At 52.1% G+C, this 70,104-nt stretch overlaps 3 protein-coding genes across 3 annotated transcripts in view; 1 reads left to right on the top strand and 2 right to left on the bottom strand.

The window, feature by feature from the left end:
• CIMIP3 (ciliary microtubule inner protein 3) overlaps positions 1 to 233 on the bottom strand; it is a 6,201-nt gene extending 5,968 nt beyond the window's left edge. Inside the window, exon 1 of the mRNA XM_086706849.1 lies at positions 129 to 233. Coding sequence (XP_086562975.1) covers positions 129 to 137 — 9 coding nt within the window. The 5' untranslated portion in view covers positions 138 to 233. The remainder of the gene's footprint in view (positions 1 to 128) is intronic.
• Positions 234 to 11,831: 11,598 nt separating this feature from the next.
• On the top strand, positions 11,832 to 46,384 carry CB2H6orf132 (chromosome B2 C6orf132 homolog). The gene is made up of 5 exons (XM_086708385.1): positions 11,832 to 12,166; positions 22,776 to 22,882; positions 38,388 to 38,463; positions 40,929 to 44,142; positions 44,799 to 46,384. The coding sequence occupies exons 1-5, from the start codon at positions 12,022 to 12,024 to the stop codon at positions 44,914 to 44,916; spliced, it is 3,660 nt and encodes a 1,219-aa protein (XP_086564511.1). The 5' UTR covers positions 11,832 to 12,021; the 3' UTR covers positions 44,917 to 46,384.
• A 21,878-nt stretch (positions 46,385 to 68,262) lies between these two features.
• Positions 68,263 to 70,104, bottom strand: part of TAF8 (TATA-box binding protein associated factor 8) — a 21,300-nt gene continuing 19,458 nt past the window's right edge. Inside the window, exon 9 of the mRNA XM_086706841.1 lies at positions 68,263 to 70,104. This exon is cut by the window's right edge and continues 222 nt beyond it. The gene's annotated coding sequence lies outside the window, so the exon portion shown is untranslated.

The raw sequence follows: 70,104 nt of genomic DNA, 5'->3' as shown, positions 1-70,104 counted from the left end.
CTTTTGTAAGAGGGCCCCAGCTCCCAGCCATGCAGGTGGGCCAGGCTGGGGCCTTCATACTCTCTCCTGTCAATCAGACTTCCTGTGACCTTGGGCTGCCTTGATGCAGCCCTGTAAGGTCATCCCACCTGGGACATCCTTGACCAGGGCCTTTCTTGTTGGTGAGATGGAACTTCTGGCGGTCAGGGGCTCCGGAGCTCCCGGGGACTCTTGGGAGGTACTGGGAGTGCCCAGGTGGGGAGAATTTGCGTGGGCTGGGGCATTGTGACACCCCTTTGACAGCACAGTTCCTTCTGTCTTCCTAAGGAGACACAAGGGCAGGGCTGGGGGCTGAAGTCTCAAGGCCTGGAAGGGTCTTTTAACTTTGGCACTGACCCTGTCTGCAATTCCCTCTTCCCACAATCTCCCAGGGCCTGTGAACTGTGGGTGATGCGGTGAGTAGAGAGAGGAGGAAATGATCCCACTTATTCAGGTACCTCCAGAAGTCCTAATTGTCCCCCCAGGGGCCCAACATGTCATAAGAAATTACTGGCAGGGAGGAAACATACCCAACCAACTCTCCATTCTCTCTCTGTCTGTCTCTGCCTTCCAAATTACAGAGATGATGGATGGAGGGAGGGAGAAAGGGATAGATGGATGCATGCATGGATGCATGGACAGACAGAGGATGCGTGGACAGAGAGAGTCGGTGGGCAGGAGGATGAGTGTTGGTAGGCAGACAGACAGTGGATGGGCCAAACCCCCTGATTGGAGCTCTGTTCACCTTTCTTGCCCCATTTCTTGCTATCTTTTCCCTCACTCTACGCAGTAGCTAATTTCTTAAGCATGCCCCGCTCTTTTCCATCTGAGCCTTTGCATATGCTGTTCCATAGACAGGTGGCTGGGTAGGGTGGCTGTGGGTGAATGAATGGATACATAGGTGCTCAGTAAATGGCTAGATTGGGGCGCCTGGGTGGCTCAGTCTTTAAGCATCTGACTTCGGCTCAGGTCACGATCTCATGCTTCATGAGTTCAAGTCCCACATCGGGTGTGCTTGAGGCCCACTTCAGCTGAGCTCAAGCTCCACTTCAGGTGAACGTGAGCCCTGCCTCTCTCTCTCCCTCTGCCTCTCGCGCCCTCTCTCTCTCAAAAAAAAAAAAAAAAAAGGCTAGATTGGCGGGTGGTTGTGCTATAGAGGATGGGATAGCAGGCCCATATATATATATTATATATATATATATATAGTATATGTATATACTATATATATATATAATTTTTTAAATGATTACTCATCCTTGAGGCAGAGAGAGCTGGAGAGACAGAATCCAAAGCAGGCTCCAAGCTCCAAGCTGTCAGCACAGAGCCAGACACAGGGCTCGAACTCACGAACTGTGAGATCTTGACCTGAGCTGAAATCGGACGCTTAACTGACTGAGCCACCCAGGCGCCCCAAGAGTCAGACTCCTTGAGCTTGACTCTGGCTCTACCATTTTACTCGTTGTGTGACCTTGGGCAAGTAATTGATTCTCTGTAGTTCCATTTGTTCATCTGTAAAATGGGTAGACTACAGGTCTCTGCCTAATAGGGACGAGCAAAGCACTCAAGACAGTGCCTGGCACAGGGTAAACACTCAATAAATATTAGCTATTATTATGCGTGGGCAGATAACTAGATTAATGGGTAGGTGGCTGAATGGGCCATCCTGTCCCCATCTTCAAAAACCTGAGCCTCCCCCCTGCCCCCAACACCAGAGTCAGTAGCACCTTCTGGGAATGTGTCTGAAATCCCACATGCGGGAGGGATCTGAGCTTCTCTCTGGGGTCAGAGGAGGACCAGTGGAAGGGAAATAGAATGAGCCAGTGGCTTCCTGCCCTCTGCCACATTGGCTTGGGCCGGGCCCAGAACTTGTTTCCTTCCTGGCACTGTGTCAGCACTGACTGTCGGTTACGGGGTGGACTTTGGGGCCCTGTGGCAGATTGAGAGTTGGGGTGTTGATGACTTAGCACCGTGCTCAGATTTCACACCCTGATGGTAATGACCCCTAATTTCTGAGCTGGTGGGAGGGCCCAGGAGGGGAGTCTGGCAGGGAAGCGGGAGAAGGAGTGGCAATCAGGGCTGGCCCTCGCGGAGGCTCTGCTCAGCGACTGCCAAGGCTCTGGGGCGATGGTATCTTGCTTGAGAGAGGGAGAGAAGGTGGGAATGTGGCATTCTGGATGGTGTGGCCAGCTTTGCTGGCTCTGGGGAAAGTGGCTTGGCTCCCAGCCCTGGGCCTGAAGGAGCTGTCAGGAGGGAGCCCGGGAGGTGGGCAGGGACTTGGGGGGAGCGGGGGTCCCACAATTTAGCACACGCTACACCTGGTCTCAGCCAGAGGGGGAGGTGCTGGGCTGGTTGCCCCAAGACCTGAAACAAGTCCCATTGCCTCTTTGGGCCTCAGTTTCCATACGTGCACCGTGAGGATATCGGTCTCTCCATCTTGGACATTTGAAGGAAGGGGAGTTGAATCTCACCCTGAGAACTTCAGATAGGGACCCCTCCCCTGCGACTGACCATAGGACTGGGTCCTGCCTGGTGTGTCCCCGGCCCGGACTGTGCCACCTTCCCCATGGGAACCTCAGGAGGGGTCATGGCTATGGAGACCTCCTTTAGGAAGGCCTGGCCGGTCAAACCATATCTGTCACATTTCTTTTGTAAATCACAGAATGGTTACGATCACGGCCTCTGGACCCCACTCTGCCTGGGTTCAGATCCCCCACTGCGACTTCTCAGCTGTGTGGCTTGCCTAAATCACTTAACCTGTGTGTGCCTCAGTTCCTAATCTGCAAAGTGGGGATGATAATAGAATTCACCTAGAAGGCTCGTGTGTGCCACGTGAGCTCAGAGCAGTGCCCGCTGGGAGGTAGGAGCTAGGAGTTACCTTGGAATTGCTGTTTCTAAATTCCAGATGACACTGATTAAGTCTTGCCTCCTGGAAGCCCCCCTTTCTCTGACTCCTCTGCCACGTTCCAAGCGTGATCTCATTTTGTAGGTCATCAAAGTTCCCAGAGGGTGAGGACTGACTTGCACCCCTCAGGGGGCATTTGGGAAGGACAGGGAGAGCTGGTGAGGGTCAGAGCTGACCTGGAGCACAGGAAACTCACCAAGCACACACCTTGCCACACACACAGCCTCCCCCCCTGCCCCCCTGCTGCTGAAGCATCCCGCTACCATATCACTGTAAGGAGGCCTGGTTATTTGGACACGCTTTCCACCCCTCCTTACCTACTGTGTGATTTGGACAAGTTACTTAACCTCTCTGATCCTGACTTATTTTTTTCCTTTGCTGGGCTTAAAGTACAGACAACTGAGTTATTTATACACCTTGGCTCATGGTGCATTATCCTCGTTGGTCTATGAAGCCTCCTCTCTCTCTCGCATTCATTCTCCCCCTTCATCTCCAACCCGGTTCCCCACCCATCCTAGCCAGAGGCAACAATTCTAATGTACTTAAGGAGCGTCTTCTTGTGCATATGTTCTTGCCAAATAGATATATTGTTGCTTGCGTGCAGGTAGTTTTCATTTACATAAGTAGCACTGTGTGTTTTAGATCTCCCACTGTCGTTAAGATCCATCCATGTTGCTGTACCCGCATCTGGTTCCTTGCTCCCCATCACTATGTCCATGGAGTGTATCCACCACATTTGATGTCTCTGCTCCCCCCCAGGACCCCCGGGGACCTCCAACCCCCCCCCCATCCCCACAAACAACACTGCAATGATATCACACCCATGGCCCTCTATGGACCTAGGTGGCTTCTTTGGGGAATATTCCTAGAGCAGAATGCAACGGTCATAGACCATGAGTAAATATCCCTTAAAGTCTCCTTTTCTCCATCCCTAAAATGAAGGTATTGCCCCATCCCTTCGCAGGGCTGATGATGGGAGTGGGTTAATGCATGCAATCCACTCGGCCCCATGCCTGACATAGAAGAGACGCTTGGTGGATGGGAGACGTGGCTGCTGTTCCTTCCAGACCTCAGGGAGAGCGGGAGATAAGCCAGACCCAGGAGGGCTCGCAGAGAAACGCACCCAGGGCTCAAAGTCCCAGCTCAAGGGTTGGTCTCCAGAGCCCGTGAGAAGTGTGTGGGGGCTATGCCAATACCTGCAGGGTCTGGACTGGTCTTGAATGTCACAGGGCCTGGTGCAGGGAGACGGCCGTACCTAGGAAATGGTTCCTGCATCCCATTTCTCGCCCTTTCCTCAGAGCCAGAGTAACCTCACACAGGAGGTCCCAGACAGCTTTCTTTTTTGTTCTGCCTCCACTCTGCCAGCCACCGGGCATTTCAGCCAGCTGTAAAACCACACCCGAGTACTGGGTCTCACCCTCCCGTTTTACAGACGGAGAGACTGAGGCTCAGGAGAGCTCCATGGTCTCACTGGAGATTAGTGGGGGAAGGGGCTCTAGAATCCGCATCTCCGTACTCCTTAAAAGAAATGCATTCCACGTTAAATTATGTTCTTATTATCTATGGAGTTTTCAGTTAAAGCAAATGACCAGCAGAGCACATTACTAAAAAGTAAAAAACCCCACATGTAGTCCTGGCATTCCAACTGAATCATCTCCGTGGTTCTGTTCCCTTCCAATCCCTGGCCATTTACAAATACACTTTATATATCTATAGTCCCAATCCACATGGAATTTTGTTTTTTGCTTTTTGTACTTAGCAACGTTTTTTTTAAACACACAATCTCAGACAATGGGATGTTTTTTGCCTGGTCTTCAAGGTGACCTTGCAGACGCCTGCCCCACCCTGTCTCCTGGGCCCCGGTGGAATTTTCCTTCTTGAGGTTCTTTTGTTGAATTGTCACAGCCCTCTTCCAGCCTGTCAGGGCTCTTTGCTGTTCTCTGCTTAGCCTCTCTATGCCCAAAGTCAGGGTAGGGAACAGCGGCAGGAGCAGGTAGGTACTAAACACCTACCATGAGTCAGACTCTCAGATACCTTAACCCACTATCTTGTTGAATCTCATAATAACCTTACATTAATAGCCCCTGTTTCACAGATGAACAAACCGAGACTCAGAAAGGTGGTAGCTTGGCCACGGTCACACCCTTGCTAAACAGCCGAGTCAGGATTCAAACCTGTTCCCCATCAAGGACCCTTCCCACTATGTCATGGTCCTATCAGTAGAGCCCATGGTTACCAAGGGAAATGAGTCTCTCCCCAGCACCCTAAAACACTCCACCCCCTAGCCAGGGCTGGACTTGGGTCTCCACACTCTCGGGCACCAGGTAATGACTTCCTCTGAGCCCCTTCTCAGGATGTGGGAGTCCACACCAGCAGGACCTCATCTTAGCCTGACCTCATCTCCTGGCACCCTCCCAGCTCAGAGGAATGTCAAAGTCAGGGGGATTGGAGCCCACCCTCCCCTGCAGGCAGAAGAAAACCATTTCAGGAGCTGGTCTGGCATAAGGTGTCTCCAGCCTGGAACCAGAGGCTGGACAAGATGCTCTGTCGCTCAGTAGCATATGGGAGTTGGGAGCACTGACCTTTGCCCCTGGAGAGCCAGCTGCAGAGACCTGGGTGGGGATGCAGGAGACCTCAGGACCTCTCAGCCTGCCCTTCCCCCATTCAGTGCATTCTCCCAGCCAGGAGTGCCTTGGCTTTGCTGGATGCAGGAAAAAGCCACAAACTTGACAAAGTCCTAGCTGGGTCTCTGGGGAGACCACAACTTGGGGGCCCCAATCCCACCCCACGGACCAGAAGAGGCCAGTAAAGTCGGCTCGTGGAAGTTACTAAGTAATTGCTCAGCCAAGATTTAATTACAGGATTGGGCTTTGACTGTTGCGAGGGGAGCCTGTTATTTGGCTGTTTTCTCTTACTGGGGGAGCAGATTGAGATGTTGTTATGAGTGGAGTGGGGGCCCTGCATCAGGAGCACAGGGCACCCAGCCCAGCCGGACCCTCCCCAGGGGCACTCGGCCTCCGAAGCTGCCGGGCAGACAGGGTACAACGGTGGGGGGGAGACAGCCTGCTCACCATTGAGCCCAGGCCTTCAAGAGATGCCCCCCCGCCCAGCTCCGCCATCATGGGACTGAAATCGGGGTGAAATGAGTGGGGGAAAGGCAGAGAGATCCCTCCCATCCAGACTCCACAGCCTGATGTCCTCCTGGTGCTTGTGATCACACCGTTCCCTCTCTTCCTCTATTCCCAGCCCAAACTAACTCAAACCGCAAGGGGACCAGAAGAGGGAAGAAATGAACAAACACTTCTGGAGTGCCCTGTGTGCACCAGGCCCTTTGCTGGCACTCCACCTCCATTATCTTACTGAATCTTCCTGTCAACCCCAGGAAGGGCACTATTCCTCCCAAGCTACAGATGAGGAAAACGGCTCTGAGTATTTTTTACTTGCCCTATATGCAAACTGCCCATCAAGACCTTCCGCTCTTTCTAAGAAATGTCCTGCATGGGGCGCCTGGGTGGCGCAGTCGGTTAAGCGTCCGACTTCAGCCAGGTCACGATCTCGCGGTCCGTGAGTTCGAGCCCCGCGTCAGGCTCTGGGCTGATGGCTCAGAGCCTGGAGCCTGTTTCCGATTCTGTGTCTCCCTCTCTCTCTGCCCCTCCCCCGTTCATGCTCTGTCTCTCTCTGTCCCAAAAAAAATAAAATAAACATTGAAAAAAAAAATTAAAAAAAAAAAAAGAAATGTCCTGCAGACATTTTTCTACGTGTTTCTACCACCAGCACACTAGTCCTGCCCCTCTCCTCTCCCGCTTGTAATTCATTAACTAAGTAACCAATGAACTGATCAGTTGAGCAGCAGCGCTTAGCCCCCTAGCCTACACTTTCTTCTTCCCATCATCCTTCATCCAGCTGCCAGATGAAACCCTTAAAACACAGCTGTTGAGGCCCACCTGGCTGGCTCAGTCAGTGGAGCATGTGACTCTTGATCTCAGAGCAGTGAGTTCGAGCCCCGTGTTGGGCAGAGAGATTACCAAAAAAAGAATCAACAAACAAAAAAACATCCACTGCTTTTACCAGGCATCAGTGCCTGCTCCTGGTGACCTCTGACTCTAGGCCAGAGCTCCTTAAACCTTAACGTGATCCTGAGTCACCTGGGGCTTTGTCAAAACGTAGATCCTCTGTTGGGTACCTTAATCCTTCAGCTCACTGAATCTCATAACAACCTGAAATTAATAACCTGTTTTACAGACAAACAAACCAAGGCCCAGAGAGGTTGCCCAATGTCTGGGATGGGGTTTCTACAGTTCTAGTAGATTCTACAGTTCTAATAAGAGTCCAGGTGATGCAGCTGCTGCTGGTTCATGGACCATACTCCTAGACTGTCCTGCCTACTTATTTTTCTTTAATTTTTTAATTATTTATTTTATTATCTCACTTTTATTTTTAATTCTTTTTAATTTTTTGTAATGTTTATTTTTGAGAGAGACAGACAGAGTGCAAGCAGGGGAGGGACCGAGAGAGAGGGAGACACCGATCCGAAGCAGGCTCCAGGCTCTGAGCTGCCAGCACAGAGCCCGACGCGGGGCTCAAACTCATGAATTGCGAGATCATGACCTGAGCTGAAGTCAGACGCTTAACCGACTGAGCCACCCAGGTGCCCCTATTATCTTATTTTTAGGGAGAGGGAGAGAGAGAATCTTAAGCAGGCTCCATGCTCAGTGCAGAGCCCCACATGGGGCTCAATCCCACGACCCTGGGATCGTGACCTGAGCTGAAATCAAGACTCAGACACTCAACTGAGCCACCCAGGCTCCCCTCTTTATTGTTAATTGAAGTGTAGTTGACACACTTTTTTCTCTAATTTTTAAGCAGCAAATACATGTACATGGTTGGAAAATAAAAAAGTATAAAAAGGCACTCAGTCAAAACTCTCCTTCCCATTTTTGTCCCCCTCCTCTTTTGCGCAGTTACCCCCACCTCCACCCCAAGTAACCACTTCTGTTAGTTTCTTACATATCTCTCCAGTTTCTCTGCGCCGATACAAACAAGATCATACTTATCTTGCCCCGAATAGTAGCAAACTACACACACCATTTTGTCAACAGTTTATCAGTTTATCTTGGAGATAACTGGACACAGTCAGCTGACTCATTCTTCTTTAGAGTTGCATTATTATTCCATTGTGTGGACGAGCCATAATTTATTTAACTAGTCATCTCCAGATGGACAACTTAAGTTGTTTCCAATCTTACCAACTGGTCTTTTTTTTAAGCTGTTTATTTATTTTTTGAGAGAGAGCGCGTGCAGGGGAGGGGCAGAGAGAGGGAGACAGAGGATCGGAAGCAGGCTCCAGGCGCCGAGCTGTCAGCACAGAGCCCGACGCAGGGCTCGAACTCACGGACCGAGAGATCATGACCTGAGCCGAAGTCGGCCGCTTAACCGACTGAGCCACCCAGGCGCCCCGAAACTGGTCTTTTTAAGCGCATGACACTCTGGCCAACTTTGCTGTGACCTCCTTCCCACCCTCCAGTTCCCAGCTCCACCATGCTGAGTTCCTGCAGAGTCCTTCACGAATCCGAATCCTGAGAGTGCTCCCCAGATGCTCCGGCCCATCCTGACTGCTGCTCCTCTGAACCTTGCCCCCTTAGTCTCCTTCTCCTCATTTACTTCCCCTTTTCATCTCTCCACGTGTCTCTCTCTGTGTCCAAAAAGGCTAAAGCAACTTGAACTTTGATGCCATGTCTTTGATTTCTCTGGATCCCTCACAGCTTGTTACAAAAGTGGAAGCTGCATATGAATGAAGCCACTCTCTGGTGGGTCTGCTGGGCTGGTTGGGGGGGGTGGGGGGTGGGAAGGGGGCGGGGGACAGCTACCCAAGGTGGGAGAGCTTCATGGCTCCAAGATCTCCAAGAAAGAAGCCTCTATTTGGTGCCTGAATGTCTAGAGCACTCGGGCAGGTTATGATGATGTCCAGGGCACGATGGGGCATCTGGAGTTCCCTTGTGCCCTCCCTGTGTAGACAGTGGGAGGAGCCATGATAGGAGCCATGACAGGTATGTGTGCATACCCTAGAATGGCTCCTTCCCTTCTCTATTAACATCCTTGTCATCTTCCACAGACCAGCTCCAGTCTCAATTTCCTGGACTGCTCCAGCCCATGCTGACTTCCTCCCCTCTGAATTCCTGTTATGTGTATGGACACCAATCACCGTTCTGAACTTAGTCATCCGTGGCCTGCCACCTTGAATCACGTAATCTTTATCTCCCTCATGGAAGAAAGAAGACTTCTGTAATTCTCTTATTTTCCCATGGACCCCCCTCCGCCCACGAGTAGGCAATTGGGGGAGCCTCCACAACTGCTCCTTGAATGAACAGCAAGAGGTTCCAGGAGTGCCGTGGTAGTGGGTGGGGTGGGACAGGGTTGACCACAGGCGTGTCTCCAGCCAAAAACATTTGGGGAACACAAGTGTTTCTAAAGATGCTCCTGCCTGCCCCCCCCCCCCCAGTCTGTTCTTCAGTCCCTCCCCTCCTGCTGGGGAATCAGTGACCTCATATCCACAAGCCCTGACAGCCCAACTCATCCTGTCCCTTAACCTGGAACAAGTAAAAGGAACTTTTAAAAAATGTCACTCTAAGGGGTGCCTGGGTGGCTCAGTCTTTGAGGGTCCTACTTCGGCTCAGGTCATGATCTCATAGCTCGGGGGGTTCAATCCCTGCGTCGGGCTCTGTGCTGACAGTCGGAGCCTGGAGACTGCTTCGGATTCTGTGTCTCCCTGTCTCTCTGCCCCTAACCCACTCACATTCTGTCTCTGTCTCTCTCAAAAATAAACATTAAAAAAAATTTTTTTTAATGTCACTATCATGAAAAACAGGGGCGCCTGGGTGGCTCGGTCGGTTAAGCGTCTGACTTCGTCTCAGGTCATGATCTCACGGTCTGTGAGTCTAAGCCCCGCATCGGGCTCTGTGCTGACAGCTCGGAGCCTGGAGCCTGCTTCGGATTCTGTGTCTCCCTCTCTCTCTGCCCCTCCCCTGTTCACGCTCTGTCTCTCTCGGTCTCAAAAATAAATAAACATTAAAAACGAAATTAAAAAAAAAAAGAAAAAGCAGGGGATGGTACTAAATCAGAGATTAAAGGCACCTGACAAGCAAATGCAACGTGTGAATCCTGATTGGATTGTGGATTGGAAAAAAAAAAAAAGAAACGAAAGTGACATTTGGGGGATAACTGGGAAATTTTTAATACTCGAGTGTGATAACTGTATCGTGGTCATTTAGGAGAATGTCCTTATTCTTAGGCAATGGATATTGAAGTATTGGTGTGTGTGGGGAGATGGGCCACGATCTCTATAAGTTTCCACCTTCAGCAAAGTGGAAAAAAAAGTGTGTGTGGAGAGAAAGCACAGAGCTGATGCACGGAAGTGTGGCAACCTGTTCACAATGGGCGAAGCCAGGAGAAAGGCGTACAGATAGTCATTTTACTAGTCTTCCAAATTTTTCAGAATGAAAAGTTGAAAAGAATCACCTTTGGTACCTAAGAGCCATGCCATTCCATCTTCTGGGGACCTCAGGGAAACCATGCCGACTGTCTGTGACTGGTCCCCTCCACCCAGCTTCCACTCCTGTCCTGTGGCCAGGAAGTATGAAAATCTAACACCTTGACCTGGCTCTCCCCTCCTCTCAGCATCTCCCAGGACCCTCTGGGGGCAGTTATCACATCCCACCCCTGCCCCTCCAGGATTATCCTCTCAGCACCTTAAAGGGCCACCACCCTCTCTCCCTGGAAAGCAAACTGAACCCTAAGCAGGACAAACCCACCTTGAGTTTTTAAAAGTTCTGTTTACTGAACTCACCTGGAGTTTATTTTTTTTTTTATTTTAAGAATTTTTTTTAACATTTATTTATTTTTGAGACAGAGAGAGAGCATGAACAGGGGAGGGTCAGAGAAAGAGGGAGACACAGAATCTGAAACAGGCTCCAGGCTCTGAGCTGTCAGCACAGAGCCCGACGCGGGGCTCGAACCCACAGACCACGAGATCATGACCCGAGCCGAAGTCGGCCGCCTAACCAACTGAGCCACCCAGGCGCCCCTCACCTTGAGTTTTTAAAAATCATATTCACTTAACTTCATAGAAAAGAAAAAGAGAATTTTCAAAAATCTATTTATTTTGAGAGAGAGAGGGTGCGCCTGAGCAAGTGAGCATTCAAAAGTTGGGGAGGGGCAGAGAGAGAGAGGGATAGAGAGAATCCGTGCTACATCACTGCAGAGCCCCAGCAGAGCCCCAGGAGGGATTGGAACTCAAGACCCTAGCATCATGACCTGAGCAGAGATCAAGGGTCAGACGAGTTCGACCGATTGAGCCACCCAGGCATCCCCCCAAAAGAATCTGATGTAAACAAAACTGCCAAGATTTAGTCATCCCACGATTCTCTTTGGAGCTCGGTCACTGTGGATATTTTTCCATCTTTGTCATCAGATAGGGACACTCGTTCACTGCTTTCCCCCCTTTACCTTTTTTCCCATGGGCACCTCCTTATATCCATCGAGGGCTCACGGCCCACATTTTGGAGGGCCTGTAGGACCCTGCAACCTGCTGGCTTTGGCCACCCGTTTCCCCCAGCTTTGGGCACCCACGTTGACCTGGTCATGAATCTCTTTAGACGCAGGAAACTTGCCCGCCTCCTCCTTTCCCCAGGAGGAAAAGGGGTGGAGGAGGAGGGCCAGGAGGGGGACCTGAGGGAGGCCGGTGGCTCGTCTTCCAGGCTGGGCGTGGGCTGGGCGAGGTCCCCAGCCCACCGGGCCGTGCCAACAATGGCCTGTTGTAGAAGGAGGCAGGCAGGAATGCGGCCTGGGGAGTTGGGCGGCGGGGCGGCCGCTGCGGCGGCGGGGCGGGGCCGGGTCTCAGCGGCAGCCTCTTACCTGTCCAGGTAGCTCGCATTTCCAGGCGAGCGGCGGCGCCCGCAGCACCTGTCGCCGGTGCGCGGGCCGGGAGCCCGGCGGGGGACATGGCCTGGTAGCGGCCCCTGGGGGAGACGGTGCGGAGTTCGGTCCGGGACAGGGCAGGCCGAGGGAGGGGAGGTCCTTCCCGGGGCCGCGGGGCCGCAGGCAGCATGAAAAAGAACCAGACGGTGCAGGGCACCTTCAGCAAACTCTTCGGCAAGAAGCACGCCAACCCCCCCAGCACCTCCCTCTACGCCACCAACCCCCCCTGGATTTTCACCCAGGAGGCCCCGGAGGAGGGGATCCGGGACTTTGGTAAGCGGGCCCGGGGTGGTGGCCCGCGGGCCGGCAGGCGGCCCGCGCGGCGGGAAGGGCGGGAGGCGCGGCTCGGCGCGGAGGGAAGGAACACGTTGCAACCTGTGGACGGGCCGGATAGGCGCTGCCGGGAGGGGGAGGCGGCGCGGCCCGGCTGTCCTGGGAAAGGGCCGGCGGGGCAGAGGTGCCGGGAAGGGGGAGACGCTTGCCTCTCGCAGCGGACGCTAGCCCCTCTTCCGAGGTGATCATCCCCTCTCATCCCCTCTACCCCTCCCGGTGGAAGTTAGGTCTGTGTTATTGTCAGAAAGGCTTCCTAGGGTTTGTAGTGCCTACCCTCCCCTGGTAGCGCTGTAGAGTCAGAAATGTACCCCCCCCCCCGCCCCACCCCGGGCTCTGGCTGTGGGTTACCTTATCTTTGCATCTTTTTGCAATTTGCATCCCCTGTAACTGAGGGGAAACCAGTGGGATGGGGACAGGAATTGGCTTCTTGTGTATGGGCTGAGGCTCTGGGCCCAAAGAAGACCCCCCATCCCTGCTTTAGCTCACCTGCCTTCATTGTCACCCCGTTACCTCCACTGACCTTTATGGCCACTATACCACGGCCCACAGAGGAAGTTATAGCCTGGGCCCCTGCTGTTGGATTCCGCTCAGCACCCAGGTTGTCATAGCTGAGACACAAAGCACCTGGACAGGAGTAGGACAAACAAAATGTCACCTCTTCCTGGCCCAGCGGGGGTAAACAGAGCTAACCATATGCCATTTAGCCCTTTCTGAGCCTTTGCTATAAAAAATTAGGTGCATAAGGAGCAGAGGAGAGAGATGACCTCTGATTGGAACTAGCATTTGAGCTGAGAGGGAAGGGCATCCAGCATTTTGCAGAACAAACAGCAGGAGGAGAGGCTAGAAGGGGCAGAGTGGTCTGGAGCCGCAGCTCAGGAACTTACTAACACCTCTGCAAGCCTGTGTCGCAAACACTGACCCCTTGTCAGGTGCAAGGTACCATTCTAAAGTTCTTACGTTGTTGACTTGTTGGACCCTCATCTAGGACTCCCCATCTGGTCGATGATACAGGTTTAATAATTCCTGTTTGTCAGATGGGGAGACAGAGGCACGACCAGATTAAGTAACATGCCCAAGATCACACAGCTTCACGTGGCCGAGCCAGGATTTTGTTAAGTGTACATCTCAATGATTATTAGTAGATTTACTGAGTTGTGCAACCATCACAATTCGATTTGAGGACACTTCCGTTACCCCAAAACCTCCCTCAGGAGGCAGAGCCGATATTTGAACCCAGCTGTTGTGCTCCAGAGACCACACTCTTAGCCGGCTTGAAGAATTTATTTAGTGGGAGGTGAATTTGACTTGAGGGGCACCTGCTGGAGAACGTGTTTCCCACCATGCCTCCCCCACCACACTCCTTTTCTAAGGGGAGACCTCAGAAATGCCTTAGACGCTCCCTCTATTTTTGCCTGCACCGCTCAGGCTGCTGGTGGGGATGGGTCGTGCTGGTGAGAGAAGTGGGGGCATCGTGCCCAGGCTTCACCAGCCTGGGCAGGGCTGGAGTGCAAGGGGGTGGGGGGGCAGCTCCTCCCATCCCCAGGACAGGGCAGGGCCTCCAGCTGACTCAGCCTGGTTGCACCCTGCATGTAGAGGAGTGGAAACAAACATGCCCCCGGCAGGATGGCTCCCCAGTGTTTCCGGGGGGTGTTCCCCAGGGTGCTGGTGGGTGTGGCCAAGGTCCTCTTCCCTGCTGAACAGGACAAGTGCTTGGAGTTGGGACAGGAGGAGCCAGTGTTGGGGATTCCTTGATGGATTGGAGATATCAGACCTGCCCTACAGTCGTGCCTCCACCCACTCCCTGGGCCTCGGTTTTTTTCTTCTGTGAAATGGGGATGATGGCCAGCCTGTCTACAGAATGGCTGCTTGACGTTTGTACACGGCAGTGCTTTGAAGACCCTTAAAAAGAAAAGCCCTAAAGCAAAAACTGGCAAATTATAGCCCTGGCTGAAATCTGGCCCTTGGCCTGTTTTCATAAATAAAGTTTTATTAAAACAGCCAGTCATGCCCATCATTTACATATTGTCTAAGGCTGCGTTCATGCTCCATGAACATGAAAATACCATGCTACGATGGTATTTTCTAGTAGCCTCAGCAGAGACTGTATGGCTCACAAAGCCAAAAATATTTACTAGCTGGGTCTTTACAGAAAAAAAAAAAAAAGATGACACTATTACATGCTTTATTATTATCAGTTATCAGGTCATCTGACTCCGAGCACTTCCTGCCGTTGTCTCCTTTAGCTCCTCTTCCTAACACTGCCGGTAGACCAGAGGAAACTGAGGCATGAAGTGGCCACCTGAAGGTCACAGAGGGCTTGGGATTCGTCTTCCATAGCATCCCTGAGTCTGTAACATTCTCTGCGATGCAGGTGGTATTCGGCCTTAGAGAGCCGGTGGAATGGAGGGGCAAAATCAGTGTGGAGGGATGTGAGAGGATTAAGGCGTAAGTGATCGCTCTGTGACTACAGCCATGTAAAAATCTGTTGGCAGAAGGGTAGGCACGGTGCAGTGGGTAGAATGCAAACAGTCATGTGAAGGTGGTGACCGGTGTGTTTGTCTTTAAACAGTTTCCTTAATGTATAGTCTAATAACTATCAGGAGAGTTTCACTTAATGCAAATGCAGTCCTAATTAAGCCTACTGCCTCCCCACCCCCACCCCCCCAGGGATCCTTAAAGGACACACAATTGTTTTTTTAAGTGCCTGAGACAGCAGAGATGTGGATCTTTGCAAATTCCTTGATTAGGGTTGGACTGCAGCAGCCAGAAAGAAGGCAGTCTTAGCTCTTGGATTAATTAGCCAAGCTTCTTTATTCCCCACCCTCACCCACCCCACGCCAGGCAGCAATGGGTCATTCCACTTGCTGGAGGACTCTGTTTCTTGCTTTGTTCCTCTAAATGTAAATTGTTTTTGTGACAACCGCCTAGGACACTTATTTAAAAATGCAGATTCCTCGGGGTCCTAGTCAGGCACACAAGTCAGAATTGCTGGGCTAGGGCCCTGGGTCTGGATGTTTCACCAGCTGTCCGGTGATTCCTTTGTACAGGGAGACTTGAGATTTGTGGGGTTTCCTTCCCTAGATGGGGCGCGGCTATTCTCTTTCCCCTTAGGACTTTCTGCAGGTCTAAATAAATGCGTAGGGACTGTAGCCAGCTCCTTGTCAGGAGAACCCTAATGCTCCCTACTGTGGCTGCTGGTTCCGGCATCCCTCTCCTGGGGTCCCCTGACCTTGTGTCTCAGGCCAGACTAAAAGGTAGGAAGCCATGAACCCCAGGATCTGAGTACATACTTCCTGTTGGGCCAGGCTGGCACCAGGCTCCCAAGAGCTGACCTGAGAGTTGACCTGTGCCTTGCAGGGGTGTGAAGGAGACTGTTGTTTACGCCTGTCCCCTGGAGGTGTGTGTAGTTTGCTGGCAGGTCAGTGCACACACACACACACACACACACACACACACACACGCCCATTATATAAGCTTCTCTTGTCCCTGTGGTTCAACTCCAGAAAGCCACAGTAGACCAGCTATGGGGTGCTCCTTCTCTCCCAGCCAGTGAATTGGTGACAATAACAATAATGTCACGATGATGATGATGATTATTTACTGACCTTACTTGAGGAAAAATGACACAAAGTCATTTCAGCTCAGGGCAGCTCAAATACTAAAGCGCATCCAGTCACCTGGGACCTTGTTAAGATCAGATTCTGATGTGGTAGGTTTGGGATGGGGGGAGACTGCATTTCCAGCGAGTCCCCAGGTTTGTAGACCTTACTCTGAGTAGCGAGTCCTAGCTAAGAAGCAGAGGGCTGGCCCAGGTGCCGCCCCCTCCAGTCCCCAAGGCCCCTCCCTCTCTGTCCCCCCGCTCCTCTACCTGTGGCTTCCTGCTCCAGCCCAGCCCAACCTTCAGCGTCCCCTCTGTCCTTGGACAAAGGCCTCTCTCTGGTGCCTGGGTCAGGCCTGCTGGGGCTTGCTGGGGCAGACTGGCCTTTTCAGGTTCCTGTCATGTGGACCTGTTAATTAGCAAGGAAGGGGCCTCATTAACGTCATTTGTGGGTTACCTTTGTGGGGCCCACCTGCTGCTTCCCTGAAAGGCTGGGGGTCTTTAGTGGCCAAGGATTGGATGCTCCACCTCAGTGGGGCAGAGGAGGGGGTCTGTTTTTGGGTTCTGGATTATTCTGTGTCAAGGCAACAAACGCCCTCAGCTACAGCCCCACCTTTCCTAAACCTCTGGGATCAGACCCGTGCCAGTGTTCTCAGGGCCATTCGGGGGCTCCTGGCGATTTGGAGCCCCGCACCATCACTCCAGCCCTCCTCTCGTCCCTGCCAGCTCCTTTCCCTCCTCTGATTTTGGGAGGCTTCTTGCAACATCGGAGTAATGATCCTCATTTGACACGTGGGGAAACAGCCTGAGAAAGGGCTCAGAAGTCCTCAGGCAATACATAGGGGGGCTGCCTTGTGACCCCAGACTGATACCTAGGTCCATTTGTTTCTTTTAGGCGGCACTGCATTTTGAGTCTCTGGAAAAACAGGAGACAGAGGGAAAAGATGCTGGATCCCTGCATTCTTTCCCTGCTGTGCTAGCTGTGACCAGAGGGATTCTACAGTCAGGTTGCCTGGGCTTGACTCACCAGCCGTGGAACCTCAGGCAGGGACTTAGCCTCTCTGAACCTCAGTTTCCTCATCTGCAAAATGGGAATAATAAGAGTGCCTCCCCCAAAGCTTGTGAATGGGAATGTAGAATCATGCCTAGCTTATAGACATTTGCATTTTTATTATTAATTTTACCTGTAGTTTGGACTTGTCTGGGATTTGGGGAAAGAGAGAAATGGTGGTCCCAAACCTCGCCTCCATAGAGATCTCCAGGCAGCTTTGGGACTAAGGGAGGAAGGGCATTTTACCAGGCTTTCAACCCTGAACTCCATGAGCAAAGAAATGCCAAAGAGCCAGTGAGAGGCTGCTCCTCTGGGCAAGAATGGGAGAAAGCGAGGCCTGGCAGGGAGGTAGGAGCTGTGCCCAGCCCGCAGCTTCCCCAAAGCTGGCCACCCCGCCTCCACCACACTGCGCGGGCACGCGCACGCGCACGCGCACACACATGCACACACACGAAGAGAACCAGTTTGGGGAGAGGCAGCAAGCCATGCGAATGTAAAGCCCTGCATCATTTGTGCCCCGAGCCCAGCGCTACAAGTCAGGCACCTTGTTTGGGTCCAGGCATCACTGATGATTCTGTGACCCTGAGCCAGCCCCGCCCTCTCTGGGTCTTCCATATGCAAAGAGCAGCCCCAAATGTCTGGACTCAGAATTCTCTTCAACAAGAGAGCAAAGGGCCACCCTCCCCGTGGCTGTCACCCATGGATACAGGTTACTTACCCTTAATTTGCCAGTGACACACCCTGATTCAAGCTCAGAGCCAAACCCTTGGTAGAGCCAGCTAAGGTGGGGCAGAGGGAGTGCCATGATGCTAATAGTGATGATGATGATGATGATGATGATGATGATGATGATGATGATGTTGATGATGGTGATGGTGATAGGCAGCCCTCCCAGTTACTGAGCAGAAACGGTCTGCTAGGTGCTGTGCTAACCTGTTACACAGTTTATCTGTCATTCAGCCTTACCCCAGCCCACCCGGCAGGGATCATTGCTCACATTTACAGACATGAGGAAGCGGCCTCGAGAGATCTAGCGACATGCCCAGGGCCCCACAGTTAATAAGGGACAGAGCAGGGACTGAGTCACATTCATCTGGGCACTAAACCAGCAGCCTGGACCCCACACCATTCTGCCTCCCCCTCCCGGCTGAGGAGCTGTGGCCTGCCTGGGTGTCTCCTTGCTTTGCCTTGGCCTTCTCAGAGCCCAGGCAGCCTCAGCCTCCATGTAAATACCCCTCGGCCCAATGGCAGCGTCGGGTTCTTGGGTGGGGGGGGGGGGGGGCGTGGAGAAGGGGAGCTGCCGTCCCCGGGTTGATGTCTGAGGGGAAGTCTTCCTGCTGAAACAGGTGTGGCCACCCAGAGTTATTTTTGAACCAGGTTTTTGGATATTAGGTGGTATTTACGTGAACTCAAATCCTTGAGGAAGTGTAAATGAAAAGCTGCCTTTGTTTCCTGTCAATCGGTGAGAGAGAAATGTGACCAAACGCAAAGGGATCCCGTGTCCAATCTTCTTAGAGGCTTTCATTTGGAGGGAAGCTGGGACTGTTTTCATGATGAAGTCTGGGTACATGGAGGCAGATCGGAATTTCCTCCTTTATCACTTGGTTCTCTTTAGAGGCGTTTGCCAAACACAGAGGCTTGTTTGTATCTTGACGGGGCTGTGGTCCACCTGGGGCTCAGGCTCTGCTCAGAGCCTGCTCCTAGGGTCTCCCAAGGCTTCCTGGCTGCTGGAATTGCTCCTGGGGTTTCCTGAAAGTGCCCCCTTTCTCTGGAAGCTTCTGGGTCTGTGGTGGTTCTCTCTACTTTCCTGCCTTCTGAGTCCCACTGGGACTCAGGTGTATCTCTGGGCTGTGACCTCCGCGATCCCTAAAGACTCTTCCAGTGGGTAAGGGATCGAGTAAAAAGACAGACAGAGGGAGTTTCCAGGTTTCAGGGTGGACAAGACCCTAGGGTAGCATCTTTTCTTATTGAGCAGTCTCATTGTGTCTTCAGAGGGCACGTCGTCCACCCTCCTCTTTCTCACTCCCTTCACCTCCTCACTTTCCCTTCCTGCTTCAAGAGGTAGCCTGGCCCTCCTTTATCTTGTCAGTTGATGAGGGGGCTGCTTCTCAGGAAAGCCCATTCTAGCATCACCGATACTGTGATTAGAGCCGAGTTCATTTACTTCAGAGGAAAGTCCCCAAAATTGGACTCAATTGTCCTTCTGTTTAGTTTGGACCTTGACCTTGAGGTTTGGAAAGGCCTAGCCCTGACTTGAACTCGTGGAGGGCCTAGCTCATGGTGGTGGCCACTCTTGCTTCACCTGCTGGTGGGCCTTTACCAGTCAGGAACGGAGCCCAGGTATGAGGGCCCCAGGGAAAGTCTGTCAGATTCTAGCCACATCTCTCTTTTCTTTCTTAAAACAACATAAATTTATTATCTTAAGTTCTGTCGTCAGAAGTCTGACAGTGGTCTCACTGGGCTAACATTAAAGTGCCCACAAGACTCTTCCTTCCTGGAGGTTGTAGAGGAAAACCTGTTTTCTCAGCTTCTCCAGCTTCTAGAGGCCGCCTGCCTTCCTTGGCTCGCGGCCCCTTCCATCTTCAAAGCCAGCAATGGCCAGTGGAGTCTTTCTCACATCACACCGCGCTGACTCTGCTTCGGTCACCACATGTCCTGCCCTGACCCCAGGCACACTTCTTAGAACTGGGGAATCCAACTGGATTTCCAAGAGGTGCCCCAGTCTGGCACTTGCCTCCAGCCCGCCTTGTGAAAACAACCACAGACCAAGACAACAGTGCCTCCCAGTCAGGGCTGAGTCATGGAATCTATGAGGTAGTTAGAGCCGTGGAATCTGCGAGGTGGTTAGGGTGTCTGCGCCAGAGTCCGCGTGGGGGTCAGATTCGGCTCGGCCCTGGCATGCGCATGGCCGGGGGCAAACTCTTTCACCCCCAGAGCCGCTCCGGGGCTCCAGCCAAGCCTCCCTTACCCTCAGATAGCCCCGTGCCCCTCACAGCCTGTCCTCCCATCCACACCCTGTACACGCAGGATTAGGATTCCCTGCTCTGCAAGCAGTGCCTGTAATGGTTCGGAGATCAGCCCTGGAACAGAAACCCCCGCTTCACCACTTACTCTGAGACTTTGGGCAAGTGATTAGACCTCTCTGTGCCCCAGTTTCCTCGGAGATCAGCCCTGGAACAGAAACCCCCGCTTCACCACTTACTCTGAGACTTTGGGCAAGTGATTAGACCTCTCTGTGCCCCAGTTTCCTCATCTGTAAAATGGGGATGATGATTACCAATTGCACGGAACTATTTTTAAAATTAAGTGAATTAATGATGAGCAAGATGCTTAGAACCGTGCCTGGCCCATTAAAATTGCTCTGTAAGGGGCTCCTGGGTGGCTCCATTGGTGAAGCATCCGACCCTTGGTTTCAGCTCAGACCATCGTCTTATGGTTTGTGGGTTTGGGCCCCGTGTTGGGCTCCTCGCAGAGCCTGCTTGGGATTCTCTGTCGCCCTGTCTCTCTGCCCTTCCCCTGGTCGTTCTCTCTCTCTCTTTCCATCTCTCTCTCTTTCAAAAATAAATAAACATTAAAAAAAATGAAATTGCTGGGGTGCCTGGGTGGCGCAGTCGGTTAAGCGTCCGACTTCAGCCAGGTCACGATCTCACGGTCCGTGAGTTCGAGCCCCGCGTCGGGCTCTGGGCTGATGGCTCAGAGCCTGGAGCCTGTTTCCGATTCTGTGTCTCCCTCTCTCTCTGCCCCTCGCCCGTTCATGCTCTGTCTCTCTCTGTCCCAAAAATAAATAAACGTTGAAAAAAAAATTAAAAAAAAATGAAATTGCTCAATAAGTTTTATCTAATATTATATTATTACGACTATTACAGTGATCTTGCCAGGTTGCTCCCCTTCTAAAGCTCCCGGGCACACAATAACACTAGCCACCGATATCCTGATAATTCAGCTGTAGTGAGGAGGCTGCATAGATCCCAACACGAGTGCAGAGATGAAATGATTAGAAAAAGGTCAGCCTGTGAGATGCCTCTCTCACTATCCCTGTGTTAACCCCACCCCACCCCTAGTCCTATTAAGGGCCCAGCAGCCATATCACACACGTGGAATTTAGAACTTTGGTGTCCACACAGCACTATCTAGGGAATGTCCCAGGAGATCCTAGTGTCAACACACAGACTCTCGGAAGCCAGAGAGAATCAGGCGGGCTTTAGTGGGAGCTATTGAGTTTTCCCATTATCTCTACTTCTCTGGTTTCTGACTGGGCCAAACCTGCACTCTTATCCCTCCTCTCTTTTCCCCCCACCTGCTCCCTGGGAGCTTCATCTCTGGTCTCAGGTGTGGAGTCTGGGAGGGAATAGACAGCCGTGTCTGCCTGGAGGGTGTGGGGCAGGGCACTGCTGGGAACTGCAGTTTCTGGGACATGCGGGGCGCGCAGCACAGAGAACTCACCATTTAGACCCCTGTTGAGAGGTGGAGAATCTTGAATGCACCAGCCACTCTCTGCCTGATAGGGCGGCACCCCAAGGGCTCTGTGTCAAGTTCCTGTGACATTCTCAGGAGCCTTTATGTCACATTCAAAACCCAGATCCTCACATAGAGACAGGGCTGTGGCTGTAGGTGTTGGAATTTGGGGTTAATGTATTCTGATCTCGGGACCCCCCTGAGAAGCCCAGTCTTTCTTGAATAAATCTTTTGGCCTTCTTGCAATTTTTGCCCCTGAAGTCAAGTGCAAAGGGAAAAGTAATCACAATTTGTTCAATGTTCCAGTTGTAGGATTCTGGTTACTCAGGATTTTGACCTTTCTTCTCTTTCCCCTTTGGCTGTAAGAGGAACAGAAGGTCCCTCGTGCCCCCTTAAATGGGTGAAAGCCTTCCTTGCTCATGACCGACAGAGTCGGGCGTCCACAGGGACCCCTGCTTCTCGGAGGTGACAGTGTGAACCTGGGGTAGGCTGTGAAATCCTTTTCTTTTTTTTTTTTAATTAAAAAAAAATTTTTTTTAACATTTTTATTTATTTTTGAGACAGAGAGAGACAGAGCATGAATGGGGGAGGGGCAGAGAGAGAAGGAGACACAGAATTGGAAGCAGGCTCCAGGCTCTGAGCCATCAGCCCAGAGACCGACGCGGGGCTCGAACTCACGGACCGTGAGATCGTGACCTGAGCTGAAGTCGGACGCTCAACCAACTGAGCCACCCAGGCGCCCCTGTGAAATCCTTTTCAATGAGCATTAAGGGTCATGAGGAAGGTTGGTTGAGAAAACATGAATGGCTTCTCACACCCTCCCCACTGCTACAGAAACAGCCCAGAACACAGACCCAGGAACTAGAGGAAGAGAAAGGCCTTTGCAGCATCTTCCTACAGGGGAAGGGACCCTGTCTGTTGAGCACTTACTATGTGTTGACCACACCGACTCCTCATAACAGTCCTATAAGGTTGGCACTAACATCACTCCCATTGTACAGATAGGAAATCTAAGGCCCAGAGAGCTTAAACACTGCCAGAGAGTGGCTGAGCTGGGGATTTGTACTAGGTCACATGGGCCCTACTGTCTTTCTGCCCTGCCCTCGACGGTAAAACAAATGGAACCATGGTCACACCGCTGATGGTTTGGGATTAGGGCTAAGGAAATCTTGTGTTAGAGGACCCCAGAAGGTGGGCCCCAGCACCCCAGTCCAGAAGGTGCTGGGGCCACTGGGGACAGCAGGTGACCTCACCTGCTCTGCTGGTTCCAGATTAGAAGTTCAAACACTTGACAGGATCTTGTTATGTAAGAGGTGCTGAGCTGAGTCAGATGGGCCAAATGCAGAGCCTGGCTCTCCTCCCTCGGAACTGCGGGGCAGGCTGACTCAGTTGTCCCACATGCCTTTGATCTCCAGCTCACGGCCTCCTGCACTTATCTCCTCCAGGTGGGATCTATTATGGAGATAATCGGTTTGACTCTGTGAGTGAGTCAGGGACAGCCACGCTGAAAGCTCGGCCAAGAGTTCGGCCCCTGCTGACCTTCCTTCCACTTGTGAGTACGGTTCTGCACTGGGGTGTGGGGGTCTGCTCTGGACGGGCCACAGAGGAGGCAGCCCCACCTGCCCTAGCCCAAGCGGACATCAGCCTCACCCTCTGTCCATTCGCTTCCTTCCTGCTGCCAACCAGGGTGGCTTCTGGGAGGAGGCGTGGCTGAGACTCATAGCGGGAAGGCTGAGATTGGGGCGGTGGGTCTGCTCCTCCATGTTGAAACCCGAGGAGAGGTTACGGGGACTTTGTGTGCAGTGGCAATGCAGAGATGGGTGCCTCTAGCCAAGCAGGATTCGTATTCATGCTCTGCATCGACCACTGCCTGCTCCGTGCCAGGCCTTGCATTGGACGGAGGCACACAGAGGTGACTGAGCCAGCTCTCAGGGAAGGACAAGAATGAGTAAACATTGTTGGAACAGAGGTCAGAGAACAGGCAGCCAATCCAGCCACAGGTGGTCAGGAGGACTTCCCGGAAGAGGTAACACCTGAGCTGTCTTAAAGGACAAATAGCAGTGACCCTTGGGAGAAGGGCATCGGGGACAGAATTGTTTGTGGGTCTGCAATCACAGGAAACCAAAAACTCCCTTCTGGAGCCGTGGTTGGGCTCTTTTTTTTTTTTTTTTTTTTTTTCTTTTTTCCCAAGAGAGATAGATTCAAAATAACTGCTGACTGGTTCTATTTACTGTGATACAAGTTCCTGGGTTTTCTGGGAAAGTATAGACCAGCACTGTCCAATAGAAATATAACGCAAGCCCCATATGTCATTTAAATTTTTCTAGTAACTGGGGCACCTGAGTGGCTCAGTAGGTTAAGCGTCCGACTTTGGCTTGGGTCATGATCTCATGGTTCATGAGTTTGAGCCCCGCATTGGGCTCTGGCCTGATAGCTCAGAGCCTGGAGCCTGCTTCGGATTCTGTGTCTCCCTCTATCTGCCCCTCCACTGCTTGCACTCTGTCTCTCGCATGGTCTCAAAAATAAATAAATGTGAAAAAAAATTTTAATAAGGTTTAAAAGAATAAATGAATAAATAAAATAAAAAATCAAATGTTCTAGTAACTGCACTGAAAGTAAAAAGAAATAGGCAAGATTAGGGGCGCCTGGGTGGCTCAGTCAGTTAAGCATCCAACTTCGGCTCAGGTCACGATAACACGGTTTGTGAGTTCAAGCCCCGTGTCGGGCTCTATGCTGACAGCTCGGAGCCTGGAGCCTACTTGGGATTCTGTGTCTCCCTCTCTCTCTGCTCCTCCCCCGCTCATGCTCAGTTTCTCTCTCTCTCTCTCAAAAATAAATAAACATTGAAAAAAACTTTTAAAAAGAAATAGGCAAGATTAATTTTAATAATATATTTAAGTTAATCCAATATATTCAAAAGATTGTCATGTCAACATTTAATTGGTGTTAACAAATACTACTGAGATGTTTTACATTCATTTTTTCATACTAAGTCTTTGCAATGATGTACTACACTTAGAACATGGGGAGCCTGGGTGGCTCGGTCAGTTAAGCCATCACTCTTGGTTTCAGCTCAGGGCATGATCTCACAGTTCGTGAGTTCGAGCCCCGCGTCAGGCTCTTCACTGTCAGTGTGGAACCTGCTTGCGATTCCTGCCCCCCCCCCCCCAAACCCCCGTCTCTCTCTCTGCCCCTCTCTGGCTCAGGCTCACTCTCTCTCTCAAAATGAATAAATAAATTAAAAAAAAAAAAAAAAAGAATATATGCATCCCACTTCTGACTAGTGACATTTCACTGGGGCCAGTGGCTACTGTATTGGACTGTAGTATAGTGGCCCAGGTCTAGAGCCTTAACAGCCCCATGAATTGCAGGTTGGCTCCTGTCCGTCAGGACTGGTTCCTGGTTGGGGCAACATTATCACTGCGGGCCATGAGGATTCGTGCCACGGAGACTAACAAGGCATCTGATCGCTAACACTTCCTGGCCAACTACCTCCCTCTCCGTCACCTGATTTTTTTGGTTTGTCCAACCTTACCAACCCGACCCTGAGATTCTAGGTGGGAGAGACCGAGTCTTATCCTCCTTGCGGCAACCCCAAGGCCTGTATGTGGAGGGCTGACTCACAGGCCTCTGGGAATACAACTTTAGGTAATTTATTTTCGGCAACTTGTGGACGTTATAGACAAATATAGGAAGTACAACACCACCGACAAAAAGGTATAAAGCAAATGAGTCAGCCCCTATGTTTCTAGAGATGCATAAAACTGTCTACAGGGGTCATTGCCCCCATAAATGCAGATGAAATAATTTTGAGATCTTCTGTTGCTGATGGTGAATTAGATCCTCTCCCCTCACCCACCCCCAAGACACAGACCCACCCATACCCGTTCTGGTTGTTAAAATACTGAAGGAAATGACTGTTGCCCATGAGGGGCTCCAGCCACTGAAGAGTTTTATAGTAAATGCCGCACAGTGAGTTTGTTCTGATTGGCCGAAAGCCTCTACCCGACACACCCACTTCCTTCAGTAATAAGGGCGTGTCCCAGCCGTTCTGCCCGCCTCTCTTCTGGTTTGGGCCCTCCAAGGCGTGCCCGGGGGACTGCAGCAGACCTCCGGCTGAGCCGAAGGCTGGGGGGCATGGGAGGAGTTGATGGAGGGCAGGGGGAGGGGGAAACACTGGAGTGGGCTTGGCTGGCTGGTCAGGCCTGGAGATCCAAGACCGTTTTCTGGGGCCCAGTCCTCCAGGCCAGGCTAAGCCAATCAGGAGACGGGGTGGGGGACTTCTCCCCAGCAAATCCACAGCCCCTAGCTGGTGAGGGCAAGAGAACAAAAGTCCTGATGAGTTGACGACAGAAACTCATCGGGTCCACACCAGCCTCATTTCACAGAGGCAGGAATTCAACCCTAAAAGGGGAAGTTCACTCCTTGCCTTCAGTGCCAGCTGAACAGGCAAAAGCAGGGGAAGCAGCTTGCGAGGTCCCATCCAGGGGCATGACCGTGTGATCGGGGCTAATACCCCCCGCCCCCCCCCCAGCACTTACGGTGTCTCAGGCACCATTTCAAGTGTCTCCAGTGTGTTAACAGAGTCGACAGAGCCACCCCGTCAGGAAGGCGCTGTTGTTAATTCCCATTTTACAGATGGGGAAATTGGAGCACAGAATGGGAAAGTAACTTGCTTAGGGTCACACAGCTCATGAGCGGCAATGCTGGGATCTGGAGCCCCACAGCCAGGCTCCAGGATCCAAGTTCTATTCAGGCCCTCCTATTCTGCCCTCCACCCACAATCTAGAAGCTTTTTTCTTCCCTCCCAGCGCCAGCCTGCAGGCCACCTGCATCTCCCCCGCCTGCCTCTCTGAACCCCTGTCCAGCATCTGGGGCCTGCTGGACACCAGGGTCTCTTGCCTCTTTGGGGTCATAGACTCTTTTGAGACCTTGATGAGTCTGTGGACCACATAAGTGCAATTTTGCTTAAAATTTCAGCAGAGGCCCCTCTGGGGCCCCCAGAAGCCCCCTCAGTGATGAACCTCTAGATTAGGAACCCTTAGCCTGATGGCTCATATCCTGGGGACATCCCTGTGCTCCTGATCCAGGTCACAAGATAACAGAGCAGCCTCAACCTCGTCTTTCATCATGTGCTGCTGGATGCAGGGACACCCAACTCCTCTCCCTTAGGCTCTGGACACGGTCGTTTGCTTTCTTCCAGCTGGGACAGGAGGCTGTGAGAATGAGAACCAGGAGGACGAGGTCCTCGTGGGTGTGGGTTCACACACAGATACACACGTGTGCACAGCCCGCCCCCACAGCCCCACCAAGTCAAGGTGGGTGGGGAGCTGGGCCGGTGCCCAAGCCCTGCCTGACACTGTCCCGGCCAGGCGGGCCTCACCACTCCCTAGCTTCCCTTCCCATACTCAGAGGGCACCTCCTAGGCCAGGCTACCCCGGGGCAGGGGAGGCACAAGTCAGCAGTGCCCAAGAAACCAGGTAACAGGCCCAGCAAGGCCCATGCTCTTCCTGGCGTTTCCTCACTCTGCTTGAGACGGAGGGGCAGAGAACTAAGGAATACTTTCGCAGGCAGCTGGTAGCCAAAAGCCAGTTATGAAAAGCACCTCTGGATCCCTTGGTGACTGGGATGGGACCCAACTGATCCTCGAGTAGCTGGCACTGGTCTGGCTCTGCCGCTGGGCTGCAGGAAAGGCCGAGACCTTCCTCTCCCTGGGCCTCTGGCTCCTCCCCCATCAATGGGGGTTATACCACGTGGTCCTTCGGGGTCTCCCCAGCTGTGACTTTCTGTGTTAAAATAACTCCTAACGGTGATGCAGGAGGCCCCCCACAAGAAGCCAGGCCCCTCACAACACATGGACCACTGCTTGAGCTCTGTTTCCACTGCTGAAAAGTGGGTGTTCCAGCCACCCTGCTTCCTGCTCTGAGAGCCCTGAGATGTGGGTCAGTATCACCAAGCTTCAGGGGTGCCTGGGTGGCTCAGTCGGTTAAGTGTCCGACTTCTGCTCAGGTCATGATCTCGTGGCTCGTTTGTTCTAGCCCCTCATTGGGCTCTGTGCTGACAGTGTGGAGCCTGCCTGGGATTCTCTCTCTACCTCTCTCTCTCTCCCTCTCTCTCTCCTCCTCCCCCATCTGCACTCGCTCACTCCCTCTCTCTCAAAATAAATAAACTTAAAAAAAAAAATCATCAAACCCCAGAAGTGGGGAGGACCCTGGCACTCATCAGAATGAGAAAACCTGGGGCGCCTGGGTGGCTCAGTCAGTTGAGTGCCCTACTTCAGCTCAGGTCACGATCTCGTGTTTGTGGGTTCGAGCCATGCATCAAGGTCTGTGCTGAAAGCTCAGAGCCTAGAGCCTGCTTTGGATTCTGTGTCTCCCTCTCTCTCTGCACCTCCTGTGATCATGCTCTGTCTTTAAAAAAATAATAACAAATAAATAAAATAAAATAAAATAAAATAAAATAAAATAAAATAAAATAAATGAGAAAACTGAGGCCTGGGATAGGGAGGGTCCTGCCCAGGTTACACAGCTCAGTAGAGGCAGAAACGAAACCTGAGCCTTGGTTTCCTCCCAATCCAGTCCTGTCCATGCCACCATGGGCCTGGGCTGAGTGGAGGAAGGATCCTTTGTCTCCACTTACTGCTACCCCTGAGGGGAGGCTGGACCCAAGACTCAAGCCAGAACTTGCCCAAGCTTTCCAGAGCTGAGCTGATCGAACAGCCGGTAGTGAGAAGCTTGTACTTCTCTCTGGGGCTCCCTCTTGCCCTCCCCTAGTCTGAATCAAACCATCTCCAGGGTGACGCATATGAGGAATTAAAAATTAAATGTCAGTGTGGCAAATATAGGGAAACTGGCTGGACAGGTCCCCAGGGGTGCCCCAGGCGGTGAGAGCTTCCTGGGTCACTCCACCCTGTGAGTCAGGCAGGCCTGGCTGTGCCTGGGGAGGTGTCAGGCTGGGCTCAGGGGAAGAAGCTCTACCCGCTCTGGGTCCCTCCCCCCTCTTCCCCTGCACCTGGAAACTCAGAGTCAGCTGGATTTCTGCTTTCCACTCTGCCCCCCTTTCAGCTCATCTCTGAACTCAAGGCCCAGGCTCCCTTTGGGGTTGAGGCTTGAGCTCCTTGGGGTGAGCCTGGCAGGGCAGTCATGATTGGTTTTTGGCTGATTCATGTGGCTGATGTTAGCTGGAAGGATTTCGAGGTGAGGGAGGACTATTTGGGTGGGGGTACAGGATGGAGCCTCCCATGCCCATGGGAGCCCACTGCCTCCTCTACCCACCTGGCTCCTTCCCTCACAGTGAGGGCCTTGCCCTGAACCTTTCCACCCCCCTCCTCCCCACAGACAGCACCCCCTTGGCCACTTTATGGGCTCAGGGATATGCGTAGCCCCCACTTGGGCCGCACTCAGGAGAACTAACTGGGGAGGAAGCCTAGAAGTGGACTCGGGGCCATTTAAGCGGGCATGGGGGCGTGTCTAGGGGCCTTTGTACCTGGGGCAAGGTCAAGATGGGGGTGGTATGGGCTCCAAGGGCATGTCCGCCTGATCCCATGGACTCTTCTCCCTGTAGAGAACCAAAGCAGGGCCCCCACAGCACAGAGTCTAGGGGCAGGGCCCTGCGTCCAAGAGCAGTTTGGGATAGCCGGTAGGCTCAGAGAAAGATGACGTCGTTAGTAGAGATTCTTCTCTGACCCCCAGGAGGGAGTTTGAGCTGTGGCAGAAGGTAGAGGCCACAGTGGAGGAAGAAATCAAGCTCTTTTAGAAAATGCTCACTGGCGCCCCACTTCAAAGAAGCGTCTCTGTGGAGAACACACAGTTGACCTTCTTGACCGTCTACGTCCTGCCCCTGGCCAGCACCCCCTACCCTCACACTGCTGGTCAAAGCCAAGCAGCAACTAGCTGGGCTTCACCAGCTGGGGGCTTTGGGTACCCGGAGGGGGTTTCCCTATGGCTCTCACTCTGGGGTTCCATCCCCCTGCTCCCGCAGACAACAGTGGTTCCCTCAATCATGGCCGACTCTAAATCTGACTCAGGGTCATTTCCCTTACCCCCTGCAGATCCACACCCCCCTTGTTAGGTGCCCCAACCAAGCTCCAGGAGCACTGTGGTGAGGAGGCTTGCATTATTATCACAATGTGCAGCTAAGACTCAGAGCTGGCCCACGCCCAAGGTCAACCATGTGTTGCCCATTGGCCAAGCCCTTGGTGACCCACCCTTGGGGTTTGGCTGGATTTTGAGGAATCCCAGGCATGAGGATGTATGTGTCCCAGGCATGAGGAGGGCAAGAGGGTAGGGCTGTAGCCGTCAGTGGGGCGAGCCCTGTCCCCCTGAGACCTTGGTGGGGCTCTGACTCCCTAAAACTTTAAAGGGAAGATAATCTACCCTCAAATAGTGAGTGTTTTTCGCCCTTCCTCCTTCTCAACTCTGAAACATTTGCAGTCAAGGGTAGTAGGGGACCCTCACCACAGGGAAGCACCTGTCTCAGGATTCAACTAGAGACACCCTGGAGGCTGTGCCTGGAGCAGTCTCCAAGTTCTTGGGCCACCGCTAACCCCTGAGCTATGTTAGGACCTGAGAGAGGAGAGGCTCGGGGAAATTACCTTTCTTGACTACTAACTCTGCAGGATCTCTTTAGGTATGTGGTGGCCTCTGGTGTCCTAACAAACCCAAGGGAAGTGGGACATCTCCATCTTACAAATAAGAAAGCCGATCCTTAGAAGGCGAGAGAGGGGCACACTTATTGAGCACTGACCGTGTGTCAGATACCACCTTTGATTCCTTTGAGATGATGGAGTTAAGATTGCCAGTCTGGTCTGCCTGACTCCAAAGTTTATGTTATGTTTTTTGTTTTGTTTTGTGTTGTTTAAGTAGGCTCCACTCCCAACATGGGGCTTGAACTCATGACCCTGAGATCAAGAGGTGGGGGCGCCTGGGTGGCTCAGTCGGTTGGGTGTCTGACTTTGGCTCAGGTCATGATCTCGCGGTTCATGAGTTCTAGCCTGGGTTGGGCTCTGTGCTGACGGCTCAGAGCCTGGAGCCTGCTTTGGAGACTGTGTCTCCCTCCCTGTCTCTCTGCCCCTCCCCTGCTCATGCCCTGTCTCTGTCTCTCTCAAAAATAAATAAGCATTAAAAAAAAAAAAAAAAAAAAAAGAGTTTCATGCTCCACCGACTGAGCTAGTCAGGTGCCCCGAGTTCATATTTTAAAAAAAATAACTATTGTATTGGATTTTTTTTTTAATTATGAAGGAAACAGAAGTTCATTGTTAAGAACTGAGAAATAGAGACACGTATAAGGAAGAAAAGAAAAAGAAATATTCTTGGAGTGGTGCCCCCGCCCCCAGCCTCCCCAGCAACTAATCATTGCTGGATAACTTTCCAATATACTAGGCTGTGATGCTTTGGAAAGGGCTGCTTGACTGAGCCACGGAGCTGACTTGCACCCTGTGTGAACAGGGCGAGTGAGATGATCAATGATCTTAGCTTCTAGGCGTTGTCCCGGTGTTGGGACAGGGAGGGGCTGAGGCCCAGTTTCAGGTGGAATGCCCCACCTGGCAGAGCCAGGGCTGGACTTTGCCCCAGGCATTAAAGCGGGGACCACGCTCAGGCTGCTGAGCAGGGAGGGGCGTGGCCATGACCGGGGGGCGCGGTCACGCCGGGAGGGGCGTGGCCATGGCCGGCTGCCCGCGGGCAGAGGGGGTGCTCAGAGGGTCTTTCGCCTGCCTCTGGTTGGTTTCTCCGCACACGAGTCGGTGTGCCCCTCTCTTGATGTGGGCTGCCATCCTCGAAGGGCCACACGCCCCTCTCCTCCGTGTATGTTTGAGACGCATGCCAGCCTCCAACGTCAACAGCACCCTGGGGCATGGGCCTGTCATTTTCTCAGGACCAGCTCGCCGAGTGGCGCGCGGCCAGCTCAACTGACTGCCGCAGTCAAAGTCCCTTGTCTGAGGTCAGCAGTGACCTCAAGCCCAGCCCTGCCCGCTTGGCCTCACCCTGTGGCTCCAGAACTCCTCCTTTATTCCAGACGGAGAACCATCTGGAGACAACGGCGCCTCCTGTCATGGAAATGCGGCCCCGAGTGCCTAGGCCACTGCCCACCAGGCGGAGGGTGAGCCGAGTCACAGGCAGGACACCTTCTGGGCCTGCATTCGGAGCACCATGGTTGAAGCGACCCTTAGCAAGCGGTTACAAACGAGGCAGGGAGGCCCAGAGACAAGTGACTTTGCTCGGAGTTGAATGGGGGTAGGGTTGGCTCCAGAACACAGGCTTTCCACCTCTCCTGCACTCTTCCGACCTTTCAGTCATGTAACAAACTTGTTGCGTTGTCCATTCTGTGCTCAGCATGAACAAAGAATTAGCTGTTACTTGACCCAACAGGAGACTGGGCTTGGACAGCAGAGACTACACTCACCTATGACAGGTTCCGTCTGTGCTGGAGAAGCGTGAGGGCAATACTATGGTGGCAAAGAGGGTAGGCCCTGACGTTCCAGTTTTGGCCCTGCCGCTGACTAGCTGTGTGACCTTGGGCAATGCTCTTACCCTCTCTGTGCCTCAGATTCCTCTTCTGTAAAATACAAACAACCTGCCTCGTAGGGTCACCATGGGGGACTTACTGGGCTGCTACATGTGAGGTACTCATAATCATGCCTAGCACATAGTAGGCACCTAAATAATTGTCAGCTGTGATAATAGTGCACACAGGAAGACACGGGGTAGAGAAATTAACTCCAAGGAAGGCTTCATGGACAAGGGGCATTTAATCTGGGGTTTAAAGGGTAACTAGGAGTTTTCCAGGCCAAGAAGAGCATCCTAGGCAACGTCAGGGCAAGAGCAAGGCTCTTGCTCTCAGGAGACCCAAGAAGACATGGGAATGAATCCCAAGCAGCTGCAGTGGTTCTCAACAGGTGGGGGAGGAAGGTGTGACTAAATCATCTAGGGGCTTTTTCAAGCTATTCACCGTCCCCCAGAACCTCCAAAGGGTGGTGTCTCTGGCTTACCGAGGATCCCTGCTGCGAGGAGCCCACTTGCTCATGAGTGAGTCGGGTCCCCATGTGCACTGGAATGGGAAAAGGATGAGAACCACTAGCTGGAGCCCAGGGATTGTGGGGTAGATGGGGAGAAGATGGCAGGAGCTGCAAAGGGGACAGCTTACGAAAGGTCTCAACTGCCATGCGAAGGTGCTTGAATTTCATCCTCTGGACCAATGGAAGGCTTCTGAGCAGGGAAGCGGCTTGCTTTGAGATCCATTTTGGAAAGAACATCCTGGCATCAGGTTTGAAGAATGGAGTGAGGCAGAGGCCAGGGAAGTATCTGGAGATGATGACACTAGTCTGTCTATCTGTCTGGGTAAGAGACAAGACAGTGAGGACTGAAGAAGGGATGAGCTTGAGGGGTGGCAAGAGGGAGGGCCCCAGGAAGTGCCTGGCAGATTTGGGTGACAAGCGGGGTGTGTGGGTGATGACTGGGTTGCCTGGAAAGACAGTGTTATAACTGGCTGTGTGTCCCTGGGGAAGTCACTTAACCTCTCTGTGCCTCTTTCCTTTTCTGTAAAACGGAGGGAGCAATAACAGCACCTATGTCATCAGGTTGTGATGGAAAGTAAATGAGTCAAGAGACAGAAAACACAGAACGGGGGCATCTGGGTGGCTCAGTTCATTGAGCATCCAACTTCACCTCAGGTCATGATCTCACAGTTCCTGAGTTCGAACCTCACATCGCGCTCGCTGCTGTCAGCGCAGAGCCCTCTTCCAGCCCTCTGTTCTCCTCGCTCTCTCTGTCTCTCCCCCATTCACAATCTCTCTGTCTCTGTCTCTCAAAAATAAATAAACACTTAAAAAATACTAAAAAAAGAAAACACAGAAAGAGCACCTGGTGCAGAGTAAGTGCTAGGAAGTCAGTGGCTGCTGTTATTATTGCTGAGACTGGAAGGACTGGGGATGGTGGGAGAAGGTGTGAGGCGCTGATATCCGGTGGATAGAGATGCTCTGAGGCCCTCTCTGCACCTTCTCTTTTTTTTTTTTTTTTCAACGTTTATTTATTTTTGGGACAGAGAGAGACAGAGCATGAACGGGGGAGGGGCAGAGAGAGAGGGAGACACAGAATCGGAAACAGGCTCCAGGCTCTGAGCCATCAGCCCAGAGCCTGACGCGGGGCTCGAACTCACGGACCGCGAGATCGTGACCTGGCTGAAGTCGGACGCTTAACCGACTGCGCTACCCAGGCGCCCCGCACCTTCTCTTTTTGATGGTCTTATCTTTGCTTGTAACTTTTTTTTTATTTTAAATTTTTAAAGTTTATTTATGAGACAGAATGCAAGCATGAGCTGGGGAGGGGCAGAGAGAGAGGGAGACACAGAATCCAAAGCAGGCTCCAGACTCCCAGCTGTCAGCACAGAGCTGGATGCAGGGCTCGAACTCATGAACCCTGAGATCATGACCTGAGCCTAAGTCGGTCGCTTAACTGAGCCACCCAGGCGCCCTTTAACTTTTTTAATTGTGAGCTACATCTAACATAAAAGTTACCATTGCATTGGCAATTGGTTACCATTGCATCACTGGCATTAAGTAACTTTTTCTTTCAACCAATCCTAGTGTGCGGAAAAGTTGCGGGAAGAGTAGGAAGAACTCTCTAGAGCCTCCGCCCAGATTCCCGCATTTTGCCAATTGCTCCCTCCATCCTTGATGTAGACACATTGTTTCTTCCTGAACCATCCAAGAGTAAGCTGAGACATTGTGTCCCTCCGCTCCTAAATACTTTAGCCTGTGTAGCCTAAGAGCAGACATTTTCTGCACAACTACCAAATTCAGGAATTTAATATTGATATGATACTATTGCCTAATGCATGTTTATATTGTTATTGCCAATCCTCTCGATAATGTTCTTCAGGGCACACACTCCCCATCCCCACCCCAGGATCCAATCAGGATCACACACTGCACAGAGGTGTCACCCGCAAGCCCTCTTCTTAAGGAGGCTTTTCCTCGGTTCTCACATCGGGGAATTCAGCGCCCACGGAGGTGGATGCTGTCTACACCTGTGCATTTATTTGCACACTGAAACAGGGCACCATCCAAGCTGGGGCACTCAATGCCAGCTGCCTGGGTCTTCCTGGGGAGAAAAGGGAGCTCACCTCCTGGGTCTGTTTTTCTAGGATGAAAGTTAACATGGGTTTGTATTTGCCTCTCCTGGACACGCACGGCTGAGTGAGCCTCTGGGGCTATGTGGGCGTGAGTGGGAAGGGGCAGGGCCAGCTGGGGCTTGGAGCTGCTGGATGGAGATGAGGTTGAAGTCAGGCACGTGCCCTAGGGTGGTGAACAGTGAAGGGCCATGGCACCTGGAACGGTGCAGTGAGATGGTGGGCGTGTCCTGGGACCCCCATGTCGGTGGGAGCAGGGGGACCTGAAAAGCCAGACCTCTGCCCGCACGGCTGTTTCCAAGGCTGCTCATGAGACAGGCTTTCATCCTCTGGTCTTGGGAGTCTAATGCATTTCCAGAGTCCCTGAAGATCGAAGGGTAGGGTGGGCAGTACTATCTCTGGCCCATGAAGTCCGCCCATCCCCCTCTTCTACGCACAATCATACTTAAGCACCTGGCGTGACCCAGGAGGCGTTTCAAGGATTCCAGAAATATTTGATTGTTCACAATTTGTTCACGTTTGTGGGAGAGGAGGATTGGAAGACATAGCCCTTCAACTAACCCCGGCTTCCTGGGTTAGGAATATTATCTCATTTGATCCTCAGAATGCCCTGCAAAGGAGGAAATATCTCCATTTTATAAGCAAAGAACATGGGTGATCTATAGAAAAGGTAAGTCGGGAGGCCTAGGTTTGCACCCTGGGTCTGTTAAGGGACTGGAGATAACATAGGTAAAGCTCCTAGTGCTGGCACACCGTGGGTGCAAAAATGATGGTTGGATATTGCCGTCGCCACTGCTCGGCCAAGGTCACACCCCTGGCAAAATTCAGAGCACAAATGGACTCTCGGGCTTTCTATGCCGAGTCCCCATGTCTTTTTATTTTTCAATTATATTCAAAAGAGTAAACAGAAGTCTCAACCATGGCTTTTGAAGGTCTGGCCCCCACCTCATCAAAATCAGAGGGTACATCCTTGGTGAAGGTTAGTAGACAATCGGTGGGGTGTGTGTGTGTGTGTGTGTGTGTGTGTGTGTGTGTGTGTGTGTTGCATCTCAGAAGGTCTTAGGAGACACTCCTTGGATGGGCTGGCCCCCGCCCCTGCCCCCGGTTCGGATCACTGGGTTTGAGAGATGTGAAAACAGGTGTGTGGCCGTGTGAATCAAGTAGAGGCAGAAAATTACCAAGAGGCAGACAAGAGATGACGGCTCAAGGTTATTTCAGCTTCAGAATTCTTTGAGAATGAGATGAGTTGTTTGTGGCCCCCAGATGGCCAAAGGGTAATTCTGAGATTGCCCTTTGTAACCCAGGTTCTCATGGATATTTTCAAAACATCTTTCTTGAATCTCCTGTCTTAGATCTGAAGCTATGAGGTCATTAAGCCCAGAGAGTTAGCACCATTGGCTCATCAGTGAGTAACGACTTGGCTTACTAAGTGTCCAGCTTTGGGGGATTCACATTGGTCACATAGGTCCCTGGGCTCCAAGGTCAACCTCACCTCACCTCACGAGAGAGCAAACAAAAATCTTCCTTTGAGGGGCTTGGCTGTAGGTTGCTCCGAACAGCATCAGGTCAGTGAGGGCTCCTGGTGGTAACGTTTGCTGGGCTCACATTTAATGGCCTTTCACTACACGCCAGGAGCAGAGTGCTTTTTGTGTGTTGTGTCATTGATCCTCCCATCTGCCCTGGAATAGGTAAATTCTATTTTTATCACTACCTCATAGGGAAACTGAGGCACAGAGAGCTTAAGCAGTTGGCACAGTCCTACAGCTAGTTGGTGGCAGATCTGGAATTCAAATCCAGACAGTCTAGCTCCAAAGCCAGTTCCCTTAGCCCCTTTCACCTCTGCCATCCAATCGGAGGCGCTCAGCTAATCCTTGAAGAATGAGAGATTTTAGAGAAACAAAATACCGAGGGATGGGAGCACCACAGACCTGGGGTTGGTAGTGCTAGTTGTGTGACTATAGACAACTTAGGAAATACTTCTGAGCCTCCGTGTCCTCATCTGGTAAATGGGCATAGCGTCTTCTTCATAGAGTAGTGTGGTGGAGATAACGTGTTTCGAGCATGGAGCGAAGGGGTATTATTGTTAGAAATGGAGGGTGGGAGGAGGGGCACAGCCTGACCAAGCATTCGGGATGAACATGAACTCATGTGCGGTTTGGAAGGACGGTGGAGAGGGAGGTGTCCAAGCTAGAATGTGAGATGGGTGTAACAGGTGAGTGGTACGTAAAAGCTGGGGCTGGGAAGTGCAAGGCCAGGTTGTTGAGGGCCTTGGAAACTACCGTAAAATGCTACACAGCTCTCCAAGGCACAGGTGTGTGGACTTTGTCGATGTATGGAAATGTGTGTTTGGGGGAAAAAAAATAGAACATAAAATAGTATGTTCTAACCGACAGTTGTGCACACACATTGCGGTCTGTTAGGCTTAAGATCAGAAGGGCATCTGCAGCACTATAAATATTCCAGTTCACCACTTTTAATTAATTTAGTTTCCTGGAAATACCTAATGAAAACCAAGAGTGAACAGGAGGCCAGGCTGAGGAATTTGGCTTTTAGCTTGTGGATGTGCCTGGGCGCAAGGCAGATTCGTTTGTTTTGTTTTGTTTTGTTTTAATTGAGATAGAATTCATAGACAGTCGATTCTCATTATTTGCTGATTCTGTATTTGCGAATTCGCCGACTCACTAAAATGTATTTGTAGCCCCCAAAGCACTACTCAAGACACTTTGGACATGTGCACGGCTGTGAAAAATTGGAGTCACCTGATGCGCATGGTCCCGGCTGAGATCAAACGAGACATTTTGCCTTCTAGCTTCAGCTCTCATACTGTAAATAAGTGTCCTTTGTTCTTTAGTGCCATATTTTTCATACTTCTTTGTTTTTTGTTGGTGATTTCACTATTTAAAATGGCCCCCAAGCATAGCGCCCATGTGCTAACATTCCTAAGTGTAAGAAGGCTGTGATGTGCCTTACAGAGAAAATATGTATGTTAGATAAGCTTTGTTCAGGCTTGAGTTATACTGCTGTTGGCCCTGAGTTCAATACCAATGAGTCAACCAAACATTAAATAAGGTGTCTTTAAACAGAAACACACATAAAATAAAGTTATGTATTGACCGGTTGATGAAAATGCTGTGATGGAAGTTTGCAGGAAACTAATCTGTTTCCCTTGGGACACTGATTCTGCATTTTCTTTCTTTCTTTCTTTCTTTCTTTCTTTCTTTCTTTCTTTCTTTCTTTCTTTCTAAATTAATTTATTTTTGAAAGAGAGAGAACACAGGTGGGGGGAGCGAGGGCAGAGAGAGAGGGAGACCCAGAATCCGAAGCAGGATCCAGGCTCTGAGATGTCAGCACAGAGCCCGACGCGGGGCTTGAACCCACAAGCTGTGAGATCCTGACCTGAGCTGAAGTCTGACGCTTAACTGACAGAGCCACCCAGGTGCCCCAGATTTGGCGTTTTCTAATTCAGTGTCTGAAGCAACTTTAGGAACCATAATTTGTGCAAATAACAAGACTCACCTGTACATAAGATTCACCCTTTTAGATTTTTTTTTTCAACGTTTTTTATTTATTTTTGGGACAGAGAGAGACACAGCATGAACAGGGGAGGGGCAGAGAGAGAGGGAGACCTAGAATCAGAAACAGGCTCCAGGCTCCGAGCCATCAGCCCAGAGCCTGATGCGGGGCTCGAACTCACAGACCGCGAGATCGTGACCTGGCTGAAGTCGGACGCTTAACCGACTGCGCCTCCCAGGTGCCCCAAGATTCACCCTTTTAAATGAGCCCTTTTATATTTTAGTATATTCACAAGGCTATGCAGCCATCACCATCACTGCTGATTTTCGAGCAGTAAAATGACCTCCGAGAGCAGCAAGTTAAGAATTATTTATTTTGTCTGTCTTTCCCCGTTCCCTGATCTCTCTGCCCTCTTTCAGAATGCCCAGGAGAACCATGGACTGGCTGTGCCCACTCCCTCTGTCCCAGGAGACTTTGCAGACAAAGAAGTGACGGGTAAGAGGACTGTGGGTTTGGGGCTTCTCCCATCTTTCTTTCCTCCTTTGGCCCAAGCATCTGGCCCACCCCAGCTGGTGATAAAGCCGGAGTCCCCAGGCCTCTTGGCTGCTGGCTGCAGCCAGTGGGGGTTGAGCAGAGCCAAGGCTGGCTAAGGCCAATTCCAGTGGGGGGAGGATGGTGAGGGCCAACACCAGAGCAGGGTCAAGGGAAGCAGGAAGTGGTGGAAAGAACCCGGAGTCAGACCCACCTGGCTTTCAATCCCAGCCTTCCTACAGATGAGCTTTGTTCCCTTTGGGCAAGTCATTTAACCCCTCGCACGTCTGTGTCTGCAAATGAGCCATGGCAAACCTAAATCCAGTTCTGGAGGAGGCAGTGACGTATTGGATGGGACTTTGGTCACTTCTTGTCACACTGAGGCTCAAAACCCACCAATGACTTCCCATGACACTCAAAGCAGAGGTTCTTGCCAGGACTTCCCGAATCTGGCCTCACCTGGCCTCATCGCCTGCTTTCTCTCCCGGTCTCATGCTGCTCCCGCCAACCCGGTATCCTTGTTGCCCTTCAGCACCTGCACATTTCCACACCGGGGTCTCTGCACTGCGGTTCCCTCTGCCTCGGCTGCTGTTCCCCTGTACACGTGTACAGCTCCCTCCTGCCCGCACGCCCTCTGTGCTCAGATGCCAGCTTCTCAGTGAGGTCTCCTCTGACCACGCTATTCAAAGTGTCACCCCAGCACCCCTGGGCTGTCCCCACATATCACTCATCATCTGATGTGTGGCAACAATTTATGGATGTATTATGTTCATTGTTTGTCTCATTGTCCCATTAAAATGTAAGCTTCAGGGGCGCCTGGGTGGCTCAGCCAGTTAAGTGGCCGACTTCAGCTCAGATCATGATCTCACGGTTCGTGAGTTCGAGCCCCACAGCGTGGAGCCTGCTTGGTATTCTCTCTCTCCCTGTCTCTCTCTGCCCCTCCCCTGCTTACACACTCTCTCTCAAAATAAATAAACAAACTTTATATATTAAAAGAGAAATAGTAAGCTCCAGCAGGGCCAGTATTTTGACTATTTTTGTTTTGTTTGCACTGCTGTCTCGCAGCTCCTACCGCTTGGGTGCTTAATGAATGTCAGTTTTTCCTCCTCCCCACTCTCGTTTTGTCTTGAAGTCAGACAGCTGGGAGCAGCCCTTCAGAGCTTCACATTCCCCGGGCTTGTGCTACGAAGTGAGAGGAGGGAGGCAGAGGACAGGCCACCTAAGAGAGAAGTAAGCAGGCCTGTTGGTGGCCTGCAGACTCGGGGTGTTGGGGGTGGGGAAGGGCTGGGAACCGGGTCCAAGAAGGGAGGGGTGTGAGCCGCTGGGGCCAGAGGTTCTCAGCATCTGTCTAGTGCCCGCGGCTGTCAGGCCACCTTCTTTCCACATACCCCCATCCCACCCCGCAGGCCAGACTCTGTCCCAGGAGCTCTCTGTGAGGCGGAGAGCTGGCTTCTAGGTAGACTCGGGATCTTTGGAAAGCAGGGGTTCCATGTTTTCCATGGAAAGACCATATTCCCTCCTATGAGGGAAAGACCATGTTCCCTCCTATGAGTCTTTCACCCAAAACTTTCTACTGAGAACGTCTCCAGGCCCCTGACCCACGACTTCCCGTCTTCCTCCCACTTGTCCTGTCTTACAACCTAAACAGTTAGGTGCAGGTGGTTAGTAATCCGAGGAGTTGCCATTCATAAGGTGCCTACTATGGGCCTAGCACCATGGTAAGCCCTTTACGTCTTTTTACATGAATCCTCTGGTTAATCCTCCCAACAGCTTTACGTGGTAAGCGTTCACATTATGCCCATTTTACAGATGATGAGACTGAGGCTCGGCAAGGTTAGCTGGCGTGTCCAGGGTCACACATCTGGTTAAGCAGTAGGGCTGGGATTTGAACCCTGGCCTTTCTGGCTGTGTATCAGCCAAGGCCCCCGTGAGAAACGGATGGCATACTCAAAGAGGATAACCAAAGGGTTTAACGAAGGGATGATATGCAAGGAGGGGGGCAGCATTCGGGGACTGGAGTGGGTGGTGACACAAGCCCCAGAGGCCGAGGGAGCAGTGGGGAGCTACTCCTGTATCTTTGAGCTGTGGGACGGGGCTAACCTGCCAGGAAGGCAGCCTTTGGCGACGTGGCCCGTCAAGAAGGGAGGGTGGGGGGATCGATGCCCTGGCCTCTCTGTGCCCACCCTCTGATCTGCCAGCAGCTCCCATCGGCTGAACCCACCTGGAGCCAGAGGATAAGGGAGCCCCCGGGCCAGAGCAGGGCAGGGGAGAGTGAAACAAACGGAGAATACTCAGTGCAGGCTCCCGAGGAGGCCGAGCGCAGGATAGGCAGGGGGCCCCTCCCTGGAAAGGAGAGGCTCACTCCCAGGACAGCTCAGGACCTCATGGCCTCCCGGCCTCCCTCTTCTTTTGCTTTTCCCTTCTTTCAGGTACCAGCTCACTCGTCAACGGCAACCTGCGCCTGTACAGCTCTGTGGGTGACCTAAGGCCGGGGCACTATGGGCAGGACCCACTCATCCCTCCCCCTCCCCCAGGCCCGGCCCCGGGGCCACCCCCAGGCTTTTCACAGCTTCGGGAGGAATCCCCCCCACCTCCACCTTCCATGGCTCCCCCACCACCTCCCCTGCTGCTGGAACCCCCACCCCCACCCACCACGGCCCCACCTCCGCCCCCAGTATTGGGGGCCCAAGCCCCCCTATCCACCCTTTCCTCCCCATCCACACCCACCCCTCCTGACTTCATTCCTCCTGCCCCACCCTTGGCCTCTCTAGCCCCACCTCCACCCCTTTTGCCGGCCCCAGCACCCCCAGCATCTCTTCATACGACGGGGACTCGCTTCTTTCCCCCTGGGGGTGTCACCAAGTGGAAATCAGAGGTAGCGCTGAACGGCAGGCAGCCGGAGACCCCCAGAACCAGCCCCCCCCAGAGCCCAGCTGAGCCAAAGGGGAGCCTTCTGAGGCCTAAGCCAGAACCCCACCTCACTTTCCCCCGCTCATTCAAGGTGCCTCCCCCAACCCCAGTCAGGACTTCGTCCATCCCAACTCAGGAAGCACAGGGGACGCCTCCAGAGGAGGAAGGGGCCACCAAGAAAGCTCCCAATCGACTCCCACTGCCTCCCAGCTTCCACATCCGCCCCGCGTCCCAGGCCTATCCGGACAGGGCCCCTGAGCCTGACTGCCCAGGGGAGCTCAGACCTGCAGCACCAGCCAGCCCCAGGCTGGGCCAGTCCCAGTCCCAGTCCCAGACTAAGGAATGTACCGAGACTCCTCCGCCAGCCCCTCCCCTGCCCCCTCCTGCACCCCCACTCCCTCCCCCAGCACCGCCACTTCCCCCAGCTGCCCCTCCTTTGCCCACTGCTGAGAAGGCAGCCCCTCCACCTTCTAGGTTTACAAAAAACCCCAAATCCAGCCCCCCAGCCCCCAACCCCAAACCTAACCCCCCCAGTCCGGAGGACACAGCGTCTTCAGCGCCTGTGGACTGGCGGGATCCCAGCCAGATGGAAAAGCTGCGGAGTGAGCTGGCAGCCTATCTCTGTGGCTCCAGGAGGGAGGACCGATTTGTCAGCCACAGGGCAGGCCCAACAGCGGCTTCGCAGGAAAAGGAGGGCAAGGTGGGCCCCAGCCTCCCAGAGAAAGAGGCTCCCCCCAGCCTGCCAGAGAAGGAGATCCTCTCAAGTGTTCCCGAGAAGAGTCCCTCCAGCCTGCCAGAGAAGGTGGCTGCCACCAGCCTGCCCCTCCCCCCTGTGGACTACATCTCCCAAGACCCCCCAGCTCCCAGTGTCCGGCAGATCCGGAGCGAGCTGGAGGCCCGGCTCTCCTCATCAGCAGAGAAGGAAGCCAAGCCCAGCATAGGGTCTCTGCCGCCCAAGCCTCGGCTAGAAGCGGGAAGAATCTTTGAACATAGGACGGATAATGGCGAATTCTCTAAGCCTGTGGCCAGGAATCTGCCGCCTCCAGCCACCACCCCTCTGCCAACCACACCACTACAGTCCAAGGCCACATCTGTGCCGGCCGCACCACCTAAGCCCACACCTGGACCGGCCACACCACCCAAGGTCACGCCTGCACCAGCCACACCACCCAAGGTCACACCTGCACCGGCCACACCACCCAAGGTCACGCCTGCACCGGCCACACCACCCAAGGTCACGCCTGCACCGGCCACACCGCCCAAGGTCACGCCTGCACCGGCCACACCGCCCAAGGTCACGCCTGCACCGGCCACACCGCCCAAGGTCACGCTGGGGCCAGCCACACCATCTAAGGCTGTGCCTGAGCCAGCCACACCATCTGCAGCCACAACTGTACCCACCACATCATCCGACCTGACAGCAGAGAAGAAACTGGTCCCCGCTGGGCAGTGGGAGAAGCCAACCCCCCAGGAACTTACAGTGGCCCCCCAGACAGAGGCAGAAGGGCACCCCTCAGAGGCCAGTAAGCCTCCTGCACTGGGAGCCCTCTCATCTCCAGCCCTCCCACCAAAGAGATCCCTGGGCGGCGAAGGGGTAGCATTTCTCTACAAGCCCCATCGCAGCCAGGAAAGCCCCAGCCAAGAGGCTGCTGTGGCAGTGGGCGCGCTGGCCACAGGGTCAGCGGGAGGGTCACGGGAGCCCGTGGAGGTGAAGGAGCCCCAGGGGCTGCCAGCTAAACCCCCAACCTCAGCCCCGCCTGCCGATGAACTGCTCAGGCACCCGGTGACCGGGGAGGTGGTGCAGCCCGGCTCCCCCATGGCTCTGCTCCTTGCGGCCAGGCAGAGGGCACAGAAGGGAAGGCCGGGAGGGGCCGCCCTGGGCCGGTCCTCCCTGCCAGGGAGTCTCCGGGGCCACGGCAGCCAGCCCCAAGCAGGCTCTGACAGCATCTTCCACAAGGAGGGCCAGCCCAACTCCTTCACTGTGGTCCCCAAGTCACCCAAGGAGGCTGAGAAGGACCCCCAGCCGGCCTCCTCAGCACAGCCTACGGTACCCAGGCAGTGGAAGCCCCAGCACCCCGGGGACCCAGAGGGCACTGAGCCAAACCACAGACAACACAACGGGACAAAGGCGGGGGCAAAGCCGGCGTTCTCCATCCTCCCCCAGGGCCGCCTGCTGCCCAAATCCTTCTCGTCCCCCCCTTCTCCTTCCTGCAAGAGGGAAGAGGAGGAGGACGACGACGACGAGGGGGAGTTCTGCTTTGAGGTCATCCCGCCGCCGCCAGAGTTCAGCAACGACCCGGAGCCCCCCGCCCCGGCCCTCCGGTATCTGGGGCGCCGGGGATCCCCTCCCCGGAACAACTTCTTAGATTTGGGGCAGCCCTTGGCGCCTCGGGGCTTCTCGCGCTTTCCAGCCGGGGCGCACCACGCCGGGGCCGGGGGCCTGGAGCGCTTCGCCGCCGGCGGGGGCCGGTCGCTCATCAAGAAGCGCTTGTACGTCGGGGAGCCCCAGCGCAGCCCCGGGCAGCCCCGCGGCGGCACCGCCCGCAGCCTGAGTTCCCCCAACTGCTTCGGGCCGCCGCCTGGGGGCCCGGAAATGCGGCGCGTCAACTCGGCGGGCCGCGCGCCCACCGGCGGCCTGCACGCGCCGAGGCTGTCCATGGAGGGCGCAGCCCGCGGGGAGGCCAAGTTCAAGGCGCCCGGCAGAGACTACGGCTTCTCCCCTGCGGCCGGCAGGTGAGTTGGGAGTGGGGCGAAGGACGGACCTGGGGTGGGAAGCCAGGTGAGGGAAGGGTCCGCCCGCGAGCCACAGAGAAGCCCACCAGGCCACGGCCACCCGTCCCGCGACATTGGGTTGTCTCCTCTCTGGTTCTCTGGACAGAGAAAGGAACACGAGGAGCACTTTACCTGGAAAGGGTTTCCCTGACCTGCGTCCTTGTTTCCCACCATCTCACTTGTTCTCTCTTTCCCCATCCTCCTGCTTTCCCCACCAGCTGGCTCCCCCTCTTCTGCTTCCTCTTTCCCATCCCCCAGAGGCTCAGGGCTTCAAGCTAAGAGTGGTGTGGGTGGAGACCTGAGTGGTCCTTGGCTGTGGGGATTTCCCAGCCGCACAGAGAAGGATCCAGACTCAGGCTAGGAGTGAAGAGTTCTGAATACAAGGGCATTAGGCAAGTACTCTGTGGCCAGCCAAGCCTAGACAGGAGGAGGAGCCCTGTGTCTGTTGAATCAATACTGCTGGACTAGGGTCCCACCCTGTCCACCGGGGCTTGTGTGGGCAGATACCATAGCACTGAGCCATATCTTTTCCTCTCGCGCCCGGAAGGAGATGGGAGGGCTGTTGGTTAACCAGCTGCAGATATTAACCTCACCTCTCTCCTGCTCCCCGTCCCCAGGTCTCCCCACGGAACCCCCCACTATGGAAGCCCCATCAATACATTCACCGTGAGGCCTGGGACCCGCCATCCTATCTCCTATGCCTACTCGGGGAACCACCGGAAAGCCCCATCCTGAGCCCAGGGTGTTCTCAGCTCTACTCCAAGGGGTCAGACCTGGGCACTTGTTTTTTGCGGGGGTGGGAGGGACGCAGCAGGTGTTAGGCGGCCTGACTTAAACATGCAGGAGTCTTTGTTACCCGAACACAGACGGAGGACGAGTGAGGAGCCGTGGGAAGATGCACAGTGGGTTTCTGTTTCCCAAAGCACTGGCGTGGCTGTGGACTGTCTGCACATGGGGATGGGAGGGGGAAGGAGGGAGGAGAGGAGGAACCTTTAAGGGCCTGGAGCCCGAGTTTCCGCTATCTGGTACTGTTTGCTTTAGCACGACTTAAAGCAGTTTTACCAGCGTGGACTCCTGAGCAGGTCCTGAAAGCAAGGGGTGGGGCACTAGGTCTGAATGGGAATCCATCCCAATGGCTGTGATTGTCTGTCCAGTGCTCCCAGAGGGCTGAGGCCCAGCTCCATCTGGGTAGGGGTGTGGGGCACTACACGTTGAGCTCTTTAGCCTCCGCCGGCCCACCATTTGTCACCCCAAGAGGTGATTCCTAGGTTCCTAGCATAGAAGCCACATTGCGGTGGGACCAGGAATGTGCACATACAACCTGTGGAGCAGGTACTGGAACAGAGGTCTTTGCATTGGCCAAGGGTGGGGATAGCGGGGTGGATGGTTCATTTTCCCTGGCTCTGGCCCTTAGCCACAGGGAAGCCTAGAGAGAGAGAAGGAAGACTTGGCAAGTACAGGATGGGAGACAGAGGATTAAGTCTTGTTTTCCTACGCAGACCCAGGCAGCCGTGATTTGGGGGATTGGGCCCAAGGAGCCAGAAGACCTGGGAGCTGGACACCAAGGCCTAACCTAGGCAGAACCCATTTGGGATTTGGAGGGGGCATCCTACCCAACCACCCCTCCCAATCCCAACACTACAGGTCCCCAATATTATTGGGCTTCAAAATGCATAGCGAAGATGCTGAAAGATGGGGAGTGGGAGGCGGCAGAGATGGGCAGGCCCAGACCCGAATTCTTGGGACCAGTCAAGGCAGGCTGCCTCGGTAAGGAGGAATGGGAGGGAGTGGCCAGCCTCAGAGAAGCAGGCCGGTAGGACAGCCAGGAAGCAGCACCCTGTGGGGGCACAGTGTTGGACCTTTAGGACTTGAGGTCACTAGCCAAGATACAGGTTGTGGGGACAGCAGGAGAGCCACTTCAGGGAAGGACAGCAGGCACCCCGATGGCACAGGATCTGGTTACCTGTGTTCAAGAAGCGAACCCCTCCCCAGACCAGCACTGGCCCTCTATGTATGTATGTGTTTTCCCTGTACAATGTTTTATAAAAGAGTTCACTAATTTATCTGCTGTGTAAGGTTTGAAGGGTGAGGCATGGGCTCCCAGCTGTATGTTGCTCTGGAGTAGGAGGGGAAGGACTGGCTGTCACTTGGCTTGGGAAATAAACAGGCCAGTGTGGACTGGTCTCAGCTCTGTGGCTGTGGATTGATGACTGGGAGCTACCTCAGTGTGATGAGAGGTTGGGAGAGCTCTGCTGGGGAAGCCTGAGCACGGGGGGGGGGGGGGGGGGGGGGGGCGCCTGACCGGGTGAGCCATTTTGCGGGGCCCACGCTTTCTCTTCTGAGCCCTAGGTTCTCTCTCAAAAGCCTTCAAGGGGAAGAAGCAGGGTTACAGTCTGGTGATAACAAACTGTGCCCTTGAGCAAGTCTCTTGGACTCTCTGAACCTCAGTCTCTTCTTCTGTGTAATGGGCATGATGATAACGCGGACCTAACAAGGCTGCTGCGAAGATCAGAGACAGTCGTGCGCCCGTTAACGAGTATTTGAGTGACTCTTGGTGGCAGACGCTGTGCTTAGCGTGGATATACATGACTCCTGCTCACGGCAAGTCTGGTGGAGGAGGGAGGGGCTAAAAAGAACACCCAGAAGCATCACACGTTGTAATAAGCGGTGGGAGGAAAAGGGACAGGGTGCGTGAGAATAACCAGAGGGCAGGGAGAGAGGAGTGGATCTACTTTAACCCGGTGGTCAGGGAAGGCCTCTTGAGGTGGTGACATTTATGCCAATTTGGGCAAAACACCCAGCAAGTGTCTGGCGGTCAGTGGTTGCTCAGTAAATTGCATTTTTGGCTCATGACTCCCTTACGTTTGTGTGGGCCCTTCCACAGTTTCCCGTAAAGCTTTGACCTGGTACCTAAAGCTTTTCCAGAAAACAGAACCAGAGTCGTCATCTCGAGACAGTGTCCGAGAGAGAGTTGTGTTTCCTCCTCTGTCTGAGTCCTCTGTGGCAGGTGGGGGGCAGGGGAGACCAGGAGGGGTCTCCCAGGCCTCCCCTATCCTGGGGCTTCCTCCTCCTCCTGTCCTTTGGCCGTGAGGCCCTCATCCTGGTAACACAGAGGACAGGGGCCCCCACTCCCAGTAGGACTTAGGGCTCTGCCTCTAGCTGCTCACCCCTCCCTGATCTTCCTAACTTTTCTCTCCCCTCACCTGACATGGGAGGGGCAGAGGGGAGTCGTGGAGGGGCCCTGGTCTCCCACCTACGGCACTCCCTCTGACAAGCTGTGTGACCATGGGTCTCAGCTAACTCATGTGAAAAACGACAGGGACAGACTTGTGCTGCGTGTGGGTCTTAGACTTTGTAGGGACCCAGACTTCTTTACTCTTTATTTTTTTTAAAGAGAGAGAGTGTGAGCAGGGGAGGGGCAGAGGGAGGGGAGAGAGACTCTCAGGCAGGCTCCATGCTCAGCGCGAGCCCAATGCAGGGCTTGATCCCACAACTGCAAGATCACTACCTGAGCCCTCCCACATGAAGAGTCGGACGCTCGGGGTGCTTGGGTGGCTCAGTCAGTTAAGTGTCCGACTTCGGCTCAGGTCATGATCTTGTGGTTCACGAGTTCGAGCCCCGCGTCGGGCTCTGTGCTGACAGCTCGGAGCCTGGAGCCTGCTTCCAAATCTGTGTCTCCCTCTCTCTCTGACCCTCCCCCCATTCATGCTCTGTCTCTCTCTGTCTCAAAAATAAATAAATGTTAAAAAAAAAAAAAAAAAAAAAAAAGAGTCGGACGCTCAACACATTGAACCACCCGGGTGCCCTGGGACCCAGACCTCTTCAAAAAGCTGCTGATGGGAAAGAGAAGAAAATAGAAATAAAATAAAAAGCTGCTGAGAGCTATGGATCCTCACCCCAGAGAGACGCTCCCCACATGCATTTTTACCCGTTATTTCAGGCAGTCCCCAGATGCCCTCCAAATAGGGCTCCACAAATTTCACTCCTGAAAACTCCTGATGTAGCAGCGGTCACGGAAACCAGCAACACTTGACCTTGACAGTTTGAAAAGTTCTTTCATTCTCTGTTTATTCACAATCCTCTGAAACGCATTGGCCTTGTTGCGCTCCTAATTCCATTGCATCGATGAGAAAATTAAGGCTCCAAGAAGAAAAGTGAGTTGCTCAGAATAGCCCGCCGGAGTCCAAACTGCAAACTTCATTACAGCCGCCTCCCTTCCGGCTGTATCCACTCACCGCTCCTCCCTCGCCCCATCATGCCACGACCCCAAACCTATGTCTTTCTAGCAGAGCAGGGGGTGGGAGGGCCTGGGGAGGGAACAGTGACTCTGGTGCCAGAAAAGGTTAATTGGCGTGGGTGGCACGGGTGTTCCTGGATCAGGTTGGCCACACCTTGGTTTCTGGAACCTCCCAGCGGCTCCTTGGGTGTGGCCCGAGCCCCAGTGGCCAGAACCCCACCTCTCCTGAGAGGCCCTGCCCAGCCCGGAGCAGCAGCAGGGAGGCTGTGCTGGGAGTCTGGGGCCTGCCGTCAGCAGAGCATGAAAGCTCTATCCTCTGCGATGCAGTACAGCTCTCCCCAGGGCCCCACTTCCTTACGGGGAAAGGCTTCTCCCCCCGGGGGAAGCTGTAGGACAGAGGTGACTTGGGACCGCTGGGTGCAGGAGAGAGGCCACCCCAGTGCTGGCCTGTCAGGCAGAACTGCCCCTGCCTGCTCACCCCACCTGCCTACCCACCCCCCAGCAGCCGGTGGCCACTTTCATCTCCGCAGCTCAAAGGCAATGCTGGCGTCCCATCATTAGCTGTTCAGGACGGGCGGCCACTGATACGAGGCAGAGAACCCGGGCCTCCTCGTTCCAAAGCCCCAGGGATGGCTGGCTAGCTGCTGCAGACCTGGTGTTGGGGCCTCTGGGGATATTTTTAGCCAGGAAGGAGAGAGAAGGTGCACTTCTGGGAGAGGGGTAGAGACCAAGAGAATGCATTACGAATGCTCGCTCATTTCCGTGAAGAATCCCATGCTCCCCTGCCAATTCCCAGAGGCCCAAGAAGCTTCCTTAACGTTTGGCACAGAGGAGCCACTCCCCCTTGCCCTCCTGGAGAACCGTTCTCTCTCTGAGCTTCTTACGGGCTTCTCTGTCTTCAGGCTGGCCTCCTTCCTCCACCCAGATGTCTCAGCACCCTGACCTTGGCCTCCAGTCTGCCTTGTCTATAGTGTTCTTCTTCAGAAGACTGAGCCGCTCTGCACGATGTTTCCCACATGAAATTGCCCCCGCGGACATTTCCATGTGGATGCCTGGCCTGCCATTCCAATTCGGCCTTTCCAAAAGGGATTATTTTTCCCTTCCTTCCTTCTCACACAATCGTGAGACCAGAGCAGCCAGGCCCATGGCCCCGCTATCCCTAAATCCTGATTCCGGCCTTGCTGCTTCTCTTCGCTCTTCGGCTTCCTCAGGCTGACTCCAGATTCAATCAGAGCTCCCGCAGGAAGCCCCTCGCAGCCCTGCGCTGCTCAGAGATGCCTCCCTCCGCTGTTCTGCACCCACTTCCCTTGGCTGGCTCTTTCTCATCCTCCAGGCTCAACTCAGACATCCCTCGCCCCCTAGGCCACATCGGCTCCTCCTAAAGGCTCCCGGGGCACCCTGGTCCCTTCCCGTTGGCATTACTCGCTCCTCATCTCCCTCCCCCTGCAGCTGGCAAGCTTCAAAATGCAAGGACTGCCGGCCTTATTCAGCACGGTATTGTTGAACGAATACATGTGACTAATCAAGTTCTGTCAAGCACTCTTTAAGTTCCTTGAGGGCAAAGGCCAGGTCTCCCATGGACTAGTGACCACATAACTGTCTTGTTTCTAGATGTGTGTAACCTGGCCTAATGCTGAGGTTCTCGGGTGGCACAAAGTTATGGTTTTAGAGATGGCTTGGGTTTCAAAGGTGTCAAGATGCCTTGGAGCAGCTCCTGCCTGATAGGCTGAGGCACCCTGCCCTCTAAGTGGAGACAGGAAGAGGGACGCCTGGGTGGCTTAGTCGGTTGAGTGTCTGATTTCGGCTCAGGTTATGATCTCACGGTTTGTGAGTTCCCGCCCCACACCGGGCTTGCTGCTGTCAGCGCAGAGCCTGCTTCGGATCCTCTGTCCTCCCCACCCCCCTCAAAAATAAATAAACCTTTGGGGAAAAAAAAGAATTCTATAAGTGGAGACAGGAAGAGCTGGGGGTGGGGGGTGGGGGGTGATGCTACCAGGTGAGGCCGTTCTGGTCCTTAAAAAGGGCCAGGATGTCAGGCAGTCCTCTTATCAGGTCAGGGCCCCTGCCCTCCCTGCGAGTGGGCCAGCCTCCCGAAGCTGTCAGCTCCCAGCTATCCAAAGGACTCTCGCTCTGCGTTTACTCGTCTTTTGATTTTCTTTAGTCTCCGGTGATGTTATTTGGACCTGCAGCCTATCCCGCCCATGTATCAGGGACCAAGGGCAAAGGTTCTGCCCAACTTGTGCCAGAGAATGAGAAGGAACAGCACCTGTTGGCCGGCCCTCCCCACCGGGAGAGCCCTCCCTCAAGAGGAAAGCCTTACAATCGCAGGTCTAGTCTTCCTTCAACAGCCAGCTGCCTGTGCAGGGTAGGAGGGATCTAGGAGCAGAGTGGGGACCCACCAGCCTCACTCTTTTCAGTTTCTTCCACTTCTGCGTTGGCATCCTTACCCCTACCTAGTGCTACTCTGGGAGGTGAGGCACAGCCTGCACTCTCTGCGGGACGCGCCCTACTCATTCTCCAAAACGAGATTCCTTGAGTCGCGTCTTCCGCACACTGAGCCTCCCCGTTCCTTTCACCTTTCCTCACGGCCCAGGTGTATCTCCTGCCACTTCCTGTCATTGTTACGTATTTTCTGAGCTACTCGAAGAAGATTTGGTAGGCCTCGGTGCTCGTTCTCTCTCTCTCCCTCTTTCTGTCTCTTCCCTACTCTGTGATCTTTTCATGTTTGGGCTCAAATACCTAAGGTTAACACAAAACTCAATCGAGTCCATTCAACACTGCTAGGGGGCGCTCTTCAGTACAAGCCAAAGAGCCTGGCAAAAGGCTCACAGTGGAGTTCAGGAGACACACACACACACACACACACACGCCAGGAATATAAAGCAGGAGAATACAAAGTTCTCCCAGCCAGAGAGCTGGGTGGCCAAACAGAGCAGGTGACCACATGGGACACTGTTGGCCTAGCATTGTGGGTGGCCCCTCTTGCTGGCCTATGACCAGGTCATCAAGGCTGCTCTCAGCTCTGTGACCCCAGTGGGAGCACATGGATAAGCGGGGCAGAGGAAAAGTGGCTGCCATTTGTTTGCTTTTCCCTACAGAGTGTTCCGCACCCAAACCCTCCGTGAGGAGTACTGTTATCACCGACTCACACGCTGCTGTTGTCTTTTGGTCACCTCTCTTGGCCATTGAAAGCTGCCCTAGACATTCACTTTAACCCGATTTCTCCAGGGAGCATGGAGGGGCGTGAGGAGAGGACGTCTGTGGAACGGGCCCTGGTGTCCCCCACGGCCTTCCTCGCTCACGCGCGTAGCTCTCAGAGCGCGAAGCTCCGTGCGGCAGATCCTTACGCGTGCACGCCGGCCGTCTGTAACCAGCAGGTGGCGCTGTGCTCACAGGCGCCTGACCTCAAGCCTGGCAGGTGGTCCGAGCTCAGGTTCAGACTGAGCTGAGGTTGATCTGGCTCCTCCTAGGATCCAGGCTCAGAGCTAAGTGCTAGTTGGTGCACCAGTAATTCTCAAACCTGAGCGTGTAAGTCCTGGAGGCTTTGTCAGAACACAGATTCCTAGAACTTGTTCCCAGAGCTCCTGATTCAGTGGGTTTGGGATGGGACCCGAGAATTCACATTTCCAACAAGTTCCCCGGTGGGGCTGCCCGTCCCGATGGCCCAGGGACCACACTTTGAGACCTGCTGCTGTGCAGTATCCCATTTAATCCTCTCTCCCCACTCTGGGTTGACAATACCACTCCCAACATACCAAGGAAGAATCTAAAGTCCCCACAGGCCAAGTGACCTAGCCTTGGTCTCACGGCTGGGGCATCGTGGCCAGGGTGGGCGTGGCCATGCCTCTGGATTCTGCCTGCCCACCCTTGTCCCAGAGGGGCAGTGAAAGATTGCGGGCTTGGGATAGTAGGGTACTGGGAGCGGGCATGGGGCACTATTAGTCTGGGACTAATTCCTCAGATGTCCACAGTGATTTAAAAGCACTTTAGGGGCACCTGGGTGGCTCAGTCTGTTATGCCTCTGACTTCGGCTCTGGTCATGATCTCTCGGTTGGTGAGTTCCAGCCCCAAGTCAGGCTCTGTGCTGACAGCTCTGAACCTGGAGCCTGCTTCAGATTCTGTCTCCCTCTCTCTCTGCCCCTTCTCTGCTCTCTCTCTCACACACACACACACACTCTCTCTCTCTCAAAAATAAACATAAAAATTTTTTTTAAAAACACTTTAGCTTTGGGGCGCCTGCGTGGCTCAGTTGGTTGAGCCTCCAACTTTGGTTCAGGTCATAATCTCCCGGTTGGTGAGTTTGAGCTCTGCTGCCTGTCAGCGCAGAGCCCGCTTGGATCCTCTGTTCCTCTCTCTCTGCCCCTCCCCCGTTTGCGCTCTCTCTTCTCCCTCTCAAAAATAAATAAACATTTTTTTTAAAGCACTTTTGCTTCTATTCAAATTTAGTCTCACAATCCTGGCCAATGTGCACTCTCCCTCATGGAGGTTGTGCTGTGCCGCACCCCACCCCCTTCTGTTTTCAGGACTGAAGTTCACTCATCTGAGTCCCTCCCTGGGGATGGTCCGTTCCACCAGAGAGCTATCTTTGCCCAAGGTCGCACCTGCTCCATGGGGGCAGCTCACATTCACTGATGGAGGCGTCCCACGCACCAACTCAGGACAACTCAGAAGGATCACCCTAGCTCCGGGACTTCTGATGGCCTCTGTCTCGAGCAAGCTCAGACAGCCCCGCTTCTCCCCGCCTTTCCTCCACCCGTGTGCATTCTGAAGGCACGCCCCAATAAACTTCTGCACACAAAAATCTTTGTCTCCCAGGGAACCTGTCCTGCAACGACTCGTCATGTACTGTTCCAAGCATTTACATGTATTGTTTCATGGGAACCTCGCAACAGCCCCAGGAGGTAGGTATGTTTGTTATCCTCAGTTTATGGATGAGAAACAGAGGAACAGAAAGGATAAGTAGCTTGCCCAAGGTCACAGAGCTAGCAAGCCGGCAGGGCTGGGGTTCCTGTGCAATGGTCAGACTCCAGAGCTCCAAAGTATTACATAACACTGTCTTCCAGAACATTCCTGTGGTCTAGCCTCAGGGAAGTTAAACAAAAGAAACAGCTGAAGATACACTCTGATTTGAACAGAGGAAAACCTCTGTTGTCCCCAGTTGTTTTCCGGCAGCCTATTGCTGGTGCCTAAACATACACTGCCTCGGTGCTTAATTTTAGTCCAAGTGTTCTCCTCTGGGGGCAATTTTGCTCCCCAGAGGGCATTTGTCAATGCCTGGACACTTTTGGTTGTCAGACCTGGGGGAACTGTAAGGGCATTTAGTAGATGGAAGTCAGGGATGCTACTCACGTCCTACAACACACAGTGCAGCCCGCCCCCCCACCCCGCCCCAAATCCAGCCCAAAGTGTCAGGTTGAGAAACCCTGCAATCTACGTTAAAGCCTGGTCTCCCAGAAGTCCCAGTGAAACTAGGCCTTGGTCAAGGTGACCAGAGCTACTTGAGTCTGGGGGTTGATAGAGAGTTTGGAGGGCAAACCTCCTACCTTGCAGTCCTTGAAAAACATGTATTATCCCCAGTTAACAGGTGAGGAAACTGGAGCATCAAGAGGGTATATGAGTAGTGAGAAGAGAGGAACACGCTCTTTCCCTCCTTCATAAATTAACCACAGGTCAGCTCAGCAGGCCCAGGTTGGTTCAAGGAAAGATCACAAGGCTACAAGACCCCACGTGATCCACTCATCCTTCACCTTTGACCTTCCTCCTGCCACTCTGTCCCTTACCTCTCCCTGCTGGCCACACTGTACTCCTTAACATGCCAATGCCACTCCTGCCTCAGGGCCTTTGCACTTGCTGTCCCTTCATCACTGAATAGTCTCTTCCAGCCATCTGGTCTCAATCCAAATGTTACCCTCTTGGAGAGGTAAGGCCTCCCCTAACTGCTCCACAAAAGGGCAATAATACCCTGCCTCCTCCTTATTCTCATTACCATGTGTTATTTTTTCCTCAGCACTTATCACTATCTAATGTACAATAGATTTATTTGTTTATCCTCCTCTCCCTTACCTCCGCACTGATTTATTTTATTATTATTATTTTTTTTAATGTTTATTTTGAGATGGAGAGAGAGACACACACACAGAGTGCAAGTGGGGGAAGGGCGGAGAGAGAGGGAGACACAGAATCCAAAGTAGGCTCCAGGCTCTGAGCCGTCAGCACAGAGCCCGATGCGGGGCTTGAACTCAAAAACCGCGAGATCATGACCTGAGCCAAAGTCAGACGCTCAACCGACTGAGCCACCCAGGCGCCCCCACACTGATTTATTTAATGCCTTTTTCCCACTGGTCTTGTTTTTTTTAATTAATCTTTTTATCGTTTATTGTGTCTGTTATCAACCGTCTCTAATCCATTGTGGAATAAAAAGAAATACAAAAAGGATCTAGCTCGTGATCACATGAACCATTCATTAGACTAATCCTTCTAATATTTTTCTATCAAGATTTCCAAACAGCAACGTGGAACAAACAGGATGCCATCCCACCTTCTCAAGCTTTAGGGGAGAAGCCTGAAGCTGCCACTAAATTTCCTGGGGCGCCTGGGTGGCTCAGTCGGTAAAGCATCCGACTTCGGCTCAGGTCATGATCTCACGGTTTGTGAGTTTGAGCCCCGTGTCCGGCTCTGTGCTGACAGCTCAGAGCCTGGAACCTATTTCAGATTCTGTGTCTCCCTCTCCCTGCCTCTCCTCCACTTGTGCTCTGTCTCTCTCAAAAATAAATAAACCTTAAAAACAAAAGAAGGAAGGCTTAGTTTATTTATACTGGGTATCTTCTTCTACCTTTTGAATTTTGTGCTGTGTCCACTTATCATTTCTTTTTCAAAGCCACTTTTTTGGGGGGCGGTGGGGAGAGCAAGCATGAGTGGTGGGGAGGGGCCGAAGGAGCGAGAAGAGAATCCCAAGCAGGCTCTGTGCTCAGCACAGATCCTGACGCAGGGCTCGATCCCATGACCCTGGGATCACGACATGAGCCAAAATCAAGAGTTGTACGCTCAACTTACTGAGCCACCCAGGTGCCGCATAAATATTTAAATAGTACCTGGCCCATAGTAAGTACTACAGAAGTACGACTTACTGTCACTCTTATTTAAAAATCATATAAAATTATTCCGAGGGGGGAGAACTTGGGAGGGAAGGGAGAGCAGAGCTCAGGCTGTGGGGGTGGGGGTGGGGGTGGCCCAGTCCAGGTGGATGGGTTGCAGATGGCGCTACAAGGCGAGCTACTGGGGGCGGCGGTGCAGGGTGCTCCTGAGAGCTCAGGAAGGATGCAGGCCTCCCTCGTACAAGCTGGGGACACACTCCCTGGCAAGATCTCAGAGTTTCCAGGACATTCCATGAAGCCAGAGGAACACTTCAGGGGAGACAATGAGACCTGGTACATTCGGGCCTCTGAGAGAAGAAACTAAGTACTTCAGAGTTCACAGCAGGACTAGCCTTGGGCTCCTTGAGGACGGGGTCTACATCCTCTGGGTTGGTTTCCAGAGGGCTGCTGCTGGTCTTGTCACCTGGGCGATCAAGAGAGGGCCCAAGCCTAGGAACCGCGGTCTCTCACAAGCTTGTGGTGACAGTATCCTCCACCAGCAAGGGTTGGAAGGAGTAGAAAACTCGGGCTTGCTTACATGTATGTCTTTTTTGACCTTTTTGTTCTCCTGGAGACTGGCCAACTTGAGAGCACTCGGTAGCTTAGGACAATGTCTAATCATTCTCCAGAATGTACCTGGCCCAAGAAACATGGAAAAAGGGAGAGGAAACACTGCTTTGGTAATCCTATTTGGATTTTCAGGGGAGAATAATCAAGGAAGGGGGCAGCTTCTGGCGTTGGAGAGGGATGGATAATGTAGCTGGGGGCAGCAGCTAGGATGATTTATATGGAGTATCCCTCCCTCTGAGAATGCAGAGTTTCAGAGAGAATTCTCGCTTTACTCCTGTGCGTGCATGCACACCAGGACGATTTGTAAATCGAGAGGACTGACAGGTGTCCACAGCAGCTCAGGGACAGTGGAGAAAGCTGTGTTCCAGAGAACATCTTGGGTCCCTCCTCAGCAGGGATGTCATGCTGGGAACACTGTATGCTAAAATCCACCATGGAGGGGCTCCCGGGTGGCTCAGTTGGTTGAGTGTCCTACTTCGGATCAGGTCATGATCTTATGGTCTGTGAGTTTGAGCCCCACATCGAGCTCACTGCTGTCAGCGTAGAGCCTGCTTTGGATCCTCTGTCCCCTCTCTCTCTGCCCCTCCCCCATTCACACACACACACACACACACACACACTCTCTCTCTCTCTCTCTCTCTCTCCCCCTCTCTCTCTCAAAAATAAAGCATTAATAAATAAAACAAAATCCACCATGGAAAAGTTTACCTCAGCTATAATAGAAACGGAAGCTAAAGCTATTCTAAAATACCGTTTTTTCACGTAGGTTGGCAAAAGATCAAAAGTTTGATCACACACATTGTGTTGATCAGGGTGGAAGGAAGCAGCCTTTTTTTCCCTGGAGGGAGGGTAAAATCCCTGTGGGAGAGCATTTGGCAATAGCTACCAAAATGCTAAATGCATATTGTGGGCTAGGAGCGCCGCTTCTGGGAAGTTCAGCGACAGCAATCCCAGCAAAATGACATCATGCCATGGCAGCATTGTTTGTTGGAGAGAGTCTCAATTTCCCTAAATAAGTGGCAATAAATTAGAAGAAAACAACACTGTGGCACGCTCTACAGCCATCAAAACCAACAAGGACGCTCTTTATGAACCGATACGGAACGAATTCCAAGAGATATTAAATGGGGGTGGGGAACAAATGCAGAAAAGTGGATGCAGCATGCCAACATCTGTGTGAAAAAGGGAAAGACGCGTGTCTGGATTTGCTTGATGCGCACGGAGATCGCTGAAAGGCAACTTAGACGGCGGGAACCACAGGCCGCAAGTTGGGAGGGGGCCTGGTGTCCTGGAGCTGCCTCTGCTCCCTGAGAAGGTTCTCGTCCCCTTCAGGCTCCACCCTTCCAGGAAAGAGCCCAGCCTGCGGCTCCCAGAGGGGGCAGAGGTTGGGAAGGAGCAGGACTTGAAGCCCTTGTAGCCACTGGGAGTATGGGGACCTTACCCTCGTTCTTTAACCTCTAAGCCTCTGTTTCCTCTTCTGGTAAGCAGCGAGAATGATGGTGCTATTAATAAATGAGGCGGGACGTGTGTAAGCAGGGAGGATAATTGTACCACCTTATCAGGCTAGTGAGAGGACGCACAGACTAATCCAGGCGAAGAGCTTAGCACGGGTGCCTGGCCCTAGCACTGTGTCAACGGGGATTGGTTCCAAAATATATCTTGGTTTCTCATTGGCATTCTGACCCTTACAGGATCAAAAGACACTCCTCAGCAAGGCCAATGAGGCCCTTAGGGTCCACCTTACTTTTAACCTTCATTTCCACACTCAGCCTCACGTCCCCCTCATAGGAAGTGGTCTCTGTTCTCTCTGCCTGCAATGTCCTTCCTTCCTTTGCTTGACTTGGTCAACTTTAAGGGCCAGCTCACGTGTCACCCTCCCTGGAAAGTCTCAGCCCAGAAGGCGTTTGTGATGCCAGAGTGCCTGGGGTGCCCCTCGGTGGGCACCATCACACCGCATGGTGATGAAGCCCCCAATCCTGGCTGGTACCCACGCACTTGCTTGCCACGATAAAATGGACAGGAAAAGATACTGAAGTCCACTCAAACAAGCCACAGCAAGACACCATCTTCTACCGCTCGGACTGGTGAACTAACCCCAACAGGTTTGGAGACACGGGAGGTGGATCTGTAAAAGGCAGGCACGGAGGCGAGAGCGTAAGTTGCCATGACTCGCGGGGCAACCGGGGACCCCTGTCCACATTTAGCAGGTGCGCACAGAGAAACGACCTACGCACAGATCTGCTCACTGCATCCGTGTGCAACAGTAGAAGGCTGGAGACTCCCTACGGGCCCATCCCCTGGGGACAGGTTGACTAAGTTACGGTAGAGCCACACTATGGAACACCACGCGACCAAGAAACAGAACAAAGAAACTTTTTATTACTGACATGGAACCATTGCCAAATGATACACTGAGAAGTGCGGGAGAAAGCCTGGATAGTTTGTATAGTATCCGCCACTGGGTAAAAAGAGGAGCGAGTATATACAAGCATTTGCATTTGAAACACAGACTATTTCTGGAAGAATAGGTAAGATAATATTGATACTAACATACTGGTAGCCTCCAGGGAAGAGAACTGGGAGTCTGGGAAACAGGGAAAGAAGGAGATGCTTAGTCATCACTTAGATCTTTTTCCTGTCTTTTAAATTTTATACTGTGTACATATATTTATTCAAAATTAAATAAAATAACTTTTTTAGGAAAGAAGGAAAAGCTAGTAATAAAATGGAGTTGAGGCTAAGCCACTCGCTCCAGGAGGAGGAAAAATACCTTGAACGTGTCTCCAGAAGCGAGAATGTCCATGGGAAATCATTCCCTCGGGCCGGCTGCCCCCTCCACCCGCAATGTGAGCTGACGTTCAGAGAATTAAGAACCTGTTTCAGTATGAGCCTGAGTAAAACAGAAGAACGATAAACTCACGATCAGTAGTCAAAGAAAATTCATAAATGAATGCATAATGAAAACCTAAAGAAATGAAATTAGAATTTGCCCCCCCCCCCCCCCCCCCCCGCCGCCCCGCCAGCCCCGGCCACCGGCTCTTTCATGATGGCAAATAACAGGCAAGGCTCAGCTCATGCTTCTTTTTTTTTTTTTTTTAAACATTTATTCATTTTTGAGAGACAGACAGAGCACGAGTCGGGGAGGGGCACAGAAAGAGGGAGACACAGAATCTGAAGCAAGCTCCAGGCTCTGAGCTGTCAGCACAGAGCCCAACGTGGGGCTCAAACCCAAGAACTGTGAGATCATGACCTGAGCCGAAGTTGGACGCTTAACAGACTGAGCCACGCAGGTGCCCCATCAGCTCATGCCTCTTATACCCAGGGCACAACTAGTCCTAAGAGTCTCTGAGCCTCCTGATCCTTCTATTAAGCCTCACAGATCATCAGGAACTCACTGGGTAAATGCGCGCGGGAGCAGGGCCCCCTTCCAGCCCCAGACCCCACCAGTTCAAATGACCCCTTTTCTGGGGAAATACTGTTGTAGAGCTGGCAGACATGTTCCCAAACCCAACCTACTGAGCTGGGGTGCTACCTGAGGACCAATGCCATGGAAGAGACCTCTGCCAAGGGAGAGAATTGGTTATAGCTGACACCAAACTAGCCTCCAAAGACATTACAGGAGGGGCACAGGAGCCTGGGGTGGGGGTGCTGTGCAGGAGCAGGTGGGGCTTTGGGGATGGTGGGGACTTGAGCACCTGAGTGCTCTCAGGCAGGGTCACCTGCCCTCCCGCCTTCCCTCAGGCCATCTGGGCTCTCCCCTGTCCCTTACTCACCTCTTCCAGAAGCTTCACTTGCCAACCCACCCCACACGGGCAGTCTTCAGCCCTCAAGTCTATCCCTCTCCTGACAGTTCCCCCATCTTGAGTTAAACAGGTTCTCGTGTTTCTTTGTCTCCCTGACTACAGCGTGAGCGCCTGGGGGAAGGGAGTTTACTGTGTGTTTGTTTCCTCCCTCTCCCCTCAGTCCAGGACTCTGACGGCAAGGGAGAGGTCACACTCAGCCTTCTTGGCTCTCTCGGTGCCTCCAGTTTTGGGGGCACTGGCTGTCCCTCCAGTTGAATCATGTATGCTCCATGCCAAACTTTGCAAACATAACTAAAGACAAGTAGTCTCATGCCCCTCCAGCGGCCAGAATGAGCCTGACGCTCCCTCTTTACCCGTCTCTGAACAACACCCAAAGCCCTTCCTCAGGCTTGGGAGGCTATGTGCCAGGTGACCCCTGCTCTTCCCCAGCCTCTCTTCCTTCTGCAGGCACACAGCCTCTCACTGCCCCGGGGGCACGGACACTCCTGCCTCAGAGCCTGCATGCTTGCTTGCCTTTCCCTCTCCCTGGAATGCTTTTCCATGGGTGGCTGGCCTCATGGATGCATTCAGGGCCCTGCTCAGAGACAGCTTTCCTCCCTCACCTTTTCTAAAATAGCCACCCCTGAGGCGCCTGGGCGGCTCAGTCTGTGGAGTGTGGGACTCAGGCTTGGGTCATGATCTCGCGGTCTGGTTCGTGGGTTCGAGCCCTGCATCGGGCCCACTGCTGTCGGCCTAGAGTCCGCTTCAGATCTCCACCTCTCTGTCCCTCCCACGCTCATGCGTGCACTCTCTCAAAAATAAACAAAACGTGACCCCTTCAGCACCTAGGTCCTCTCGTTTGCTCCTCCAGATCCACTCACTCCCACCTTCACCCTGTGCTGTGCCCTGGGAGGCTGGCCCTCTGGCTTCCAGCTTCCATTGGGCAGAGAATGGGCAGGACACTGGAAGTTTGGAGGGAGGAGGCTGGGGTCAGGCTATTAATTTCCCAGCTGGCTCCTTCCCTGCAGGGTTGCTGTGTGTGACCTGGCACCTCAATGACCTAAGGCCTCGGCTCTTGGCAGAAGGTGCCCACACAGGCCTCTCTCCGGGTTCTGGTAGCTGCTCCCCCCACCCCCCATCCCTGTCATCCAGGAAGTACACCCAGGCTAGTGGCGCCCTACCCTCTGCCCACACTGTTGGAGGTAATCCCTTTATTACATCTTCTTTAAATCACCCAAAGTACACTCTCGCTTTCCCTGCAGGCCCCCACTTCACCACCCGACATTACATGCCTCTTGTTTGTGGGCTGTCTGTCCCACAACTGGACCACGATGTCAGAGGAGGTAACGGCTTTACTCTGTGCTGTATCCCAACGTGTGGCTCAGCCCCCGCACGCCGTAAGTAGCTCGGTTAAAGTCTGCTGAACGAATGAATGAGGAAGGGAAGGATCAATATAATCCGGAGAGAGGATATGCAGACTGGAAGGACAGGTAAGATTTTAGGAGGTGGGAGGCAGGAAGCACATAAATGAAGGCCCAGGGGGCAGCGGTGATGAGAATGGCCTTCCCCCTTCAAGGCATAAAGACCCCCATTAGGTCCTTCTCCACTTTTCTCCACAATCTCTAATGTTTTCTCCACAATCTCTAACGCGCTGGGTTTTGCCTCACTGGAATGAATGCCCTGGGGGCAGGGGTCATGCCTGTCTTGTTTACTGTGGAATCCTTCGAGCCTGGCAGTCTCTGGCCTACACCCAAGGCACTAGGTCCACCTTTGTTGAATAAATGAAAGCGATACTCGTTATCCAAAAGAAACAATGAACTGACACTGGACCTGGGAAGCCAGATTGGGCAGGCTGGACTTGGGGTAAGGAGCGGGGTACGGAAGAACTACAAGGCGTCCTGCAGGGAGGGGAAGGGCTTGTAGGAAGACGGGCCTTCAGGGGACGCAGGCTGGGGGAGAGCAGGGAGGTGCAGCATCAGACTGGCCAGGCGGGGAAGGGGTGGCAGAATTTGGTGACGGACCGGATGCAGAGGAAGAGTGAAAGCTCCAGTGTTTAGCCGGGTGACTGGCAGGATGGGTCGATGCTGTGAAGCCTGCCATCGTGGCCCAAGGCAAACACTCAAGGGCCAGGTGCTCTTGGCCTGTTTCTAACTTCCTGCGGAAGTGGGAAAACTGGGGAGCAGACACGGTTTGAGGGGACACTGAATCAAATGCAATCTGTGTGGCATTGGGAGTACGGTCAGACAGCTCGGTGGAGAGTGAGCTACAGACAGAAGATGCTGAGGACCCCTGGGGGTATCAGCTGGAGGTGGAGGAGTAGATGAGCCACCTCCTTGTGAAAGCAGAGGACCGTTTGGGACCGTCCATAGCTGGGTGGGTCGGGAGGAAGAGCCGGCAAAGAAAAGGGAAACCCGGAGGCAGACTAACAAGGAAAGGACAGCGATGTCATGGAAGCCAAGGGGACAACTCTGAAGGAAGGGGCAGCCAACAAGGTCACACATCAAGGGCGAACGCTGGGTTAGACTTCACTGAGGGCTCCATCCTAGAAGAGCAGCTGACTGATGGCCTCTGGCCTGGCTGGGAGAGCCCAGGGTGCCAAGTCAGGTGGTCTCTGTGTTCAGGAAGCGTTTGCTGCCTGTCTCACCAAGGCATTCCCCGGCACACGGCCTCGGCCTCATCTGTGGCAGATTGCCACTTGTCCTCCAAATGCATTCCTTTGTTCTCTCCAGGGGGGCATAGCTCCCATATATTACCCAGCCGCTCCGCTGACACCCACATTTCCTCACTTCCCTTGCAGTTCGGTGGGGCCATTGACTAGGATGGGGCAGCTTCTGGGTGTTGAGTTCTCCTTTACATACACCTCCTGTCGCCTCCTTCCCCCAGGCTGCAATGCACACCCAGCAGACAGGGTGGCAACGGCCTTCCATCACGTGGGTGTGAACGTCACTTGAGGTGATGGAGGAGCCAGGACAGAAGGACACGATACCATCAGGCCATCAAGCCAGACTGCACCCACCTACTCAGGCTTTCATAGAAGGCATACTTTTCTGTCTTACACCACTGTATTTGCGGATTTTTTTTAAGAGCAGCCCAACTCATATTGGAACACATCATTTAATCCAGTAGAAATACCACCTTAGGTCACACCAAAAGTTTGATCAGGGCCGTGAAAGGTGCCACAGGCACTTCCCCCTGCCTAAGATCCTCGTTCTCCTCATGCCAGGGCATCCTTAAGTCTCCTTAATAATCTGTTACAGATCTATCTATTCATAAACTGCTCAAAATCCTTCATAAATGTTTTTGACCCTTGGTCTATTCATCAAGGAATGGACAAGAGCAGTGATTAGCAGCCTCAGCCTGCCTGTCACCCTCTCTGCCACTGGTTGTTTCTAGCTCCCTCCTCCCCCCACCCGCAGGCCAACGACAGTGTGGGTGTGCGGTGGGGATCGCTTCGTACAAAGTAGTGCTCAATGCATTTGAGGAACAGAGGCGTGTAGGGTCAAGAAGCAAGAGCGAAAGGTAAAAAGCATGAGCTTGGGAGGAGAATGCTGGGCACAGACTGCAGCTTTGTGACTCAGCAGCCATGTGGACTGCGTTGTCACCGACCTCCCTGGACCTCCATGTCCCCACCTGAAAATGTAGATGGTAAGAAAATCTGCTATTGAGGTAACCGTGAGGAGTAAATGAGTCAATACGTGTAAAACAGTGATCGGCAAGAGTTAGGATCCCAGTTAGTATGTTTTTTTATTTTTTTAATGTTTATTTATTTTTGAGAGAGACAGAGCATGAGCAGGGCAGGGGCAGAGAGAAAGGAACACATAGAATCCAAAGCAGGCTCCAGGTTCTGAGCTGTCAGCACAGAGCCGGACGCAGGGCTCAAACTCATGAACTGTGCGACCATGACCTGGGCTGAAGTCAGACGCTTAACCGACTGAGCCACCCAGGCGCCCCAGTATCAGTTTTTATGCGTAATTTTTAAAGCAACAGAAAAAGGAAAGGTCTGGCAATGGAATAATAGTGTCATTTATAAGCCACAGTTACAGACATTCTCATTACACCTTCCTGACAAGGTATCATAATTATACCATTTTATAGAAACCGGTTTTGTAGTTTAGTGATTTGCCCAAGATTTCACAGCTGGCAAGTTGAGGGGGCCATAAATACAAACGTCAGCAAGGTTTGTTCTACTGAGTCACATGGCCTCTTAGAGCAACTCTAGGATTCTAGAAAAACGAAGCTTAAGTCTGTCAGTTCTTTTACGCTTGTTCCCCGAGGCCAGGCCTTGTTGTTACTGGTTTCTGTTTTCACTGCTCACTATGTAACTACCCCTTAGTCAGAAACAAAGACAAGGGGCCTGCTGAGTGTCCCTGCCCCCGCCTAGACTGGGGCTGCTGATGGAGGTGGGGTCGAGGAAGGGGCATACTTCTCAGTGAACAGTCGAGGGACTGGTGTATACTTAAGAGACGAGAAAACCTGAGGTGCCTGGGTGGCTCAGTCAGTTAAGCGTCTGACTTCGGCTCAGGTCATGATCTTACAGCTTGTGAGTTCGAGCCCCACATCGTGCTCTTCGCTGACAGCTTGGAGCCTGCTTCGGATTCTGTGGCTCCCTCTCTCTCTCTGCCCCTCTCCCATTCCCACTCTCTCAAAAAATAAACATAAAAAAAACAAGAGAGAGATGAGAAAACCAAGTGCAGTGTGTGGATCTTATTTTGATTTTTTTTTTTTTAATGTTATTTATTTTTGAGAGAGAGAGACAGTGCAAGCAGGGGAAGGTCAGAGAGAGAGAGGGAGACACAGAATCTGAAGCAGGCCCCAGGCTCCGAGCTGTCAGCACAGAGCCTGATGTGGGGCTCGAACGCACGAACCGTGAGATCATGACCTGAGCCGATGTCTGATGCTTAACTGACTGAGCTACCCAGGCACCCCTTATTTTGATCTTGAGTCAAGCAAGCCAACTATTAAAAACAAACAAACATTTTTTAGACAACTGGAAAAATTTGAATATGAACTCAAATGAAATAATGAAATCACTGTTCATTTGTTAAGAATGATATCAACATGGTAATTATGTTTTTAAAAAAAGTTTGGGGTGCCTGGGTGGCTCAGTTGGTTAAGCATCCAACTTTGGCTTAGGTCATGATCTCGCAGTTTGTGAGTTCAAGCCCCACATCAGGCTTTATGCTGACAGTTTGAAGCCTGCTTCAGATTCTGTCTCCCTTTCTTTCTGCCCCTTCCCTGCTTGCGCTCTGTCTCTTTCTCTCTAAAATAAATAAAATACAAAAAACAAAAATAAAAACAAATAAATTAAAAAAGTCTATCAGGGCACCTGGGTGGCTCAGTTGGTTAAAGCGTCTGACTTCAGGTCATGATCTCACAGCTCATGGGTTTGAGACTCCCGTCGGGCTCTGTGCTGACAGCTTGGAGCCTGGAGCCTGCTTCGGATTCTGTGTCTTCCTCTCTCTCTGTCCCTCCCCTGCTCACGCTCCCTTTCTCAAAAATAAACATTAAAAAAAATTTTTTTTTTAAATAAAAGTCTACCAACCCACACAAAAAAACTAATTTTTGACAAAGGTATAAATGTAATTAATTCAATGAAGGAAAGTAGCTTTTCAACAAAAGGTGCTGGGTCAATTGGACATTTATAGGCGAAATAATGAACTCAAACTTCATATCTTAAAAAAAAAAAAAGATATGAAGGGTTTGAGTTCATTCTTTAAAGATGTAAAAAATATTATTTTTATCATTTAATACTTTAATATTTTAGTATTTAAATATAAATACAAATTTATAAATATATAAATATTCATAAAATTATTTATATTTAAATTTAAATGTTTATGCATATATTTTATATTAACATTTATAATTTGTTTAAATATTAACATTTAAATATTATTTAAATATAAATTTACAAATGAATATAATATATAAAAATAAATACACATATCTTTTAAAAATATAAATATTAAAAAAAAATTTTTTTTAACGTTTATTTATTTTTGAGACAGAGAGAGACAGAGCATGAACGGGGGAGGGTCAGAGAGAGAGGGAGACACAGAATCCAAAACAGGCTCCAGGCTCTGAGCCGTCAGCACAGAGCCTGACGCGGGGCTCGAACTCACGAACCGCGAGATCGTGACCTGAGCTGAAGTCGGCCGCTTAACCGACTGAGCCACCCAGGCGCCCCTAAAAATATAAATATTTAATATTATTTTATATTATTTAAATGTTTTAAATTTTTTAAGTTTTTTTTTTTTTTTTTAATAATCTCTGCACCCAACATGGAGCTCAAACCCACAACCTCGAGATCAAGAGGTGCATGGTTCACCGACTGAACCAGTCAGGTGGCCCTAAACCTCACATCTTAGATAAAAATATACTCAAAATAGATCAAGAGCTAAAATGTAAAACATAAATCTATAAACACGTTACAAAAAAATAGAGAAAGATTTTTGGGAGCTAGGGCTTTGGTGAATAGATTTTAGACCTGAAAAACTCAATATGCCTAAAACCTAAAACCTTTTTATACAAAAAACTAAAAATACCCATAAAGGAAAACACTGATAAATTGGTCTTCAAAATTAAAAACTCTGTGCTTTGCTGAAGAGCCTGTGGAGAGGACACAAAGGCAAGCTGTGGAGTGGCAAAGTGTTTGCAAACCACACATCTGACAAAGTTCTTGTATCTAGAATGAGGAAATCTCAAAACAAAGAAACAATCCAATGAGATAGTTCAAATTCAACAGGCAAAAGACTCAAATGGATTCCACCAGCTAGGAAATAAGCACATCTAGCCATTAGAAAAATACAAATTAAGGTCACAGTGAGATATTACTACACACCTATCAGAAGGGCTAAAGTAACTAAAAAGTGTAACACCAAATATTGGTGAGGATGTGGAAACTGGATCACTCATACACTGCTAGGAGGAATGCAGAACAGCACAGCTACTCTGGGAAAGAGTTTCAGTTCTTTTTAACGTTAAGTGTGCCGTTACCACAGGGCCCAGCAATTGCATTCTTGGATGTTTATTGCAGAGAAACAAAACTTATGTTTACCTAAAAACCTATACACAAATGTGCTTAGCTGCTTTATTCATAATAGGCCCAAATTGGACACAGGTCTCAATGTTCCTCAAAGTGCGAATGGTTAAACAGACTGTGGTATATCCATACCAGGAAGTATGACTCAGCAATAAAACCAAAGGAACTACTGAAACACACAACCTCGGATGGCTATCTTACATGCTGAGTGAAATTAAAAGGCTGTAACTTTATGATTCCATTTATATTAACAATCTTTTCTTCCCCCAGTAAACTCTATGCCGAACGTGGGGCTTGAACTCACGACCCCTGAGATCAAGAATTGCATGCTCTGACTGAGCCAGCCAGGTGCCCCCATTTATATATTAATAATCTTTATATAAAATTATAAAGATGAACAGAAGAGTAGCCACCAGGGGTTTGGGATGGGGGAGAGGTGGATGCGGTTATGGAGAAGCAGCATAATGGGAGTAGTGGTGTTGACAGAAATGTTCTGCATCTTGATTGTGGTGATTGTTAATGTGAATCCACACATAACCAAACTGCACAGAACTGTGCACGCGCGCGCACACACACACACACACACACACACACACACACACGCAGGACAAGATGAAATCCGAATAAGCTCTGTGGGTTGTACCAATGCCAATCTCCTGGGTTTGATTCTGCACTTGTTATACAAGATGCTACCGCTGGGGGGAACTGGGCAAAGGGTACATGGAACCTCCCTGAACATTTTTGTTTGTTTGCTTGTTTTTGAGACAGAGACAGGGGAGGGGGGCAGAGAGAGAGGGAGACAGAGGATCTGAAGCGGGCTCTGAGCTGACAGCAGAGAGCCCAATGCAGGGCTTGAATTCACAAACTGGGAGATCATGACCTGAGCCCAAGTTGGATGCTTAACCAACTGAGCCATGCAGGTGCCCCTGAACATTTTTGTTTTTGCCAACACCCTGTGAATCTCTAATTTTAAAAATAGAAAGAAAAAAGGTCCATCAGAGTGAGATGCATGATGACCTAAATGGCATAGGTCTTGGGTTTGCTTTAAAAAAAAAACCTCTAGGAAGAAAAAATAAAGGAAAAACAAGTGGGAGAGATCGATGAAACAGAACTGAAAAGATGTCAGTAACTGTTGATGCTGGGTGAAGGATATTCAGGGAAAGCATATATACTTTCCTCATTCTGTATTTGAAAATTCCCAAAATAGAAGTTTTATATAGTTCCCAGGAGTACTTGGTTCAACAGAAGGACTAAACCTTATCTGTCTACAGTCTTACTCATTGCTGGAACTTCTGAATACAGATTAAGTTCAAAGTATATCATTCTGTTTCATTTGCAAAGTTTTTATTAGGACCTTTTATTTATGACGTTTAGAGCTCGTAAATCACATTCTTAATCTGGCTCTGCTTACTACTTTTTCCCTCCAAGAAGTGTCCCAAAGTTATAAAAAATAGAAATTTATAAATACACATTGAGAATTATGCACAGTTTTTACACAATAATAGTCGGGTCAATGTTTCCAGCTGTCTAATCATCTTCCAGGACCTCTCATCTGAAACAGAATGACGGACTCCGAAATCTCTACAGCAGAAATGGCAACTCTGGCCCCAACCCACCATCCGTCCTCAGCATCACGGCACTGGGCAGGCACTGGGCAGGTATTGGTTTTGGACAGTCATGGCAAAACAGGAACTGCAGAAATGCTAGTTGGGATGGCGGCGCTGTGAGCAGAGGACAGGAAGCCGGGAAGGTTTCAGCCCTGTATCTGCCACAGCTCATACCTGGGACTGTATTTAAACTCCACAGCCCAAGAATCGCCAAGAGCTGAACCACAGACTCAGCATAGGCCCAATCTGACTGCGGCCAACTGGAAGAGTTCCAGGCCATTACAAACCTGAAAAACGCTTCCTTGGTCCAGAGGTGGGGAACCCAAATGTCTCCTTAGTCTGTCGTCTTCAGTCACTAACAAGCAGCTCTTTCCTTCCAGACAATGGGATGGAGTGCCTGGGGCTACAGTGAGGCCAGAGGGACATGGTGGCTGCTGTCAAGTTCAAGTTTTCAAATTCACCAAGAGCACAGAAAATGGAGAGATTACTCTGGAAGAGGAGCATAAGGAAAGTTCAATATGGACCTTAGGTCACTAACCCAGGGAACGCCTTGGTCATCCTGTGTTAACTTCCAGGTGTCACTGGCATTTTTCTTCTTTGGACTTGATTTTTAAATCTCTTCCTTTGGAGACCAGCCAAAGGGTATCAGCTTGCCCAGCATCTTCCTTAAGGAAGATTTTTTTTTTTTTTTTTTTTTTTTTGGTTTGTAGGGTACATCAAGGATAAAGTCTTCTCTCCCCAGGAGGAAAGGAGGTTGGACAGATTCAGACCTGCTTCTGGAAGAACACCCTGGCTTGGCCCACCTCCACCATAAGGTGGGGCCACAGCCTTCTGAACACGCCAGCCTTCCAGCAGACTGGCCAGGCCCATCCTTCAAAATCTCACCCTCCCCTGACCCCCGCCATCAAATCCCTTTCCTATTGTTTACAATCGGTGATTCTTCTACAAGTCACAGTATAATATAGCCACTGATTTAGGCTCTTGTCAGAGAAAACTTCTTTTCCTGAGATGGGGCAGGACTTGGCAGTTCCCAAGCATGCATCCCCCAGAGGGACAATAAGTGACAAATCTCTCAGGAGAGAGTGCTGCCCAGCTTTATGGGGGCGTTCAAGTGCCAGTGAGAGTCAGTGCTGCCCTTATTCTCCTCTGCCTTTAACATGCCTGCACATGCCTCCTGACTCCTGCCAGCCCCAGATCAAGACTGTGATGGGTGGGCCTCCTGTTTCCAACAGGTTGAGGGAGGACAAAGTCACCTTCCATCAGCTCGCAGGGCACTTGGAGCCCAGGTGAGGAGAGAAGTAAGATTGAGGTTCTGGGGCAATAAATTGGTGCCACAAGTTATCTGTGAGTCAGTAAGAGGGGTCCAGGTATCCTGAACTACAAACGAGGCAAGCGGTCTTTCTGGCAGTAAGCACAGCAGGCAAAGAACCCTTTTTTTCCTGCCACCTTCCCTGGCCTTCCAGGTTTCAAAGGAATCAAGTCCTGTGATAATAACTGAAGTCACTGGCTGTTCCTGCGCCCCACAGCATGGCCAGGTTGATTAGGAGAAGCT

This window comes from Puma concolor, chromosome B2 (genome assembly GCF_028749965.1).
Source record: "Puma concolor isolate L17-30 chromosome B2, mPumCon1.1.hap2, whole genome shotgun sequence".
NCBI lineage: Eukaryota > Metazoa > Chordata > Mammalia > Carnivora > Felidae > Puma > Puma concolor.
The sequence above is the reverse complement of the archived record's forward strand: the minus strand, read 5'-3'. Positions and strand labels throughout refer to the sequence as shown.

Bases quoted from the DNA above. Each gene is read 5' to 3' on its own strand.
- CB2H6orf132 (XM_086708385.1), top strand. From the start codon at position 12,022: ATGAAAAAGAACCAGACGGTGCAGGGCACCTTCAGCAAACTCTTCGGC. The intron at 12,167-22,775 runs GTAAGCGGGCCC...TATCTCCTCCAG, and splicing joins GGAGGGGATCCGGGACTTTG to GTGGGATCTATTATGGAGAT. The intron at 38,464-40,928 runs GTAAGAGGACTG...CCCTTCTTTCAG, and splicing joins TGCAGACAAAGAAGTGACGG to GTACCAGCTCACTCGTCAAC.